General features: G+C 45.1%; 1 protein-coding gene and 1 pseudogene across 1 annotated transcript; both read right to left on the bottom strand.

The window, feature by feature from the left end:
- Nucleotides 1-584: 584 nt before the first annotated feature.
- Nucleotides 585-49473, bottom strand: UBTD2 (ubiquitin domain containing 2). Its single transcript, XM_058677664.1, has 3 exons — nt 49020-49473; nt 15602-15838; nt 585-2274 (listed from the first exon to the last, which is right to left on the bottom strand). Exons 1-3 carry the CDS (start codon nt 49087-49089, stop codon nt 1877-1879), a joined length of 705 nt encoding a protein of 234 aa, XP_058533647.1. The 5' UTR covers nt 49090-49473; the 3' UTR covers nt 585-1876.
- LOC131482708 (U6 spliceosomal RNA) lies at nt 9235-9333 on the bottom strand (annotated as a pseudogene).
- Nucleotides 49474-51050: the final 1577 nt, after the last annotated feature.

The raw sequence follows: 51050 nt of genomic DNA, 5'->3' as shown, positions 1-51050 counted from the left end.
AACAAGACCTTCTGCTAATCATAATTATGATGTTATTAATTTTCTTAAGTCTAAACACCCACCTATTTTACTTTCCCAAATTGACAAACTTTTGAGAGATGTTGCTATGGCAATGTGACACACAAGTGAATGTCTTTGCTGACGGGGAGAATATGTTGAAATACCCTCACATGTCCACCCATAAAAACAAAAAAATCTGTCCTTTGGAATTTACATGACTTTTTTTTTCCTCTTGAATTTAGATTCAATTATCAGCAAACCTAAATTAGATATAACCACACTTTTTAAATGATTTGAATACAAAATAGAAAAGTAGTTAAAGCTCTCAAAAACATGGCATGGTACAATCACAGATATATTTAATCAGGCTATAGGAAATTTAACTCTATTACATTTAAACTAATTAGCAGTTTGAATTTGCTATTGAAATAGTAATGGTGTTTCACATTCATGTAGGCATGGAGGCTTAGGATTTCCCTCTGAGCATGGTGTGTGTCGTCTCCTCACCTCTTTTACACCTCAGGGACTCTCGGCTCCTGTGCTGCCCCTTTGCATGGAAGGAACCTTTGCATGTGAAACCTTTCAACGCCTCACTGTGAAAATCCTTGGCAGCTCTGCTCCAGCCACTGTGTACAAGAGCCAGGTTATCTTAGCAGATCTCTGACTGAACCTAACTGGTGGATGGTTAACCGACCTCTGCTAGGAATGAGGCAGGCGGGAAAATGGCCGCCCACTGTGCTGAGAGGCAACGCTGAGTCAGAGCGCCAGAAGCCACTTCCCAGCGTTTTGTCTTGCTCTTGATGTTTAAGCAAGGCCAGTAAACCTTTCGTGTTTGTCAACTGTGGTTTGAAATGTTTCTCTGGAAGACCAAAGAGAGGCATACCTCTCCTAGGAATGGGTTTTTCTTATATCATTCTTGCCAAGTGGGAAGCAGATATAATGAAGTTATTATCCATAGTGGAAACAGCTGTCATGGATTCCTGGGCTCCCTGAACCAGGCCCTATGCATCTGGGGGTCACAGTTAGCTCTAAGAAGTTCCAAGCAGAGTGCATCTGTCAATGAAGGTATTATACAGGAGTGACCTTCTAGGCCTGGAGAGGAACACAGCCTTACTGATTACAGAAACGGTTCAGCATACTTATGCGACAAGAGGTTCAAGAGACTTTTCAACCGAGTACCAGCTGATGACAGACCCAACTACACTGAAAACATTATTGCCTAGAGTTCCAGAAGGGTGCCTGCCACCAACGTGCTGAAAGGCACCAGCATTTAGTGTGAATGTAAGTAAGGAGTTCCACAAGTGGGCGTGGGGCAAGCAGCACTGAGACACAGTCTGCCCGTCTCCAGGCCTTTAGGACTACGTATGACACGAGCTAACACGAACAAATTGGAGCAGGATGGACGCTAACCTCCAATGCTGGGCTTTTCCGACTTCATTAAACAAACAAACAAACAAACAAAAAAATCAAAGCTTCTGTCTTATAGCTGTTATTGATGATATCTGGAAATGATATGATTTGATGTACGTATTTTTGGAAACTGTATTCAAAAGGTGCTTGGTGCTGTTCTTCACGGATGCAACGTTCCCATTATAGTCCCAATCATTTAAATACAGCAATTACATAGTCGGTGTTTTAAAATAAATGGTTATCTATATCTTAACTGCCTCTCAAATTAGAAATTGTAATTACATGAGTCTCAAAGGCTGGCTCTTTGTGTTTTTTATGATTTTCGTTGGTCTCCATCACAGATGGAATTTTTCACTGGTAATTCCTCAGAACTAGATCCATTCGTAGGGAATTTGGAGCAGTCAAAGCACATTTCACGCCACAGAGTGGGAGACAGGAGCGAGCAGGAAGCAGCTGCGAGGGCCGCTCAGTTGTCCACCGGGGGCGGGTTCTGCAGGGGCTGGCTCACTATCACCTGCACCACGTAGTCCTTTGGGATCTTCAGCTCTTCCAGCTTCATCTTGTCAGTGAGAGGTCTGCCGGAGAAGAACCACCGCTGACTAGTGGGCTCCACGCCCTCGGCTGTGTGCAGCCGCCTCTTCATGTGGAACACGGAGTCTGTGCTGCGGACCACCAGCTTGAGGTCCTTGCCGGTGGAGAGGCGCAAGCGCAGCTGCGATTCGTAGCCGGAGTTGGGCGGAGGTTCGGGGATGTCCAGAGTCTCTATGTCACTCTTCTCCTCTATCATGTTGATTGGAGGCGCCAGGCAATAGACAGGAAGCTGGTATCTGTTCCCCAGCTCGTCGTAGCACTCAGTAAGTGCACCTTCAGAAACAGAAGATCATTTTAATACAGGTGAGTGTGCTGCTGTTTTCACTGAATTCACATTTCATGAGAAGGGAAATGAAAACATAAAATTCAACTTAGTTCATACTGTTAGTGGTTAGATTAAAAGGAAATTTAAATGACACTAGGTTATCTTTTGAAGAAATTAATCAGCTGCTCTAAACAAAACAAAAACAAAACAAAACAAAACAAAAAGAGTGCCTAATCCCAACTGACCAGGAGGCAGGGTTCCAGTGTAGTTCTCTGCCTGGAAATTTTAAGCTCAAGTACTGAGGTCCCAAGAGATGACAAAACCAGTGGAGGCAACCATGCCAGCTCTGCACTCACTGCTTTACAGGGAACTTCATCAGCACAGTGAACACACGCATGACTGAGGAGGTTTATTTAACCCTAATGAGTTAATCTACTGTAAAGAAGCTATGGATTAAAGACCAAGAACAAAAGGGGCATGAAGCTTGTAATGAGCTGGCACAGGTGAGGGAATAAAAGCGCCTAGAGCTTTAAAACAATTACTAATGGCTCATTTCCTTATAAAGCACCAACTGCATTATAATGCCCAGCACTTCCTCTTTCCTGGGAAAGCTTAAAAGTGTAACAATGAAATGTTTTCTGGTTGTGTGTAACATACCCTTTCCTCAAGCCCAAGTGCTAATGTCATTCATCAATTTGGATTAAAAAAACCATCCTTTTTTTTTTTTAAACATATTTTTATTGCATTTCCTTTTTTTTTTAAATTAATAAAACCATCCCTACTGAGAACACACATGCAGGGCAGTAAATACAGGAGGTGGGATTCTGAACAAAGGGCATCAATGGACAGACGAGCTGAGACACGATGCGTGTGGCCACGGGCAATGGGCTGAAACGACAAGGTCTCCAAACTGAGACCGCCATTGGTCACTAACTCGCCAAGTGTCTGATCTGGTCTGCCTTCTAAGGTGACACAGCTCAGTCAGCAGGTGCAAATACACAAGTCCCCTTCTCTGTTCAGGCTGTACGTTGCTCTTCAACACTGCTATGACAGTGGAGAGGATTTACTTGAAGTCCACTTGTGATCACGAACGGCTCTCTACAGTAGTGACCACGCATTGCAGAATCACTGTATGTGCAAAGATGGCACATGTACAGAATTGTTCTTGAATAAACAGATACCTTAGAGAGACACTGTACCAAATTACTACCAATGCAAGCAGGAGACACAGATGGCATTTCCAGCCTCTATTAAACACTTGTGCAACTGTGAGCAACATTTTTTTTTTGAAAGATTTATTTTTATTGGAAAGTCAGATATACAGAGAGGAGAGACAGAGAGGAAGATCTTTGTCTGCTGATTCACTCCTCAAGTGGCCGTAACAACTGGAGCTGAGCCAGTCTGAAGCTAGGAGCCAGGAGCTTCCTCTGGGTCTCCCACGCGGGTGCAGGGTCCCAAGGCTTTGGCCCGTCCTCAACTGCTCTCCCAGGTCACAAGCAGGGAGCTGGATGGGAAGTGGGGCTGCCAGGATTAGAACTAGCTGGCACTCATATGGGATCCTGGCATATGCAAGGTGAGGACTTCAGCCGCTGGGCTACTGCAGTGGGCTCTCAGTGTAATTATTATTTTTACCACTTGAGATTTGCATATGTACACAGGTCTGCAAAAATCAAAAGTTAATGTTTCTGCAAGCACATGAAATGTTACCTTGGGACTTGGTGCAGTGGCCTAGTGGCTACAGTCCTCACCCTGAATGCGCCAGGATCCCATATGGGCGCCAGTTCTAATCCCGGCAGTCTCAGTTCCCATCCAGCTCCCTGCTTGTGACCTGGGAAAGCAGTGGGCGATGTTCCAAAGCCTTGGGACCCTGCACTTGCGTGGGAGACCTGGAGGAAGCTCCTGGCTCCTGGCTTCAGACTGGCTCAGCTCCAGTCGTTGCGGCCACTTGAGGAGTGAACCAGTAGACAGAAGATCTTTCTATCTGTATTTCCTCCCTGTATATTTGTCTTTTCAATAAAAGTAAATAAAAATCTTAAGAAAGACATATTAAGACTGATTATAGTGGTAGCTTCATAGGCACAGACCAGTTTAAGCTGATGAAACTGTTTAAATATGTCCTGATTATAGCACTTCATTTTACCTCTATTAAGTTAAAAAAAAAAAAAACCAAAAAACCAGAACAGGAAAAATATAAAAAAACCAAAACATTCAGATGGCAATGGCACTAACACGGAAAAAAAAATCACACTCCCAAAATGAGTAAAGGATGGGCCAATGCCTAGAATTCCAAGCCTCCTCTAACCCTCCTAAAGTCTACTGAAAAGATGTCTCCATTTCCACCTTAGAAAAACAAAAACCAGATGAAGGTGAACAGTGGGGAGGGAACAGGGGTAGCCCATCTGATGCAATCCAACCAACCAGCCTGGGCTGCGTCAGGTTCAAGATCAGTGCTCTTGGAACTCAGCTACTCCAGCACCTCCTACAGCATCCTAGGGAGTGCAGCAGCAGGGGGCTGGAATGAGAAACGCAGCTCTTCAATGTCATTCCAAGCAGAGCTGAACACTGCCAAAGGTCTGCTCTGGGACTCTGGTCTTCCCTAACACAGAGGGCTCGAGATCTACTTTTCAATAACTACAACCTCCTATGGTAAAAGCAGACATCAACATGTAAGTTACAGGGATGTGAAGTGACGGAATGAATGTAAAGAAACGAAGCAGAGGGTTCAGGCAGCTCTACTTGCAGCCGAAGAAACAAACCAAAACTGTGGACACACAGTAGGATCACAGAGTGGCTGGGATCTGGCCAAACCTAGAGGAAAGTAAAAGCCCGATCTTAGACATGCTGAGTCAGTTTCCTCCATGATAACAGTATCTGGCCTGCCTGCATAGTTGCTGTACGGACTTGCAGAAACAAGTTGCCTAGCAAGTATAATAAATTTATAGAAAACTCCTGGTAATGCGGGTTCTTTAAAAAAAAGGCTTTTACAGATTTTTTTTTCTTTTTAGAACATTAATCATTATTTTTTACTTATTTGAAAGGCATGGTGTAAGACACTTCTGGTGTACTTCTCAGACCCCACGACAAGCACAGGGGTCCTGAGTGGGTGACAGGGCCACCACCATCAGCACCCAAGCTGTGCCAGCAGGAAGCTGGAATCAGAAGCAGAGCTGCAACTGGACCCAGACACTGAGACAGGTGATGTAGGCATTGTCCAACCCTTGCCCTCACACAGGAGCCAGCACAACGGGAGACCCAAATGAAGCCACTGGCTCCCAGCTCTAAACCAGCTCAGCTTTGACCACTGCAGCCATTTAGAGAGTGAACCACTAGATAGAAGACCTCTCATTCTGTCTCTCCTTCTCTCTTTGTAAGTCTCTGCCTTTCCAATAAAAATTAATTTTTTAAAAAAATATTTTATTATACTTTTTTTATTGGAAAGTCAAAATTAAGAGAAGGAGCAACAAAGAGAAGGATGCTTTGTCCACTGGTTCACTCCCCAAGTGGCCACAATGGCCAGAGCTAAGCTGATCCAAGGCCAGGAGCCAAGAGCTCCCAGCTTCAGCCTGGCCCAGTCCCAACTGGTTTTTTGTTTGCTTCTCTGTTTTCATTTAAAAATATATATATTTATTTTTATTGGAAAGGCAGATCAGATTTACAAAGAGAAGGAGAAATAGAGTAAGATCTTCCATCTGCTGCTTCACTGCCCAGATGATCTCAGCGGCTGGAACTGAGCCAATCTGAGGCCAGGAGCTTCCCCTGGGTCTCCTGTGAAGATGTGGGGTTGCAAGGCTTTGCACCATCCTCTACTGCTTTCCTCGGCCACAGCAGGACGGGAAGTAGAGCAGCTGGGACACGAACCAGTGCCCACATGGGATCCTGGTGCTTGAAAGGTGAGATTTGACCACTGAGCCATTGTGCTGGGCCCAATCCCACCTGTTGTATGCATTTGTGCAGTGAACAGCTGCATGGAAAATTCTGTCTTTCCCTCTTTCTCTGACTCTGCCTTTCAAACAAACAAACAAGTTTTTAAAACTAAAAAAAAAATTGTAGCAGTTGGTATAGCATGCTCCCTGGGGCCTCATCAGACACCCTGCTTCTCCCATCTCCCCCAGAATGGGACGGAAAGGAGGTCTTCCTCACACACAAGCCTGCTCACTGAGGGACAACTTCCCACCCTAGCTATTTCCAGACTTTGATTACTCTAACTAAAGCGAAAGGATGACAGCAGCAGAGGAGTGTATAAACCTACGTTTATAATTCTCAACCATTTTGGTCTCTTTGAGGCTAGATAGAGGAAGATGACACAACAGTTATAATTTACTAGCCATCGGATTCTTAAAGACTTTTTCATTTCTAAATACAAAAGACTGGCAAAAATATTCTATCTCTAATGTCATTATAGTGCCTTTATTTTCATTTCTAAGCTTTTTTTTTTTTTTTTTTTTTTATACATAACATCATATCATCTTAAATTAAGGCAAACATGTGGTATTTAACCTTTTGGGATTGGCTCATTTCCCTTAGCATTATGGTTTCCAGTTTGGCCCATTTGGCCACAAAGAACTGCATTTTGTTTTTTTTAATAGCTGAGTAGTATTCCATGGAATAGATGAACCATAGCTTTCTTATCCAATCCTCTTTTGATGGGCATTTTGGTTGTTTCCATGTTTTTGCAATTACTGATTGTGCTGCTATGAACATAGGAGTACATGTTGGTTTCTCATAGAACAAGTGTTCTGGATATATTCCTAGGAGTGCTATTGCTGGATCATACGGTATGTTGAATTTGAGTTGTTTGAATATTCTCCATACTGATTTCCATAGAGGCTGTAAGCTTTAAGAATTACCAATGCGGTTTCTTAAATAATAAATTCCTAGGGGGACCTTTAGAGCAACAAAAATTCATGGCCTGCTTTAGGGGTCTCTGACATGCCACTGCCTGCAGTGCCGGCATCCTGTAAGGGTGCTTATTCAAGTTCTGCCTGCTCTGCTGTATTTCTTCTTTTTTTTTTTTTACGATTTATTTTATTATTTTGTTTGAAAAGCAGAGAGAAGAAGATCCACAAAGATCCATCTGCTGGGTAAGTCCCCAAGTGGCCCAAACAGCTGCATCTGAGCTGATCCAAAGCCAAGAGCCAGGAGCCTCCTCCAGGTCTCCCACGTGGGTGCAGGGTTCTAAGGCTTTGGGCCATCCTCCACTGCTTTCCCAGGCCACAAGAGGGAGCTGGGTGAGAAGCTGAGCAGTCAGGATAGGAACCGGTGTCTATATGGAATCCTTGCAGATGCAGGGAAAAGACTTTAGCAGCAGGCTATTGTGCAGGGCCCTGCTCTGCTCTATTTCTGATCCAGATCCCTGCTGATACACCTGGGAAAGCGGCGGAAAATGGCCCAAGCCCTTGGGACCCTGTACCCACGTGGGAGACCAAGATGGAGCTCCTGACTCCTGGTGTTGGCCTGGCCCAGCTCCGGCTATTGTGGCCATCTGGGAGAGTGAAGCAGCATGTGACAGATCTGTGTCTGTCCCTCTCTCTGTAACTCTACCTTTCAAATAAATACATCGTAAAAACACAAAAAACAAAAACATGTACTGAGCTAGTTTACAGAATCTAATTAAAAGACTCATCTAAGAAATTTCACTGATAAGCATTAGACAGAAACAGCAAAATTCAGTTAGTGACACAATGTTAATATCATAAATTTATTACAGCACTTTGGAGGAAAAAGGCTCAGACAGCAGCTTGACTCCTTCATGCTTATGCAAAAAAATATAATTAAACCTAGAGAGGGAGCTCATTTAATATTCTCAAATTACCAAGAGTAAGTCTCCCATATTTATTACTTGGTGGGAGTTTTCTTGGTGGTTTACAGAGCTAAGGAAAACAAGGGACTTGAGTCTTCGGCGACAGCCGCACCCCACTGGATGCACTAGGGCCCTGCCTTCCATGAGGCAGAGCTCTTCCCCCCATGGACTTGAAAGCAAGGCCACGATTCTAGAATACAATCAGATATTCTCACAGATAACTTCGTAAGTACTAAGAAAGGAATTCAAAATTGCTGAATCTCAGGTTTCTAAAACTGAAACTAACAACACACATGACTCTTCTACTTGTGGGCTTGTACACTGCAAAACATAAGCTACAGGTATGAAAAAGAGAAGAATGATAAAGCCCTGTATAAAGGAAGGTCCTTTACATTATATAAAATAATCATTACAAAACTGAAAGATACAGTGAAACAAGATTATGTTAACCAGAACTCCCAGTCACATCAGAGTTAAAGAATCCAGGGACTGGAGTTGGCTCTGTGGCCGAGTGGATGAAGCTGCTACCGGTGAAGCCCAGCATTCCTTATGGGCATGAGCTCATGCCCCTGTTGCTCCACTGCCTGGGAAAGCAGCAGCGTGTGACCCAAGCATGTGGGTCCCTGTCACTCATATAGGAGGTCCAATGAACCTGCTGGCTTCAGCTGGCCTATCCCTGGCCACTGAGGTCACTTGGAAAGAGAACCAGTGCACAAAAGATCTCACTGTCTTGTTCTCTCTGTACCTCTTGATTTTCAAATAATTACGTCTTTAAAAAAAAAAAGCCAGGGGTCAATCTAAAACTAAAGATTCATACTGGAACCCAGTACAATGGCAGTTCAGTGGCTAAAATTTTCACCTTGCATGCAATGAGATTCCATATGGGTGCCCATTGTGTCCTGGCTGCACCACTTCCCATCCAGCTCCCTGCTTGTGGTCTGGGAAAGCGGTCGAGGATGGCCCAAAGCCTTGGGACCCTGGCACCCGTGTGGGAGACCTGAAGAAGTTCCTGGGTTTGGATTGGCTCAGCTCTTAGTGTTGTGGCCATCTGGGGAGTGAACCAGCAGCTGGAAGATCTTTCTGTATGTCCTTCTCTTTGTAAGTCTGTCTTTCCAATAAAAAATAAAACTGCAAAATACTCAGTGAAATGTCATTCTACTATAAATTCTTCAATGCAGGACAGATCATTTTGCGTATCATCTTTGTGCAGGGACATGCTAATCTTCTCTGTATCATTCCAATTATAGTATATGTGCTGCCAAAGCAAGCATGGGGACAGATTATTTGAAGATGAATTTTTTTTAAAGATTTATTCATTTTTATTGCAAAGTCAGATATACAGAGAGGAGGAGATACAGAGAGAAAGATCTTCTATCCGATGATTCACTCCCCAAGTGACAGCAACAGCCAGTGCTGCGCTGATCTGAAGCCAGGAGTCAGGAACCTCCTCCAGGTCTTCCACATGGGTGCAGGGTTCCAAGGCCTTGGGCTGTCCTCGACTGCTTTCCCAGGCCACAAGCAGGGGGCTGGATGGGAGGTAGAGCAGCCAGGATTAGAACTGGCGTCCTTATGGAATCCCGGCACACTCAAGGTAAGGACTCTTGCCTGCTAGGCTACCATGCCGGGCCCAAGATGTGTTTATTTTTATTAGAAAGGCAGATATACAGAGAGAAAAATGAATCTGCTGGGTCACTCCCAAGTGGCTGCACTGGCAGGAACACAGCCTGCAAGTTTACCTTGTGGGTCTCTGGGGAGGATAGTGGCTGAAAAGAACCCTGTTGAGGGCAGGGCGATGGGAGTGGGGTGCAGATAGCGCTCTCTGGGCAACCGACAAAGTTTATTTCCAGGGTTACAGTTCTTATACAATTAGTAAAACAACAGCTCAAAAACAACTCAGACTTAGGTCATGTCTGAACTCGGAGTTCAAGGAAAGGTAACAAGGCGCCTTGGTCAAAGCACTATTGAAACGGGCACTAGATAAGGAGTTTTGTCTGTCCTTGGTTAGCTGACTAGACAGAGCACAGATATTCGCTTATCATTAAGGAGAGATTGAAAACACCTGTAAGGACTCAAGGGGGGCGGCATGCACAGTTGGCAAGGGATCCTCCACCTCCTCTTCGTGGAGCCTCAACTCAACAGGTTCCCAGCCTGTCATCTGTCTTCCCAGCCTATCTTGCTGGATGCATTCTGACAACACAGCCAATCCGAAGATGGGAGCCAGGAGCATCTTCTGGGCCCCCCATGCTGGTGCAGGGTCCCAAGGCTTTTTTAGGGGTATCCACGACTGCTTTTCCAGGCTACAAGTAGGGAGCTGGATGGGAAGTAGAGCAGCCAGGACAGGAACTGGTGCCCATTTAGGATCCTTGTGCTTAAATGGTGAGGATTAGCCAATCAAGCCATTGCAATGAGCCAGGAGAGACTTTTACATATGTGTGGCAAAAAAAAAAAAATCAGCAGTGGGTGCCTGACAAATGTTAATAATACAGAGGGCCAACATCATGATGCAGCAGCTGAAGCTTTCATCTGCGACACCAGCATACCACACTGAAGTGCCAGTCTGGAATCCCAGCTGGGCATCTCCGACACAGCTCCCTGCGAACGCACCTGAGGAGCATCGGCCGAAGGTCTGGTACTTGGGACCCCGCCACACATACGGGAGATCCAGATGGAGTTCCAGATTACTGAAACCACTGTGGCCAACCAACTTCTCTGCCTTTCAAATAAGTTTTTTTTTTTTGAAAGTTAATAACACAAGCCTGTGCTAATAAATTTTGATAATAATCAAGAACAGACAGCTATTAAAAAAAGAGAGAGAGAGAATGTTTCTTGGAAGTATAATTAATCAGAAAATTAATGGAGATTTGGAAAGTTGGCAAGCAGAGTAAGAGAAACATCTTTTATTTGACAGAGTCAAAGGACATAAAGCAGATGATTAAATAATGAAAAACACTGTCCCAGTTGTAGGCAACTGCCTAGGTTGGTGGGAGAAACACAGCTGAGGCTAGCAGGCATTCTGGGCCTGGTTAATGCCAAAACTGTATTAACTAGACCAGTGTGCCAGCATAGTTGCCTGTTTTTTTTTTTTTAAAATACGTGGGGAAGGCGGGGAACTCCGGCCCAGGACATGCAACCCAGGCCCCAGGCTGGGGAGCTGCTGACTGCCCGAGGAAGGGGATCTGGGGAAGCACTGAAATCCAGTGGCTGAGATGGAATGGTTTAGAGGAGCGAAACTGGAGAGTATGTTTGGGTCAGACCAAGAAAACCTGCTCATGTGGGAGACCTGGGCTGGGCTAAATAGCACTGTCCACTGCCCACTGGACACACAAAAGGTGGAGCTGGGGCTCACGCCTGGCTGGGCTAGGCCAAAGTACCCGTCAGCAGGGGTGGGGTCATATCAGCTGGTCCTCTGATCCCACCAGAACACAAGAGAATCTGGGGAGAGCTTCTCGAGGGAATTGTGAGATCCCCTCTGTGGGACTGCAGCACCCACTGGTTTACACAGAGAGCTGGGATTGTGACAGGCTGAGCCAGGCTGGACCACAGAACTCACCTGCCAAGAATCTGATACTCACAGGAGCCAAGGCTGGGAAGAGGCTGAGCTGGGCCAGGCTGCAACATTCGCCAGCATATGCAAAGGGCAGACCATGCCGAGCAGGGCCATGGCGACGGCTGATATGCCTGAGATCCTAGTAGGGGAACTAGCGGAACTCCCCTTTTAGGCTGCAACTCCTGCTGGGGAGTACAACAGCTGGGGATGGGGACAGGTCAGGCCAGGCAAGACTATAGCACCAGCTGGCATGCATGAGAGCAAGGACAAGGCATGGGCAATGCCCAGCTGGGACAGGCTGCAACAATGCCAACGAGAGCTGAGTCTCTGGGTGGGCCATGCCAGGCTGGGCTGAAGCACCCACCAGTACCCACAAGATCTAGGACTGAATAGGCCTGGTAGCAGAACTCTGGGGACTACCCCTTCTAGGTTGCAGCTCTCACTGAGAGGTGTGAGAACTGGGGCTGTAGCAGATAGGGCTGGGCAAAGCTGCAGCTTCCATCAGCACGCATGTGGGCTGGTTTTGGGGGTGGGCCAGACTGGGCTAGGCTGTAACACCACTGGTGCTTGTGAGGGCCAGAAATGAGTGTGGCAGGCCAGGCTAGGTTGTAGCACCCACTGGTTCACATGAGAGCCGGTTTTAGGTTGGGACAGGTTGGGTGGGTCAGGCTAAGCTAGGCTGTAGCATTCAACAGCAAGAGCTGGAATGGGGCTGACTGGCCTGCAGCAGCCACCGGTGAGTGCCAGGACTGGGGTTTAGCCATATCAGGCTGTGCCACAGCACCTACCGGCACATTTGGGGCTGGGAGTGGGTCTGCTAAAGGAACTTGGGGAGCTCCTCTGCTAGGCTGCAGCTCCTGCTGGGGAGCATGAGAAAGGGCTAGGACCAGGCTGGACCGCAGTACCTGTTGGCATATATGTGAGCCATGTCTGGGAGTGGGCTGGGCCAGTCCACAGCACATACTGGTCTGAGAAAGAGCCAGGACAGGACATAGGCCAGGCAGGGTTGGACTGCGATACTTGCTAGTTCACAAGAGGGTTTGGGGTGGGCCAGGCTGGGATAAGCTGTTGCTCCTGCCAGCAACAGCTGGTACTAGGGGGTGGGCCAGGCTGAGGCAGGCTATTCCACCTGCTGGCAAATACCTAGAATGAGGGTGGGTCATCTCATACTGGTCTGCAGCACTCACTGACACACATAAAATCTGGGGCTGGAAGCAGGCCTGGTAGGTGAACTTCAGCGACTCCTTTGCTGGGCCACTGCTTCCACTGGTAAACAAGAGAGCTGCGACTTGGGGGTTGGCCAGTCTGGGGAATGGCCAGGCAGGGCTAGACTGTTGCACCCGCTGGCATGTATAAGAGCCAGAATGAGTGCAGGCTAGTTGGGCTAGGCTGCAGCACCCTCTGGCAAATGACGGGACTGGGCGCAAGTTATGGCAGGCTGGACCACACTACACTCTGGCATGCGCAAGATCCAGGACTGGGATCAGGTCCGGCAGACAAACTGTGGGCGCTACTTTGCTAGGCTCTAGCTCCTACTAGTGAGTACAGGAACCAGGGCTGGTGGCAGACTTGGCTGGGCAAGGCGGCAACACCAATCAGTATGTGTGTGAGCTGGGTCTGAGGGCGTGGCAGGCTGAGCTAAGCTGTAGCACCCATGGGTGTGCACAAGAGTCAGATGGGATGCAGGATGATCGGGTTAGGCTGCAGCACATGCCAAAATCGGTGCTGAGAGTGGGCCTGATGGGGTTAATTGGGGGTCACCCTGACTAAGCCATGGCACCCACTAGCGACGACCTGGACCAGGCTAGGCTACAGTCACCTTCTGGTTTGCTAGAGAGATGGGGCTAGAGGCAGAATTGACCATGCATCTGCATGCACTGGTATGTGTTGGCTGGTATTAGGTGATGGACCAAACCTGACCTTGCACTAGCTGGCACAAATGTCAAGTTTGCAGTCACCCTAGGGGAGTTTTCTTGGATGACTCCCCAACCAGATGGCTAGACTCAAACCTGGTATGGAGAAAATCACAATATATGTGGTTCAACCTTGGAGTGCATGTGTTGACACTTGGGCTCCCTCCCTGGGGACACAGGAAGAGGAGGGAAAAAAAAGGAAGTATTTGTCCTACACACCTTTTTTCTTTTTCTTTTTTTTTTTTTAAAAGATTTTATTATTATTGGAAAGTCGGATATACACAGAGGAGGAGAGACAGAGAGGAAGATCTTCCATCCGATGATTCACTCCCCAAGTGAGCCACAACGGGCCGGTACGCGCCGATCCGATGCCGGGACCAGGAACCTCTTCTGGGTCTCCCACGCGGGTGCAGTGTCCCAAAGCTTTGGGCCGTCCTCTCCTGCCTTCCCAGGCCACAAGCAGGGAGCTGGATGAGAAGTGGAGCTGCCGGGATTAGAACCGGCGCCCATATGGGATCCCGGGGCTTTCAAGGCGAGGACTTTAGCCGCTAGGCCACGCCGCCGGGCCCCTACACACCTTTTTTCATACCTTGGCTCTACTCACCCTAATCAGAGACCCACATGGGCATGCATTCCTCTCAACTATGTAAACAATGTTAAAAATTAAAATCTTAAAAATAATAAAAAAGAAAAACACTGGGCCCGGCGCAGTGGCCTAGTGGCTAAAAGTCCTTGCCTTCAAGTGCTGGGATCCCATACTGGCGCTGGTTCATGTCCCGGCAACCCCGCTTCCCATCCAGCTCCCTGCTTGTGGCCTGGGAAAGCAGTTGAAGATGGCCCAAAGGCTTGGGACCCTGCACCCGCATGGGAGACCTGGAGGAACTTCCTGGCTCCTGGCTTTGGATCGGCACTGGCCGTTGTGGCCACCTGGGGAGTGAATCATCGGACGGAAAATCTTCCACTGTATCTTCTCCTTTCTGTATATCTGACTTCGCAATAAAACTAAAATAAATCTTAAAAAAAAAAAAAAAGAAAGAAACAGAAATACTAAGAATGTAGAAAACCAAGGGGAGATTTTAGGGAAAGCAGTAACAAAACGATAACGATGAACAGAAAACAACACTAGAGAACTTAGGTAGCTTGCCTATTACAGAGGCCTGAAGATATAACCTAGAATTATGTTAACTTGAAAAAGTGAAGAGAAAATGTAGGTTTACTACAACAGAAATCAAAAACATAAAAAATAGAAATAAAATCAATGTCATATGAAATATTTTAATGTCTCTAACCCAGAACAACAAGCCAGAGTCATAAGGGGCATGGGTCTGGGTACCCGCATCCCAGAATCACCCAGGGCTTACAGCTGTCCTCAAGAGTTACATCCTCAAGCGAGGCAGAAAGGTTTCTAAGAACACAGCCCCAAGAGCAGAAAACTGTCCTTGAGGACATGCTATGGGGTGGGCATTTGGCTGAACCATCTGCATCCCGTAACAGGGCAGTACCCACGTTCAGTCTCAGCACCTGGTTCCTGACTGCACTGCCCACTAACACAGACCCCGGGGAGGCCGCAGCTGAGGCTCAAGGACTGCGTGGGCAGACCCAGACACCAGGTAACCTCACAAGCTCCCTGTGCTGCTGGCAGCAGCGACGGCTGTCACATACACACAGGAGACCTCGGCCGAGTTCCTACCCACTGGCTTCCAGCTGGAGTCGGCGATGGCAACTCTGTCAGTCTGTCTCTTAAATAAACAAAAATGTAAAGATCAGATTGGGTTTTAGGCTCCTGGCTTCAGCCGTGCCCAGCCTGGCTGTTGTGGGCATTGGGACACAGAACTTGTGTGTGTGTTCTGCCACTCTACCTTTCAAATGGATGAACCTAAATACTTCAAAAAAAAAATTCAACTCACATAAGTAAAATCTATCTTCAGTTGAAATATACACAAAGAGGAATGTTATTCTTACTATAGCAAAGAGAAAAGTTAGAATAATGCAAAAGAAAAAAAAAAGGTCAGAAGTGTCTTCGCGTTTGGTTTCTGGCGATCATGTGTGCTTTGCCCTTGGGAGCCCCCACCTACCATGTGGTAGTGTGATGTTTGCACCGTCAATGATTGCTTGTGCCAGTTCATGATCGTTGCTCTCAAAAGCATGTGCAGCAGCCTTCAGGGCATCCCAAATCTCTTTGCGGCCTTCAAAAGCTGGTGCAGTGTCCCAAAATTCATCCCTCTTGCTGCGCAGCTGTCCATCTGTCATAGGATAATCGCTTTTCCATTTTGGTTTCTCCTTTTTCAAAGGCTGGTTACGACCTAAAGCAACTGAGAAAACAAGTAAGACAAGGTCATCCAAAACTCACAATGAGATGTATCACAAGTTACCCGGTCTTTCTCAATTTCTTCCATCAAAATTACAGCCAAAATTTTGACTACTAATTTTATTTAAAAAAATGATTTATTTATTTTTATTGCAAAGTCAGATATATACAGAGAGGAGGAGAGACAGAGAGGAAGATCTCCCAACCACTGATTCACTCCCCAAGCGGTCACAACGACTGGAGCTGCGCCAATCTGAAGCCAGGAGTCCAGAGCTTCCTCCAGGTCTCCCACGCGGGTGCAGGGTCCCAAGGCTTTGGGCCATCCTCAACTGCTTTCCCAGGCCACAAGCAGGGAGCTGGAAAGTAAGCGGGACCACTGGGATTAGAACTGGTGTCCATATGGGATCCTGGCATGTGCAAGGCAAGGACTTTAGCCTCAAGGCCACCGCAGTGGGCCTGACTACTAATTTTTGTATTCTGAAACTCCCCCCAACTTTCGGGGTAAAGTTGCCACCTGCGAGGCCAGCAAACCACAAGGGAACTGGCGTATATCCCAACTGTTTCACTTCTGATCTAGTTTTCTGCTAATGGCCTGGGAAATTGGAGAAGGAGGACCTAAATGTTTGGCCCCTTACTACCCATGAGAGAGGCCTGGAAAAAGCTCCTTGCTTCAGCCTAGCCCAGCCCTGGCTACTGCAGCCACGTGGGCACTGAACCAGCAGATGGAAAATCTCTCTCTGTCATTCTTTCAAAAACTAATCTGAGGGCCCAGTGTGGTAGCCTAGTGGCTAAACCCTTGCCTGCCATGAATGGGATCCCATATGGGCAGCTGGTTCATATCCCAGTTGTTCCACTTCTGATCCAGTTTTCTGGGAAAGCAGTTGATGGGGGTCCAAAGCATTAGGACCCTGTAGGACCCTGTATCTGTGTGGGAGACCCGGAAGAAGCTCCTGGCTTCAGATTATTAGCTATTGCGGCCACATGGGGAATGAATCCGCAGACAGAAGATTTTTCTCTCTGAAAATCTGACTTGCCAATAGAAGCAAATCTTTAAAAAATAAAAACTAAAAAATTCCCCAACTCATTTTAGATTAAAAGAGCAAATGGAGTCATCAGATGGTGCTCTGTGAACCTTTTAATGACCAGTAGCTCTTCTCTTTCTGACATACCTTCTCCAAAGGATGATGAAAAGAATTACATTCGTATCATCCTACCAGCTTGGTAAAGATGTTGATCATGGAGAGGACTGCACATGTGCGTAGGTGTGAGTACGAAGGAAATGTACATTTTCCTCTTAACACGTTTTAACTTGCTATGAACCAAAAATTGCTCTAAAAATTGAAATCTTTAAAAAACAAAAGTTTCACACACACACACACAAAAACCCAACTCAAATAATAGCACTGGTTTAGCCACTCAATAGCAGAATGACAGTCTAAAGGGTTCCCTCAAAGAAAAGCACGCAGGGATAAGCAAATGGCAGCAGCAGCCTGAATTTCAGGATTTGGGACATCTAGAGGCAGGAAGCAGGAACTGACAGACTCCCGATGGGCTGCTTCTTGGCGTCCACCAGATCCATGAAGAAAACGACTGCAAGGAAATTTCCTGCATCACCCCCGTTCTGCACGTCAAAGAACTGTGAATACTTGTCTTTGAACCTCAAGTAGGAGCTGGATTAGACAGGGGTGCAAGAGGAGGACTGCCTCTTTTCCAGAGGAACTACAAAGGTAACTGTGCCAAGGGACAGGCTCCTAAGCTCAAGGAACAGAGCAGCTACAATACCCTGCTCCACTTGCAGCCCAGGAGGAGCAGCAGCAGCGAGCAGACCCCACGCAGCAGGGCAAGCCTGATGCACTTCTCACCTGGCACATGGTTCACACTGACCTACAGAGCCCTTCTTAACTCTGGCTTTGGAGGATTGATTATATGGTGCCAGGTTAAAAAAAAAAAAAACTTTGAAAGATTAAAAAGAAAACTGAAACTTGATGAAAAGTTACGAGTATTGTGAAACAGTGGGTGGGAAATAAATGACAGAGCAGGTGGGAAGGAGAGAAGGTGTGTGTCAAAATTCAATGTTCTATATTTAACTGCAGGAAGAATACCAACTTAAAATGGTTCTAAAGCATCCATGAAATCATCCACTCCTTCATTAGGTCAGGGCCAAATGAAACTAACAGAAAATAAATGAACATGACTTCAGTCTCTGAGGAAATTCTGCACCATAATGCAGCTTGTCCACATTGACACTTGGATTAAACCATGCTCTCTCTCTCTTCACCTGTTCACTGTACCTTAAAGCCACACACATCAGGTTTCTTCTATCCTTTGCTTTCAGGGTTGCAGGCTATGCCAACCACCAGGGGTTTCCCCTTCACACCTAGTGCTGATTCACAATACTTTTTGGGTCACTAATCTGTCCTAGTGAAATGGAAAATATCTGAATTCTAAACGGGTGTGGACAGCTCAGCAGGAAAAACATCCATTTTGTAGCAAAGCTACAGGTCTCTGTATTTAGTCAACAAATATATGCTGTTTATTATATTAAGGAGGTTACAACTGATTTGTCTACCAGGTTCAATTTAAATGTGAGAAATACAATTTATATTAATGATTTCCTGGCTTTTTCCAAATACAGAAGGCAGATACAGTACAACTTTGCAAAAAGTGTCCAGAACATGTTCAATAATCACAGCCCACAAACTGGTTTCACAAAAAACCTGAAATGCCAGGTAAACTTTTCTTCCCCTGCCATTTCATCCCTCAGATGCATCAGAAAGAGTGTGTGCAGAGTACAGTGGAAAACAGAACCTGGTAAGCAAGGGGCCCAGGAAGGTATCTATCTGCTTAGGGTCAGTTTACTGAAGTACTTCGGAGAATTATTGAGCCTCGTTTGCACTGCATGCACTAAACAGAAAACTTAATGGGATTTTTCTTGTTGCTGTGAGAGAACCACAAGGCAAACGCAAAAACAATAAAAAATAATAAACCCCACATAACCTTAGCGCTGGAAACTAAAGCAACAACAAAAAAAAAGCCTTCCCACAGGCAAAGCCAACAGAAAACAGTGTTTATAATAAAATAGAAAATATGGAAGAAAAGCAAGCACTTTCCCATTAAGCAGCTGTACTTCATCTCCCCCTATTTGCTGCAGGACAAGAACAAAGCCTCATTATAAGGACAGATGATGGGTTTGTGCTGCTAAGCATAATTGTCATTCCAAATACATTTTCAAGTCTATTTGCCATCAAAAATTCCATAGTGATTACCCTGTGCAGAAGTGGGTAAGACAAAATAATGGCCGGTGATGTGAAAGAAACTTTTATTTCTGTCTAGGTCTCTACTTTTCTCTACATCATAAACGTGTCAAACACAGTCTCTGTCTCTGTATTTCCATTATTAAAATACTTCAATCTTTGCAACATTAATTAGTGAAACTGAGCAGTACAGAAGTTTCTTTATACAATCTTAAGAGCTTCACGGTAAACTAAATTTGGCTTCTATCTAATCTACTTTTGTTATAAATAAAAGCACAGGAAAAAATGGGTATTTAGGAAAAAGCACTTACATTGTTCTCTTAACACATGAAACCATATTAGTGGTTATGAGGATTCAGTATTTGTAAAGCACATAGAACAATAAATTGTCACAGAAGTGTTAAGTAAAAACAGAGGTACTGAATGAGACAAACTCTTGAAACATTTTTGCAAAAATATAGAAGCAGAGTCCTTTCTTCCTTTTCATAAATTCTGAATAGAACCTAACATTCCAAAAATTTATAGCAAAGTCCCTTCCTTAATTTAAAAAATAAGTGGTGTATGATTGCCAGGCACATCCTGTGCATTTGTAAGCATATTTATTCACTGAATCTCGGGTTTCTACAGCTAAGAAGTTTTTGTACATGTCATGTTAATAACTTCTCATTATATGACATGCTGTATGCACGTACGTTTACATATAGTGTGTATTTAGTATGTATACACACACTAAACTGAATTACATTTCATGCTCTTCAATTGTCAGCTTTATCTATGTCACATATTTTTGATTCCTAATACTGAGAGACAGATACTTAATATCAACCATAGTATCTGCCACTTTGCAAAGAACTTGGAGATGGAAAATCCTATTTTCTGCATCTCTGGCTCTAAATCTTTCTTTAAATGTGTGTGTGTGTATATATATATATATATATATATTTAGATTTGCTTTCATCTATTAAAAAGCAGAGACCTTCCACCCACTGATTCATTCCCCAGTACATGTAATATATATATATATATATATATATATATATATATATATATATATACACATATATATATATATTCTCAAATGAATTACATTTTACACTATTAAATGTTCAAAGACTAAAGAGGTCATCTCAAAGGCACAAAGGAAACAGCTTGAAGCAGGCAACATCTGGGTCAACTTTGGAGAACACATAGTGACCGAAACTTACTTTCATATGGGGAACAAAAAAAATTTACAAATTTTTACCATCACTAAAAAGGAGTTAAGGGAATAAGGGAGATTCTTTCTTACTAAAGCATGCAAGTAATAATGAAGGAAATGTTTATAGGAAATTTAAAGAATAGATAAGGTAAGATACTTTCAGATATTGAAAAACTGTTCTCAGTGGTAAACCACTGGTCTCTATCAACTGAGACAAAACAGACTGTGATTCGAATTTCAGATGGGAAACATTCACCAAACACTTAAGGAAAACTGGACCAGCACAAGATCAGATACTACTATTAAGAAATGACTTTTCAATTTTCTTAGATGTGGCAACAGTATTATAGTGATACGGGAAAATCCAATCCATAAAGAACAGCGATGCAGACATTTTTAGAAGCAGCACGATGGTCACAGCTTCTGCTATATATCCCTCAGATGAGTTAGAGTATCCGACTGGGGCAGTACAGCGCAGCAAGCTGATCCACTACTCACAGTGCCAGCATCCCATACGGTGCTGGTTCCTGTAGCAGCTGACCACTTCAGCTTCAGCTTGCTGTTTATGGCTTAGGAAAGCAGCAAAGAATGGCCTAAGTCCTTAGCACCCTGTACACCCGTGTGGGAGATCCGTAAGAAGTTCCAAGCTCTCAAATTTGGATCAGCTCAGTTCTGGCCATTTGGAAGGGAAGACTTCACCTATGTTTCTCCTTCTCTCTTTGTAAAACCTGCCTTTCAAATGAAAATAAGCAAATCTTTTTTTTAAACAGTATATGTGTAGCATTTAATGTCAGTTTACTATGCAGGAAGTAGGAAAAAGGGTGCCATGTAGATTACATACGTAAACACAATATACACATATACTACATACAACAAAGAAAACTGTAGACAATGACTGAATTTACCCGGGAGCTATAAAAATTTTTATTTAAAGATTTATTTTTCTTATTGGAAAGGCAGATATACAGAAAGAAGGAGAAACAGAGAGAAAAATCTTCCATCCACTGATTCATTCCCCAAGTGGCTGCAATGGCCAGAGCTGAGCTGAGCTGAACAGATTGAATTCCAGGAGCTCAGAGCCTCTTCCAGGTCTCCCACATGAATGCAGGGTCCCACGGCTTTGGGCTGGCCTTGACTGCTTTCCCAGGCCACAAGCAGGGAGCTGGATGGGAAGCGGAGCCACCGGGATTAGAACCGGTGCCCATGTGGGATCCCAGCACACACGAGGTGAGGACTTGAGCCATTAATTAGGCTACTGTGCTGGGTCCAACTGAGGTGATTTTTAAACAAAGTATTGAAGAACCAGCTGGGGTTCTCCCTGACTGCTTAGGTATGATAGCATAGTGGCTAAAGTCCTCGTCTTGCATATGCCAGGATCCCATACGGGCACTGGTTCTTAACCTGGCAGTCCCACTTCCCATCCAGCTCCCTGCTTGTGGCCTGGGAAAGCAGTCGAGGATGGCCCAAAGCCTTGGGACCCTGAACCCATGTGGGAGACCTGGAAGAAACTCCTGGTTCCTGGCTTCAGATCTGCTCAGCTCCGGCCACTGCAGCTACTTAGGGAGTGAATCAACAAATGGAACATCTTCCTCTCTGTCTCTCCTCCTCTGTATATCTGACTTCCCAATAAAAATAAATAAATCTTTAAAAAGAAAAAAGGCAAATGAAGATAACTGTCGAATAACAGAAAAACAGAACTTATAAAGATCTGGAAACTGTTTAGCTGTATTAGAAAAAAGAAACTAGAAGATCGAAGTACAGGATGTGGCAGACCAGCCATTTCATAAGGAAATTAGTATAGGTGTGAACTGGGACTTAATTGGCCACGCCAGCAGGAACTCTGCCAGTCTGAAATGAGTGGGAACAGGAAATGGGTCAGAAAGAAAAGCTGTCAAGAAGGTACAGATTTGATAGAAGGAGTTTATAGCTACTGGACTGAAAACATGCACTCTTCAAGACAAGGGAAGAATGACACCAAAAGGTGAATCAGATCAAAGGCGCTCCCTCCTTGGTTTCAAAACTGGAGGCCATCACCTGCGGTTGATAAGCCAGACAGCATCCACCCAGTTTGGAAGTTCTATTTCTGGGAGGCTTTGAGGCCTTGCCTCATCCTGCTGCCTAGTTTCATGTTCACATAGCACTGAAGCTGGCTGGACACAATAAAACTCAACAACCAAAGAAGGCAGAAAAGGAAAAAACAATCCTCCTCTCTAGAGTACCGCTTATTTAGGGGGGAAAAAGGAGTAAATTAAATAGCAATAATATTTCTAAATAATTCTAAATTTTATTTAACAGATTGTTCCTTGGTGCAAGATTGTTTATCCCCCCACCCCGTTGTGTTCAAATATCTTGGACATCTGGTATAGGTCAAAATGTTTTAAGTCAGTAAGTGTTTAACTATTTCATAGATAATAACCAGAACTTGGGACGAAATACAAAAAGTAACTGAGGAAACTGAACAACAGCAACAGCAGGCAAGCAGCAGCCACTGGGTCTAGTGGCTAAGGCACCATCCCACACCAGCTCTGCCTCCCAATGCCAGCCCCAGGAGGTAGGTCCATGTCACCTATGTGGAGGACAGGGATTAAGTTCTCAGACCCCCAGCCATTGCAGGCACTTGTGGAGTGAACCACAGAATGGGAGCTCCGTCCACGCCAGTCTCATAAATAATAAAAAATTTAAAACACATAGATGGATGGGGAGGGTTCATATCTTTTTTTTTTAAGATTTATTTATTTTTATTGGAAAGGCAGATATGTAGAGAGGAGGAGAGACAGAGAGGAAGATCCTCCGTCCCATAGTTCACTCCCCAAGTGGCTGCAACAGCTGGAGCTGAGCCAATCTGAAGCCAGGAGCCAGGAGCCAGGGGCTTCCTCTTACGCGTCTCCCATATGGGTGCCCATATGGGTTCCTGGGGCGTACAAGGCAAGGACTTTAGGCACTAGGCCACCGTACCATAGATCTTGAAGGACATTCTCCTTTGGGGTGGGCTTCACGTGGATATTCTCTATTTTCTCTAAGATTAGAGCTGAGGGCAGCTCCTGTGTGAAAATGCACAGCAGGGTGTACTGGAAGAACTTTGAAAGAAAGTCTGTCTTGTTGAATAAGAAAAGCAATCCTTGTAAAAAGCCAGAAATAAGGGAAACCTCTGTTTTTTAGTCAGCTTGTTTGTTTGAATCTCCTAGCAATACTAATGGTGGGGTGGACACACAAAATCGCTAAGAAACCCTGCTTTACTAAACACATCAGCCAGAAAAATGGGGTATTGTAATATGATGAAAGTAGGATTATTCTCTCTCTCTCTTATAATGTTTTTAAGATATCAGATCCCAGAGGCAGTCCTGGGCTGCGTAGAATTTGGGGGCACTGCTGGCAGTAGTAATTCTGACAAGATCCTGTCTTTCCAGCTCTAAGGTACTGGAAAGGAACCTTGAAAACTGAACTCACAGGTGAAATTGCAGAGCAGAAACAGACAACATCAAACCCTAAATTCCATGTCGGAGGGCCAGTGTGGGCACAGTGGCTCGGACTGCCACCTTCAATATCAGCATCCCATAGAGGCACTGGTTCATGTTCCAGCTATTCCACTTCTGACCCAGATTCCCCTAACATACTAAGGAAAGCACCGGAAGCCAGCCCAGTCTTTGGCCCCTGCACCCGTGTGGGAGACTCAGACAGTTCTAGGTTTCTTTCTGGCTTCACCCTCGCTCAGCCATGGCTGCTGCAGCCATTTGGTAAGTGAGGAAGTAGATGAAGATCTCTTCCTTTCTCTCCTCTCTCTGTGTTACTCTGCCCTTCAAATAAGCAAATACGTCTCTTAGGAAAAAAAAAGAATCTGGTTTGAACCAACTGCAGACCCAGATTCCTAATATGTATATTCATGGAGGCTGTCCCAAAATAATACAGCAATGGGTCTGAAAAATAAACCTGGATTAGATCACCACTCTAGCCCCACAGCTGCCTGATTCATGCTACAACAAAGCACAGCAAAGCCTCTGAAAATTAAATTGACATCAGAGCCACAAACAAGAGACACCAATCTCCTGAAGTATAAGTTAAGTAAACTTTTCTTAGTAAGATGAAAACAGAGCTAGAGAGCTTGTGTGTGAACCTAGCAGGGCTGATGGCTGCTAAAATAAAGCACATATACTGATTCCCAAAAGTAGATGTTGTAAAGTACTCTGAGGCTCATATAATACTCAAAATGTCCAGGAAACAGTCCAAAATTACTCAACACACAAAGAACCAGGAACATGTGACTGATTTTCATGGGAAAACATGATCAACAAGTGGAAAACTCTAAGATGATTCAGATGTTGAAATTATCAAGATTTAAAGCAGTTATTATAACCATGTTTCATGTGATTAAAGAGAAAAAAACACTTCAATGAAAAGAATTTCTTAGCAATAAAACAAACTATAATCCAGCACTAAACACAAATTTTAGAAATGAAAAAACAGCATCTAAAATGTGAAAATTGGGGAAAGCACAGCACATTGCTTTAACTAGCTAATTCTCCACCTCCAAGTACAGACATTTCATATTGGTGCCAGTTCATATCCCGGCTGCTTCCCATCCAGTTCCCTACTTGTGACCTGGGAAAATAGTAGAGGACGCCCCAGAGCTTTGGGACCTTACACTCGCATGGGAGACTGGGAAGAAGAAGCTCCTGGCTCCTGATCGGCTCAGCTCAAGCTGTTTTGACCACTTGGGGAGCGAACCAGCAGATGGAGATCTTTCTCATCGTCTCTCCACTTCTCTGTATAGCTGACTTTCCAATAAAAATAAATATATCTTAGAAAAAAAGATTAACATAAATTATCTAAAAAAAAGATCCAAACATTGTTTTTAGGGGCTGGTATTGTGGCACAGACCACTGAGCAGCTGTTTGGAGTCTTGGCTGTTCCACTTCCAATCCAGTTCCCTGCTAATATTCTTAGGAATGGAGTGGAACATGGCCCGAGTGCTTGGGCCACCCTCCGCTGATGCCGGAGAGCCAGCTGGAGTTAGTTCCTGGCTTCTCACTTCGGTCAGGCTCAGCCATGGCTGTTGTGACCATCTGGGGAATGAACAAATGGATGCAAGATTCCCTCTCCTTCTCTCTCACTCCCCTTTATCACTTTCAAATAAAAAAATTAAAAAAAAAAAGTATATTAAAAAACTAAACAGCCTCAAGGACCATTCCAACAGACACAATATAAAAAAAGAATCCAAAGTTTACAACATTGGAGGTCCAAATGGGGAAAAAATTGGTACAAAAAAAGTCCATGGTGATGTAAGAGCTGAACCCACCCCATGTATGGTAAAAGTTGTATTTATAGATTAAAGAAGTTTAGCAAGTCTCAAAAGGGGGAAACTGAAAGAAAATGATGTCTAGACACATTACCATCAAACCCCAAAAGTGAAGGCGAAAAAACTCTTGAAAGAGGACAGCAGAAAAAACACTTTACATATAGAACAATGATTCAAATGACTAGGGATTTTTATCACAAAGTACAGAGGTCTTCAAAAGTGAAACATTATTAACACGCAAAAGGAACTGTTAACTCAGAATTATATATCCCATAAAAATAGCCCTTAGGTAGGATAACAAGATAATTACACTAAGAAATGATGAGAAACTGGAGAGCATTTGGCCTAGTGGTTAAGATGCCATTTGAGACACTAACAGCCCACGCTGGAGCCTGGGTTTGAACTCCAGCTCCACTCCCAATTCTAGCTTCAAGATAATGTGCACCCTGGCAAGGGGCAGAAGACGGCTCAAGAATGTGGGTCCCTGCCACCCATGCCGGCACCTGGCTGACCTCCTGACTTCCACTCTGGCCCACTCCAGCCTGTCATGGGCATCTGGGGAGTTGAACAATGGATGGGAGCTCTCTGTCTCTCAAATAAGTGAATTTAAAAAATGATGACAAATGAAGTAACTTTAATGCCAGAAAACTGTAAACCAAACAAAAAATTAAGGCGGTATGGAGGCCAGTGGGAAATGATACCCAAAGAGCTGAGAACTTTGAGAATTGGGATAGTGGTAAAAAACAGAAATAAACAAGCAAAACAAAAAGACTAATTATATGGGGAAATAAAACACAATGTTTCTCATCTTAAATTGTTTAAATTATGCATGAGTGCAAAAAGCAAAAGTAAAACTATACAGTTGGATTTTTAGTGTATACAGATAAAGCACGAATGGCAACAATTAGTGAAGGAAGAATAAAGGGATCCACACATCTGTAACACTTCTACATTTCAGTTCAAGCACTAAAATAATAACTTCGGGCGTATTGAAAATTAACATATACCCTGAAATCCACAGCATAAACATTTAATAAAAAAAAAAAAAAATCTCGGGCCCAGTGCGGTAGCTTAGCAGCTAAAGTCCTCGCATTGCACATGCCAGGATCCCATATGGGTGCCAATTCACATCCTGGCGGCCCTGCTTCCCATCCACCTCCCTGCTTATGGCCTGGGAAAGCAGTCAATAGCGGCCCAGAGCCTTGGGACCCTGCACCCCCATGTGGGAGACCTGGATCCTGCCTTCAGATTGGCTCAGCTCTGGCCACCGCAGCTGCTTAGGGAGTGAGTCAATGGATAGAAGATTTTGTTTCCTTTCTCTCTATAAATCTGGTTTTCCAATAAAAACTTTAAAAAAATTAAACATACAGCAGCTCAATTCATAACAGCAAACACATGGAACCACCTAGATGTCTATCAGCGAAGACTGAGTAAAGAAAATGTGGTATCTATACACAATGGAATGCTACTAAGCCAATAAAAAAGAATCAAATCCTCATAGCTGCGACACAGTGGATGGGGTGGAATAAAACCAGGTTCAGTAAGACAATTAGAATTTTTCCTCTGACTTGTAAAGAGTATAAAAATTGTATGAATGTCATCACTTGGAATAGTTATAAATAATCCTTCACTGAGTCGTACCGGTAAGTGATAACGTATCGTTCTTTCTCTATGACACACTCCACGCTCATTATCATGAATTCCCTACTCTGTGATGTTAGTAACTTAGCAAAAATAAATGGAGTTTAAAAAAAAAGGAATGGTATTGCACAATCACTAAGTGGTTGTATCACTTTTAGACAAAAAAGATTTCAAAACAGGAAACAGAGAGACAAATGATTATGAGGGGTCGATTCCAGGCCAGTGCTGTGGTAGAGGTTAAGTCTTCACCTGGTATCCTAGCATCCCATATGGGCACTGGTTTGAGACCTAGCTGCTCCTGGCTAATAAGCCTGGGAAAGTAGCGGAAAATGGCCCAAGTTCCCAGGACTCTGCACCCAATGTGGGAGCCCAGGATGGAGTTCCAGGATTGTGGCTTCATCCTGGCCCTGGCCCTGGCCCAGCCCCAGCTGTTGTGGCCATTTGAGGAGTAAACCAGCAGCAGACAGAAGATCTTACTCTTCCCTCTGTATTTCATATAAACAAACAAATAAATCTTTTTAAAAAGAATCAATTCATTAAGAATATGTAGGAACTGTAAGGAATATATCATCTCACTATTTTAAGTGGATATGTTAATATTTTCCTACCAGTAACAGAACAAGGAGATGGAATATCAGCAAAAATACATTAAAAAGCAACTTGACCCACAAGGCCATTGATGGGACATCTCACTTAATAACAAGAAAATTTATATTCTTACAAACAAAACAGAGTATTTCCCCAAGACATAGCATATCCCGCCCCAGGCCAAACCTTAGGAGAATATTTAGGGAGGAGTGTTTAGCCAGTTAGCACATTCACATCCCACAGTGCCTGTGACTGTCTCTTGGCTCTGGCGGGTGACTCCAGCCTCCTGCTGATGGAGACCCTGGGAGGGAGGGGCCATGACTAAAGTCACTGGGTTCCTGCAGCCTGCACTGAGGTCCTGGATGCTGTGAGAGCGGGGGAGGGAACCAGATGATGGCAGCTCTCCGTTTCTCTCTGCTACACTCCTTCTCAATAAAAAAGGGCCAACAGAATGAAGGAATCACAAAAACTATGTTATATAATCTCAGTTGAATCAAGTTCAAATTTGGCAACACAAGATAACTCACCTACACCACGGTCAAGGGGAAATTGGGAAATGTCTGGAATGGAATGAAGACAAAAAATGTAACACAATTTCAGAGATACTGCTAAAAAGCATTTCTTAGACAAAGAATGATTATGCTTTTCATCAGAAAAGCATCAAATCAATAACAGAGCTTCTACTTTAAGATTCTAAAAGAACAGCGGTGGGCACTGTGGCACAGCATGTTAAGTCACGGCTTAGGATATGTGCATCACATGTTGGAATGCCTGCTCAGAGTCCTGGCTACCTGATACTCTCAATCAAGCTTTTTGCTCATGAGCCCGGGATGCAGTGGAGGACAGCCAGGTACTTGGATTTCTGCATTTCACATGTGACATATGGAGGGAGTTCTTGGCTATTGGCCTCAGCTTGGCCTGTGGGCATGTGAAGACTGACCAAGCAAGTGGAAGATCTCTCTTCCTACCTTTTTCTGTTATGCTGTAAATCAAGTAAATAAATTCTTCCAAAAAAAAAAAAAGGGAAAAAATCACCAAAAATGCTGAATCTATAAAAAATTTTAATTGCTAAGCTTCTAGCTAGATTTACCAAGGGGAAAAAAACTTAGTAGTAGCAAGATTAACAGACAGATCACTGCAGACCAGTACACACTATATACAATCTATCTACTCAGGAAGCAGATAACATGATTTATTTTGTATCTGCTGATGATAATAGATTTATCTTTTAAAATCTCCCATTAAGCGTAGAAACTTGAGGTGGTGATTTAATCAGCAACCAGACCATCTAAGTTCTCTATCAGAGTACCTCGGTTAAGTCTTGGTTCCTGAATTCACAATCAAGATTCCCACTAATGTGTATTCCAGGAGGCAGATGAGGGCTGCACAACTTGGCTCCCCGTCACACACCCATGAGCTCCATATGGAGTTCCAGGCTCCTGGCTCCTGTCTGCATTCGAGGAGTAAACCAACAGGCTACGATCTTACCTGTCTCTCCCTTCCAAATAAAAAACATAAAAAATACTTTTGCGCCTGGCGCGATAGCGTAGTGGTTAAAGTCCTCACCTTGCACGCGCCGGGATCCCATATGGGTGCCAGTTCTAATCCCGGCAGCCCCACTTCCCATCCAGCTCCCTGCCTGTGGCCTGGAAAAGCAGTTAACGATGGCCCAAAGCCTTGGGACCCTGCACTAGTGTGGGAGACCCGGAAGAGCTCCCGGCTCCTCCTTCAGATCGGCACAGCACCAGCCGTTGTGGCCACTTGGGGAGTGAACCATCGGACACAAGATCTTCCTCTTTGTATATCCGCCTTTCCAATTAAAAAAAAAAAAAAAAAAAAGATAAATCTTTAAGAAGAAAAAAGAAAAATACTTTCAAGTTAAAAAAATTTTTTTTTAATCTAAAACTGGGGACTGTTATCATAATACAGTAGGTTAAACTGCAGCCTGTAATACTGGGATATTATTTCAGAGTGGCAGCTTAAGTCCAGGCTGCTCTATTTCTGCTCTAGCTCCCTGACACTGTGCCTAGGAAAAGCAGCAGCAGATGAGCCAACTCCCGGGGGCCACCACATGGAGTTCCAGAGGGAGTTGTGGCTCCTGACTCTGGCTTGCGCCAGCCCAGCTGTTTTAGCCACTGGGAAGTGATCTAGCAGGGCAACATCTCTGACTCTCCCTCTCCTCCTACTTTTCAAATAAATTTAAAAACAAACAAAACCTCCAAACATCCCCAAAAGGAAAATTCTAGACCAAGATGATTTCACTACTGAATTCTATGTATCCATTATCTCTCTATAAATCTATATTTTATTTATATAAAACTATGACTATAAGGAATAAATGCTAACTCCTCATAGTAGCTTTTTAGAAAACATTCCCTGACTTATGAAGCCAGAAAACACTAATAGTACAACAAATGCACTGCATGAAACAATAGACCAGCACGTCTCCTAGACATGCACAGGAAGATAAGTGACTTTTATCCCCGGCATACCTGATTCACAGGAAATACTAAAGTACTTCAGTTAGAATAATAGGTGAACATCTGTATCTGCCGTAGGAATGCAGTGTCAGAAACAGTTTAAAAACATGGCTAAATAATACAATTTTAAATTATTTAAATCTTCTTAAAATATAACTGAAACCATCAAGAAAAGGCAGAGTAGAGACGTCTAGAAATCTTCTCTTCCATAAATGCACTTAGAAGCACTGGCAAAATCTCTCAAAATAAACTTCTTTCGTACTCTGGGAACCAAAGGTCTGTAACACAGGGAACACTTATTCAACAAAAACAGCCAAGAGTGGCTCTGAAACAGACAGCAATCACAGGAGGGTCAGAAGAGGATTGGAACTCCCTGGAAGGCTCATTTCCAGACAACTGGCAGTCTGTGGCCTATCTGGAAATTCCCCTGGAAAACACCACTCAGCAGGATTGTCTCTGACCTTCCCGGACTCTCTCCTAGTATGAAGAGCCTTTTCCCAAGGAACATCTGTCAACAACAATCGCAGTGGTTGTTTAATATTCCACCTGCAGGAGGCAGTGACAGAATTAAAGACAGGGAAACAGAGGACACCTTCCGTCTGCTGGTCCACTCCCACTCCCCAGGTGATGGTTAAGGCAGGGCTAGGTCAGGAGCCAGGTGCTGCATACAGGTCTCCCGTGGGGTGGCAGGGGCCCTAGCACTTTGCCAGGCATATTAGTGGGAAGCTCAATTGGGTCTGCTGGTCCACTCCCACTCCCCAGGTGATGGTTAAGGCAGGGCTAGGTCAGGAGCCAGGTGCTGCATACAGGTCTCCCGTGGGGTGGCAGGGGCCCTAGCACTTTGCCAGGCATATTAGTGGGAAGCTCAATTGGAAATGGAGTGGCCAGGATACAAAGTGGTGGCCATGTGGAATGCCAGTATCCCAGGTGGTGACTTAGCTTGCTACAACATGGACTCCATCCCTTGGATTCTAAAACGTCAAACACTTACACAGGACTGAGTGCATACAATGCATACATGTTCACAAAAGACCAGGAAAGCCACAAGGTTTGATTTCTGTGTGAAAATGCTCTACACAGCAGGAAGTGCCTGGATTTTCAGTGTAGCCATATTAACAGAGAGCCACTTAACAACACACAACACTGTTCCTGACAAGTGTGGAAATCTCTGTTCAGTCTTCAGCAAACCACTAAGTAAACAGTGGCTGCACCCAACTTTTTTTGGTAAAGGTTTATTTATTTTACTTTAAAGTTAGAGTTACTGGAGGTGGGGATGGAGAGGTGCAGAGAGAGAGAGAATCTTTCATCTGCTGATTCATTCCACAAATGGCAGCAAAAGGCAGAGTTGGGCTAGTCTGAAGTTGGGAGCCAGGAGCTTCTTCCTGGTCTCCCTGTGGGTGCAGAGCCCCAAGGCCTTGGGCCATCCTCTGCTCCTTTCCCGGGCCATATTCAGGGAGTTGGATGGGCAGTATAGCAGCCAGGACTAGAACAGGCACCTGCACAGGATGCCAACACGGCAGGGGGTGGATAAGCCTGATAAGCCATGGTGCTGACCCCAAAAGCCTTTAGTTATTATAAAGTGTGATCTTTTTTCATAAATATATTTTGTGATTTTTTCCCCCAATTTTCTAAAAGTTCTAATAATACAAAAGGAAAAACCAGTTCTAAACAAGCTTTTAAAGGGACACATGTACTTATTTTGCTGTATGTTTAATGTATCTATTATGCACCTAAAATGAATGTGTATGTAGATTTAGTTATTTCCTGTTACCACTTCCAAGACAAAAATGATCCTGCAAGTGCTCCAATATGAACGTAAGATCAGATATTTAGTTTAGCAATATTACGTTTTTTGACTATCAAGAATAAATGCAAGACATCTATTACTAAACGTTTTCTATTCACAAAATTTTATAGCATTTTCGCTAAGATGTTTTTCTATAAAAATGACTGGCCAATGTGTTTAACACTTCTGACTTACTATTAAACCAGAGCTATATCTTGGCAGAAACTAAATTTTTGCTTACATTCTCATTCACCTGCCTCAACATTTTATCTGGAACCTTCTTTCTACCCTGTTGAAAAATGGTGAAACACTGATGTGTCCAGGTTCCAGCGTTCTTCCTTGTCCTGAACTGAAGGCCTACCAGCGCTGTGCATGACTGCTCTCTCAGCTTACGCAGCCGCTGTGACACAGGAGCTGTATTTTTCAGTCACTGGTTGGCCTTGCACAGTTTATGCCCTACACTCGGGACAGTACCGTTTAGTGTTAGTACAGAGTGCAAACCCAAGAGTCTTCTTCTTCCCTAAGATGAATCTAATGTAGAAAGTCCCCCCTCCTTGCTTCTCAGACTATCTAATTTCATTCAGTAACAGATAAACAATCCTTCCCATTCTAAGAACTCTTGTTACATCTCAAGTGTCTTATCCAATGTTCATTCCAGAAATATGGGGTGTGTTTTATTGTTTTTGAAGTTGCTTTTCACTATGTCCTACTTGTTAGCGGCACATTTCACTTTCTTTGCTTCAAAAGCATATGAAATTCGGGCCCGGCGGCATGGCCTAGCGCCTAAAGTCCTAGCCTTGAAAGCCCTGGGATCCCATATGGGCGCCGGTTCTAATCCCGGCAGCTCCACTTCCCATCCAGCTCCCTGCTTGTGGCCTGGGAAAGCAGGAGAGGACGGCCCAAAGCTTTGGGACCCTGCACCCATGTGGGAGACCCGGAAGAGGTTCCAGGTTCCCGGCTTCGGATCGGCGCGCACCGGCCCGTTGAGGGTCACTTGGGGAGTGAAACATCAAATGGAGGATCTTCCTCTCTGTCTCTCCTCCTCTCTGTGTATCTGGCTGTAATAAAATGAATAAATCTTTTTTTAAAAAAAAGCATATGAAATTCTAAAGGGCATATAAATTATTCAGACTCATTTAGGAAGACAGAAGCAATAAAAATAAATAAACCTTAAGGGAAAAAAAGGCAAAACAGTTTCAGGCAGTAACCAGAACTCAGATTTTTTTTTAAAAAAAGATCGATTTATTTATTTATTTATTTATTTATTTTTAAAAGATTTTATTATTATTGGAAAGTCGGATATACAGAGAGGAGGAGAGACAGACAGGAAGATCTTCCATCCGATGTTTCACTCCCCAAGTGAGCCGCAACGGGCCGGTACGCGCCGATCTGATGCCGGGACCAGGAACCTCTTCCGGGTCTCCCACATGGGTGCAGGGTCCCAAAGCTTTGGGCCGTCCTCTCCTGCTTTCCCAGGCCACAAGCAGGGAACTGGATGGGAAGTGGAGCTGCCAGGATTAGAACCGGCGCCCATATGGGATCCCGGGGCTTTCAAGGCGAGGACTTTAGCCACTAGGCCACGCCGCTGGGCCCGATCTACTTATTTTTATTGGGAAGGCAGATATACAGATAAGAGGAGAGATGGGAAGATCTTCCATCCGATGATTCACTCTCTAAGCAGCCGCAATGGCCAGAGCTGAGCCAATCCTAAGCCAGGAGCACAGATCCTCTTTCGGGTCTCCCATGCAGGAGTAGGGTCCAAACGTTTGGGGCGTCCTCGACTGCTTTCCTAGGCCACAAGCAGGGAGGTGGATGGAAAGCGAGGCAGCCAGGATTAGATTCAGTGCCCACATGGGATCCTGGTGTGTGTAAGGCAATGACTTTAGCCATTAGGCTACTGTGCAGGGTCCTAAGTATTCTTTTAATTCAGAGACTTCTAAGATGTCTTCATCGCTGTCTACTTATACAGTACCCAATGGGCTGCACCTGAAACTTGAATATCTGCTACATTTAATAAGGGCAGAATCAGCCCAAGGGTGGCCCAACACAATTCCATTGGATTGGGTAAGCTGTAACCATAATTAATCTTCTGTTCACATTCAAAGCAAGTCAAATCACCATCAGGGCTACTAAGGATGACAGGTGAAATAAAACACAGACACAAAGCAAAATAGAACTTAACAAGCAAATTAGATCACTGTCTCCTTTAGTCACAGGGCAAATAAGCATCTATCTCAGAGTTAATTATCACAAGGGAGGTCTCTTAAAGGTAGAGAGCTTTTAGAATACAACATCTTCCCCAAACAGGAAATGTAGTGGTTTAAAGAACGCCATGCTCGCTTCAGCAACACATATACTAAAATTGGAACGATACAGAAGACGACTGAATGCCATGGTCACAGAGTTGGCTCGAGTCCTGGCTGGTACACTTTGGAGCCCCTGCCACCCTGGCTCCATCCTGGCTCCTGGCTTCGGATTGGCTCAGCTCCAGCCGTTGTGGCCACTTGGGGAGTGTGCCATCGGATGGAAGATCTTCCTCTCTGTCTCTCCTCTCTGTATATCCGCCTTTCCAATAAAAATCTTAAAAAAAAAAAAAGGCAATTAAAGAAAAAAACATGGAATCCACAGGCACGCTATTTTTTTTAATAAGCATTTATTTTATTTTTATTGGAAAATCAGATTCAGAGAGGAAGAGAGACAGAGGAAGATCTTCCGTCCGCTGACTCACTCCTCAAGTGACCACAAAGGCCAGAGCTGAGCCAATCCGAAGCCAGGAGTCAGGAACTTTTCTGGGTTTCCCACACGGGTGCAGGGTCCCAAGGCTTTGGGCCATCCTCAACTGCCTTCCCATGCCACAAGCAGGGAGCTGGATGGGAAGTGGAGCAGCCAGAATTAGAATCGGTGCCCATATGGCAACCCGGCATGTTCAAGGCAAGGACTTAACCTGCTAGGCTCCCACGCTGGGCCTGGGACATGCTATTTTAAAGAACTGTAGTGAAACACTTACATTCCAAGTAACTGCAAGAGAGCAAAGGCCCTATATAGGAAGATGGGGAGACTTCACTAACACCTTTTCTGTTTCACTTCCACCAAGTCTTTTATAAGCAACAGTATTAAATTTTAACAAACATGACGGATACCTACCCCGGCTTTCTCATCGAATTCTGGCTCCTCCTTCGTAAGATACAGCCATGCCTGTCAAACACAATTCCACCACAAGTTCCTGCCTATGACACAGTACTTCCTATCTAAACTTCTTAAGGTCCATGGAAGCTGGTGATACTTTATAGCTTTGTTAGGAATGTCTGAACTCCCATGAAGCCCTACTACACCCACGTTTGGCAGATCTGGGCCAGAATGGGGCTCAGGAGCTTCATCATGTACAAGATCAGGAGTGCTGACAAAGGTGGTAAAGCTTGGGCCTGGCACAATAGCCCAGTGGCTAAACTCCTTGACTTGCATGCGTCAGGATCCCATAAGGGCATCGGTTCCCATCCTAGTGGCTGCACTTCCCATCCAGCTCCCTGCTTGTGGCCTGGGAAAGCAGTTGAGGACAGCCCAAAGCCTGGGACTCTACACTTGTGTGGGAGACCCGGAAGAGCTCCTGGCTCCTGCCTTCAGATCGACTCAGCTCCATCTGTTGCAGTCACTTGGGGAGTGAATCAACAGATGGAAAATCTTCCTCTCTGTATATATGACTGTCCAATAAAAATAAATCTTAAAAAAAAAAAAGTAAAGCTTCAAAAGGTCCTGTTCCTGCTCACAGCCACCGCTGGGCATGCCCAGGTGAGGACAGGCCGCCGCCAAGGAACATGCTGTGTCAGGGGCAGCGTAGAAGGTCACCGTCTCCTGCTCCAGCGCTGGGTACTCTGTGGCATGAATAAAGCCATTTGTGAGAATAGCGCGCACACACACACACACAGACACACACCCTCAAATCTGGGGCAAATGTTTGGCACCGTGATGAAGACACAGGGGTTGTGGCCAGCCTTGTGGCCCAGCAAGTTAAACCACTGCCTGTGATGCTGGCATTCTATATCAACGCTGCCATCCCATAACAAAGTGCCAGTTCAAGTCTCAGCTCCAGCTCACTGCAGCGTGCCTGGGAAAGCAGTGGAATATGGCAAAAGTACTTGGGCCGCTGTCACCCACAAGAAAACTAAATGGAGTTCAAGGTTCTGGCCACTGGGTATGAACCAATGGATTCTTTGTCTTTTTCTCTCTTGGTCATTGTGCCTTTCAAAGAACTAGAAATCAATGTTAAACAAAAACAAAAACAGGGTTTGGATGCCTGCAGTCCACATCAGAGTGCCAGAGCCCACACCCAGCCCCACTCCTGATTATAGCTTTTTGCTAACAAGCTTCCTAATAGACAGTAGTGATAGCGCAACACCTATGTTGCCGCCATCCCTGGCTCCCATCTTCAGCTCGGTTCAGCCTTGGCCTCTGTAGGCATCTGATACCAGTGATAAAGTGCTAACTCTCAAAAAAAAAAAAAATTTTTTTAGCATTTGATATAGGTCTCATCCAATATGCTAACACACACACACTCTCTCTCCCTCTCACTAAACTGAGAGTTCAAGAGACTTACTGAAAATCCTAGAGCCACAAGCAGGGAGCTGGATGCGAAGTGGAGCTGCTGGGATTAGAACCAGCACCCACATGGGATCCCGGCACGTTCAAGGTGAGGACTTTCGCCACTAGGTCATGCCGCCGGGCCTTAAATAAATCTTTTTCCAAAAAAATTATATTCTTTCCATCACCATTATAAAATCAAAGATGTGTTCCACACAAGAATTAGTCCAGCGGAAAGCTGAAAGGAGAAACAAACTATCCATCCCATGTTAAATGCAGTATAAACTCTGAGACGAAATGTACAAAAATAACCTCACTGATCATTTTTTTAAAAGACAGGAGAGGGAGACCTACAAATAGTACAATGGCAGTTCAGAAGATGACATGATTATCTTCTGGGTGAAAAAAGAGAAAAGCTCTAACTGTGTTCAGTATTGAAAATGTATTCCTAACAGCAGAAGAGAACTGGGAAGGAAACTTGTTCAAACTGAGTCTGATTCCCAGCTTAACACACAGAAGTCACAGGCACACATTAAATGACACCACACGTTAACATTCAGACAAATGCAGCTTGCTGCACATTCTGTGAGACTTCAAAAGATCAGTATCATAAGGGAGACGAGTAGCTGTCTTAGTTTTGAAAACATTGACAAACAGGGCCAGCGCCACGCCATAGCACCCTACGTTTCTACTCGTGGAGCCAGCATTCCATATGGGTGTCAGTTTAAGTCCTAGCTGCTCCACTTCAATTCAGCTCCCTGCTAATAATGGCCTGGGAAAGCAGTGAAGGATGTCCCAGGTGCTCCAGCCCTTGCACTCATGGGAGAGATCCAGAAGAAACTCCTGGTTCCTGACCAGCCCAGCTCCAGACAATGTGGTGATTTGGGGAGTGATCCAGCAGATCTGGAAGGGTAAAACCTCTCTCTCTTCATCTCTTCTTCTCACTCTAAAACTGTCTTTCAAATAACTAAGTCCTTTTTTTGTTGTTGTTAGATTTACTTATTTTTATTGGAAAGACAGATTTACAGAGAGAAGGAGAGACAAAGAGAAAGATTTTCTGTCTGCTGGTTCACTTAAGTGCCCACAACAGCCAGAGTTGAGCCATTCCAAAGCCAGGAGCTGGGAACTTCTTCCAAGTCTCCCATGTGAGTGCAGGGTCCCAAGGCTTTGGGCTGTCCTCGACTGCTTTCCCTGACCACAAGCAGGGAGCTGGATGGGAAGTAGAGCATTTAGGACACGAACTGGTGCCCAAATGGGATCCCGGGAAGTGCAAGGCAAGGACTTTAGCCACCAGGCTATCATGCCAGGCCTATTTCAATTTTTTAAAAATATTTTTGATCAGAGAAAGAATACTCCTAGCCTTTCTCCAAGTTTAAGAGTTTCACAGAGAAATACACACACTGAATGAGATTTACTACCTGGTCAAAGGTCAGCCCTGGGCACCCAAGCCCCCAGGGAAATCCCAGCCACGTAGGCCATCTTCTGCTGCTTTCTCCACACCATAAGCAGGGCACTGGATGGGTTGTGGAGCAGCAGGGATGCTCACTTCTTAGGCAGCGGCTAACTGCTATCCCACAACACCAGCCACCAAGACCAGCTTCTTAGACCAATGTCTTCAGCGAAGTTTATTTCTGACCCTGCAGTAAACAACTCCTTGCACTTTCATAATAATGGTTTTACTGTAATACAAGAGTTTTAAAATTTTGCCTAATTACTTAAATCACTTATTTCTAGCTCTAATTGCAAATGGTTTCAAGCACATAGAGTTAGAATAATGGGGCTGGCTGTTTTTCAAAGTTTCAGGAATGAGCATCTTTTTTTTCTTAACTCTATTTTCATTTCTTTGACATGCAGAGAGACAGGCAGGGAAAGGGAGCTCTCAGTTGCCGGCTTACTCCTCAAAGGTCCACATTAGCTGGGGCGGAGCCAGGCAAGAGCCAGGTTCACCAGGTGGGTGGCAGCAACTCATCTCTGGAGTTGCTAACCTGCTGCTTTTCAAGGGGAGCTTTAGCAGGAAGCTAGAATTAGAAGTAAATCCAGGACTCTGGTGCTTCAACAAGGAATGCGTGCCTCCCACTATGAGAACCATCTTCCCTCATCTGAGAAAGTGCTTCATAACTACTACACTTCATATCTGCTGCACTGAAAGCAGATTCATAACTAAGTGAACCGGACTGTTGCTCCCTTTACACGGTCTTGTTACACAGCCCACAAGCATGAACACTCTCAACCAATTCAGAGCAGTCTGACCTTGTTCAATACCTAAAGGCCAATTCTAACAAAGGCAAAAAATAATTTAAAGATTTTCCTGTTAAAGGCAAGAACTTAACCAGAAAAGCAAAAGGCATCACTTAATCATTACTTAGTCAAATCTGGAGCAAATATGTATCATTAACACCTCACACTCAAGTAAAATAAAAAAAAAAAACCTTCACACACAAATATTCCATTTCCTTAGATGTCTAACTTCAACAGAAACTCCATTTCTAAAAACACAGCTAAAATGGAAACTTCTCCAAGTTTTATTACAAACACGCCATGCACGAACATGGCATTACAACACGTAATGTACAACTCAGCAACATTTAACCTCTCAGCCAGCATACGGTTATATTAAAAACAAATGATTTTTGCTGACTCCAAGTCAAACTGATATAAAATGAACACATGCTGACTTGTCTTGGCCCACACACATGCATCTTTATGCACATATAGTAAAGTCTAAATTCTAAACCTGGTAGCCTAGCCCTGCTCAATAAAGTGAGGGGTAGCCGCAAGAGTCAATGCATTTGGTCCACCGAATGAAGACAAACCATTCAAGTGACCTGTACAGGGAAAAATCAGTCACTAACTCAGGAAACATTTCTCGCTCAGGTCCTCCCCCACAGCTTCACTCCACTTACTGCCTCACATTAAGAAAATGCTTCCGGGCCCGGTGGCATGGCCTAGTGGCTAAAGTCCTAGCCTTGAAAGCCCTGGAATCCCATATGGGCGCCGGTTCTAATCCCAGCAGCTCCACTTCCCATCCAGCTCCCTGCTTGTGGCCTGGGAAAGCAGTCGAGGATGGCCCAAGGCTTTGGGACACTGCACCCGCGTGGGAGACCCGGAAGAGGTTCCAGGTTCTCGGCATCGGATCAGCGCGCACCAGCCCGTTGCGGGTCACTTGGGGAGTGAATCATCGGACGGAGGATCTTCCTCTCTGTCTCTCCTCCTCTGTGTATATCTGGCTGTAATAAGATGAATAAATCTTTATAAAAAAAAAAAAAAGAAAATGCTTCCTATTTCACAGTCTGAAATACAAATTCTTTTCCAAACTGGTATGAAATTTTATGTCCCCCTCTAATCAAAGCTCTAGAGCTCATCAATCCAGATAATTTGAATTATTTTCACTGTCATTACAGGAATAGAAAGGGGAGACTAAATCTTCATTCTTTTTTATGCTCGGTTTTGCTTCATTTTTTACTATAAGCGCAAACAAAAAAGAAGCATAAGAAAATGCAATCAACAACACAGATGAGTAGGACCAAGTTAGGTGAGTACAAATAATATACAGGTCATGAAAAATAAACAAGGAAGGGGTGTGTGTGACATTTTTGAATAAAAAATGTCTGCCCTGAATTAAATTAACCTCAACAAGGCTGCTAGTACATGCTGGGGCTGAATTCCCAAGGATTCCATGTTGTCTTAGGATAAAGTAACGAACCAATGTCAGAATTTCTATAAGCATCATATTTAGAATGCAGTTACTGAGCCAAATTACTTTCAGAAATTAAAAGAATCTTATCTGTTCAAACACAATTAGATCTACCAATTTCACAGGCAGAGGAATTTGTTCCTCTTTTCCACTAATTTACTCAGTTGGTGTACGAACAGCCTACTGTGTGTGTCTCAGGCCCTGACTAGAGGTGACTTCTCTTACTTCTTTATCTTTTGTGAAGCTCTGACAATTCAAGTCAGTACTTCTCACTTATTTATAGCAATCACATTTACACTTCCAGTTTATCTTCCTCCTATTTGATTCCCAAAGCCACATTCATAATCGTGAACACGCACATGTTTCCTAAGTCTGTACCATCCTGAGTGACAGCTCCAGTTCAGAATTCTTCTGTTTTCCAAACTGAACACCAGCCCAAGGCTTCCACCAGCTACTTCCTTCTCAGCTGCCCAATCCTGCCAAGCTGCCTGCGGATTCCTGGTCACTCAGGTGCACAAACATGGAAATACTTCACTTCTCTCTCTCCTTTAAATCACTGTAAAAAGTAAATCAACTCATGCCATCCACCCTCCCCCCACCACCCGCCAATTCCAGCCCCTTTTCAGGTTAAGCAGTGCGACGCAGTGCTTCTACAACTTCAGCATGCACACTCTGATTCAGTCTGAGGGACTTGAGGGGTGCTGCCTAACATGCTCCCAGGTGATGTCAATTTTGCTGGACTGGGGACTTCCCACCCCCACTTTTTTTAGGTGTATGCATTTATTTTGAAAGTCGGAGTTACAGAAAGAGCTCGTCAATCCTCTGGTTCACTGCTGGTAACTTTTCACCAGATTAGATGATAAATTGAAAAGTGTGTATTCACAGCTGAGAAAGCAAATGTTACAAGATTTTTGAATGATCGCTTATAGATATAGTCTTTATTCCATCAGTATAGGATAATATATTAACATATTAAAAATAATATATCCATATGTATTTAAAATAAACTGGCAGTATAGGCAACAAAGAAAAACATGTTTTGCTTCATTAAAATTGCAAATTTGGGGGCCCAGCACAGTGGTCTAGTGGCTAAAGTCCTCGCCTTAAACATGCCAGGATCCCATATGGGCACCAGTTCTAATCCCGGCAGCCCCACTTCCCATCCAGCTTCCTGATTGTGGCCTGGGAAAGCAGTCAAGAACGGCCCAACCAACGCCTTGGGACCCTGCACCCGTGTGGGAGACCTGGAGGAGGTTCCTGGCTCCTGGCTTTGAATCCACATATTACTGGCTGTTGCGGTCACTTGGGGAGTGAATCAGTGGATGGAAGATCTTCCTCTATGTCTCCTCTCTGTATTTCTGACTTTGCAATAAAAATAAATAAATCTTCAAAAAAAAAAAGTCACAAACTTGTACAACAAAGGACACCATCAAGAGAAGTGGCAAGACAATCCACCGGATGTATATTACATACCTGGTAAGGCTTTAATATACAAATACCCCTGAGCCAGGACCATGACTTATCTGATTAAGCCTCTACCTGCACCATCAGCACCCCCTATTCTGCTAACTAAAGTCTCAGCTGTTCCACTTCCAATCTACTCTCTGTTAAGGGCCTGGGAAAGCAGTGGAGGATGGCTGCCGTGTTTGGGCCCTTGTATCTCTGTAGGAGACCCAGAAGAAGCCCCTGGCTTCATACTGGCCCAGCTCAGGATGCTGCTACCATTTGGGGAGTGAACCAGTAGATGAACAATCCCTCTGTAACTGCCTTTTGAGTAAAAATAAATATTTTTTAAAACATACATAAATTATATCAAAATTCCAAAAACATCCAAACATTCTAACTTAAAAATGGGCAAAACAGTAAAATACAATTTCCCAAAGATATATGATACATATTTGTACCCATGTGGGCACAAATTTATGTCCTAGATGTTCCGCTTCCAATTTAACTCCCTGCTAAAGGTCCGGGAAAGATCAGCAGAAGATGGTCCAATTCCTTCTCCCACTACTCACGTGGGAAACCCAGATAGTGTTGTTGACTTTGGTTGGCCACCGTGGCCAACTGTAAATGGAAGATCTCGCCCTCTCTATTTAAAAATAAAATAAGGATATATAAATGGCCATCAAGCTATCCTTAACCCCATTACAGAAATTCAAATTAAAGAAACAGGGACCACTTCATTCAAACCCACCAGAATTCTGTTTTTAAAAAATGAGGGCCCAGCGCCATAGCCTAGCAGATAAAGTCCTTTCCTTGAACATGCCCCGGGATCCCATATAGGAGCTGTTTCTAATCCTAGCAGCTCCACCTCTCCACCTCCCCATCCAGCTCCCTGCCTGTGGCCTGGGAAGGCAGTCGAGACGGGCCCAACACCTTGGGACCCTGCACCCATGTGGGAGACCTGGAGGAAGTTCCTGGCTCCTGGCTCCGGATCGGCGTAGCACTGACCATTGCGCTCATTTGGGGAGTGAATTGGTGGAGGGGAGATCTTCCTCTCTGTCTCTCCTCCTCTCTGTATATCTGACTTTGCAATAAAAATAAAGAAATCTTTAAAAACAAAAAGGAAAGTAGCATGTACTAATGAGAATTTGGAGAAGTTAGAACCTTGATATCCTGTTATTAGAAGCCTTACATTCTGTTGGTGTGATCGCCACAGAAAATAGTCTAGCAGTTCTTCCAAAAGGTAAGCAGAATTGCAATATGAACCAACCGGGCCCAGCGGCGTGGCCTAGCGGCTAAAGTCCTAGCCTTGAAAGCCCCGGGATCCCATACGGGCGCCGGTTCTAATCCCAGCAGCTCCACTTCCCATCCAGCTCCCTGCTTGTGGCCTGGGAAAGCAGTCGAGGATGGCCCAAGGCTTTGGGACACTGCACCCGCGTGGGAGACCCGGAAGAGGTTCCAGGTTCTCGGCATCGGATCAGCGCGCACCGGCCCGTTGCGGGTCACTTCGGGAGTGAATCATCGGACGGAGGATCTTCCTCTCTGTCTCTCCTCCTCTGTGTATATCCGACTTTCCAATAATAATAAAATCTTTAAAAAAAAAAAAAAAAGCAATATGAACCAACCATTTCATCACACCAAGGCATACAACCAAATAAAAAAAAAAAGCCAAAAATGGATTAAAACATCAAACTTTACAGCTACATTATTCACAAGCAAATGAGCTTCTACAGGCAGGTAAACAAAATGTACATGCAATGGAATATTTGGCAATCAGAAAAGGGATTAAATACTGCCTAATACATGCTAGAGCAAGATGAGCCTGGGAGACATATTAAGTTAAAAAACAAAAGGACAGACATGATTCCATTTATACAGAATATCTCAAATAGTTACATTCAGGAGGTATCAGGATTGATCAAAGATGCTTAACAGAGAAAATGACACACTTTGTCTAAGAACATACAGACTTTTTTAAAACTGCAAAGTTAGATATGCAGAGAGGAGAGACAGAGAGGAAGATCTTCTGTCTGAAGATTCACTCCCCAAGTGAACGCAAGGGCTGGTACCGTGCGGATCTGAAGCCAAGAGCCAGGAACTTCCTCCAGGTTTCCCACATGGGTACAGGGTCCCAAGGCTTTGGGCTGTCCCAGGCCACAAGCAGGGAGCTGGATGGGAAGTGGGGCCACCAAAATTAGAAACATATGGAATCCTAGCGTGCCCAAGGCACTAGGTCACTAAACAAGGTCTCACAGCCTTTTATATCATAAAAAACCAGGGTGACAAAGCTCTTGTTACAAAGGCCAGGATATGCAAGTTGAACAAAGGGAGAGAGGAGATAGCCTTGGGGCTGGGGCCTTCTTCCGTAATTTACAACAGGAGGCAGACAAGAAGGAGAGATAGCACTGGGACTTGGCTGCTCCAAGATAAACCATCACACCAGGTGTTCTTGGCTTGTGATAAGCCTCTAGTTCACAGATTCTCAGCTCCTTCAAGTGGGACAAAAAGATTGGCTGTTACCACAAGCAGGAGTGTGGAACAGATATTGCTTCACAGACCCAGAGTCTGTATGGAGTAATGAAAAATTTTGGAATCACACAGTAGTGAAGGTTGTGTAATATTGTAAATATAATCAATGTCACTGAACTGTGTACTTAATAACGGTTAAAACGGCAAAATGTCTTCACAATTTCAAAATGTGAAAACAGAAAGAATAAGGAAGCTAGTACTCTTTACTATAGCCCTGGGTTTAAATCCTGACTGTGTAATACTGAGCAATTTATCTCATTTCTCTGGGCTTCAGTCTCTTTCTCTATAAAAGAGAGGCATTATTCACTTCACAGGGTTATTGAGGACTAAATCAGAGAACTTAATCACTTACAACAGAACCTGTTATGTAATAAATGCTGGATAAACGGTAGGTGATATTATTTAAAAAACCACTGTTACTCATCAAGTAGGTGTCTGTAAGGCTGCTATAAATGGGTGCCTGAAAGAATTTGATGATGTTCCCAAGACACCTGAAGTTCCAACTAAAGAAATGATGCCCAATATTCCAGCTATTCTTCTATAAAACTGGAAAATAGTGACCCTTAGGACCAATTCTCCTGGGTTACCACTGAATATTCATTGTAAACCACACACTCAGGAAATAAGACCATACTTTATAATAATAATAAAGTATGCACTTTCACTAAAGAAGTGAAGAAAAGAAACTTACTGGCTTCTTCAATGAATGATTTTCCCTCTACACACTTTTTTTCCCCTCAAACACGTTATAAAGGATCTACTTTCTCAGTAAAATCTTGCCTGGAGGTACTTAATGCTGACCTGAGCCTCACACTGTCAGAAGAATAAGGTGGATAACCAACTGTACAGTTACTGTCTACAAATGCCACAACAAAAGTTTAGAAAGAACAGTTAAATAATCATGGATTTCATGATATATCTGTCCTGATTAGGCATAAAAGAGAACATCCAAAGTAGCAGAACCCAAAATGCTGAATTCCAGGCACAGGCATTCAGCCTGGCAGTGAGGATGCCAGTTAAGATGTTGGAGTCTACATACAGCACCTGGGTTCCACACTCCACTCCAACCCTGGCTTCCTGCTAATGCAGACTCTGAGAAGCAGCAGTGCCTGCTCAACTCTAGCGGGACCTAGATTGCTTTTCTGGCACCTGGCACTTGTCTCCAGGCCTGGTTCCAGATCAACTATTGTGGACATCTGGAATAGTGAACCACTGGATGGGAACTTTGTCTCTCAAACTAAAAAGCAAAAACAAAACCGAAATCCTGAATTACAGGCAAGCCATACCATAGAGATACTGCAAACAAATCCAAAACAAGGTAACAAAAATCTTGTGTGAACTATTTCTATATTTCACAAAACACGCAAATACTCCCCAAATTCCTTCAAAGAGGTAATTCACCCAATAAGAAAGTTTTCCTGGATAAAACAGTTGTGGTGTATGTATGTGAGAGTCGGGCAGGGCAAGCGCCCGACCCAGTCACTTAGACACTGCTTGGAATGTCCGTACCCTACACTGGTGTGCCCAGGTGCCAGTTGTGGCCTGGCTCCTGATTCTAGTTCCTGTGAATGTGTACCCTGGAAGGCAGCAAGTGACAGCTCAAGCAGCTGGACCTCTACCACACATGTGAGAGACTGGATTGATTTCTCAGCTCCCAGCTTTGTGCTGGCCCAGTTCTGGCTATGATGGACATCTGGGCAATGAACTAGCAGAAAGGCAGCTCTGTCTCTTGCTTTCTAAATAAACAACTTTGAGACAGATAGATATTTTTATGTATAGGGAAAGGAAAGAACATCACAACCCCTCCCCTCGCCTTTTTAACAAATTTCAGGTGGGTCATGGTACAGTAGGTAGGGCTGCCACTTTGGGATGCTGGCATCCTATATCAGAGTACGTGGTTTAAATCCAAACTACTCCTTGCTTCCAATCCTGCTTCCTGATAATGGATCTGAGAGGCAACAGACTGAGTAAAGCCCTGGGACCCCTGCTTCCCACATGGAGCCCCTGCTGAGGTTCCAGGCTCCTGGCCCTTGCCTGGCACAATCCCAGATAACGTGGGCATCTGGAGAGTATACCAGGAGAGAGGAGCGACTCAGGTTCTCTCATTTGCTTTCTTTTCTCTTGCTCTGCCTTTCAAGAGAAAAAATTCTTAACAAAGGCTGGCTGTTTAGAGGGTTAAGCCATTGTGATGTTTGTATAATATTGTGCATGTAATTAAATGTCACGAGAAGCATTGTTGACAAATTCCCACAACCCAAATACATATGCATTAAAGCTAATAATCATCATATATTTGATAAGGTAAGGATCTAAGCCAAGGGCTTTGGGAAGACATCTCTTCCTTCCCAACAAAAATTCTTAATAAGAACTCCTTAATGTAGTAACAGGAAGCACACAGCTAAACTGATTTCACTAAACCACAATTAACCCATAGATAGTTATTATGACAATGGAGGCTAAAGGCTTTTATAATTAAATTCCACAATAATCCTTCTAGCACAAGACCTGTTACATCATGGCCATGCTTTCTCCAGAAGAAAATCAGTTTGATGGTTAACATTCTGTTTCCAATCCTTTGTTTGGAAGGAATAAAAGCTTGTGGTCCAGAGAACTAGATCCACAAAGAAACTAGTATTGCAGTCACCTAACTAAATATCATTGGCAATAACTTTCCCAAAGTTGGGCCCGGCATGCCTAGCATCTAAAGTCCTTGCCTTGCATGTACCAGGATCCCATATGGGCGTCGGTTCTTTTTTTTTTTTTTTTTTTTTTTGCGTCAGTTCTAATCCCTGCTGCCTCACTTCCCATCCAGCTCCCTGCTTGTGGCCTGGGAAAGCAGTTGAGGATGACCCACAGCCTTGGGACTCTGCACCCATGTAGGAGATCCAGAACAAGTTCCTGGCTCCTGGTTTCAGATCAGCTCAGCTCCAGTCATTGTGGCCACCTGGGGAGTAAACCAGCAAATGGAAGATCTTCCTCTCTGTAAATCTGCCTTTCCAATAAAAATAAACCTTAAATAAATTACCCAGAGCTAAAATTTCATGCCTTAAAAACACTTAGCAATAATGCTGGTCACAGGTCACACTACCAAAAGGCTGAGATAAACTGGTCCTACTTTATTAACAGGAAAACACTTAACATAATTTCTAAATAAGTATGACAAACATAATTAAAACTAAACACTACCTGTAACAAGTACTAATATATTTCAGTACCATTAATGATCACCTCAATTACTGAATCATTTTGACCACCAACTTGACCTTAACCCGAGGCTGTTTAAATCATGCCCTTTTGATCTTCCCCCTTTGTTGTGGGGAGCATCTTATTAGAGTGCCATCAATAAATTACCTATCACAGGAAACCCAGTATGAAGTAGCATTTTCACGTTCTAGACAACTTTCACTGAGCTTCGCCACGATTTAGTCATCCAAGGTACCCAAACACTTTAACGAAGAGGCAGGTTCAACACATCATCCAGGAAATACATCAGCAGTACAAGGTTTAAGGACTGGGCATGACAAAGCAAACAAACTAGTCCAAATGCTAGCATGTTAAGAGCAAGTTGTTAAGCCCTCTCATACTCACACAGCCTATTTTAGACACTTATAAATACTCCCACCATTCTGTGGCTTCTAACATGAAGTGGAATCAAACCATCACAGCGTCCTCAAGTGCTGTTCCTAGAAGCTGTTTTAACTACAATTCTCACCTCCACAAGTTCTACAGAAGGGACTCCGAGCTTCAGCAGCCAGGATTACTTTGCTCACACTGCCATTCTACAGCTACCGATGGAATGAAAACACCTCTCCGCAACACACTCCTAGTTTCTGTAAAGTACCAGTGCGCCCCGTGGTACCAAACTTTCAAAGTACTCAGGACTACACGGCTAAGTCAAACTCTCCTGTATGCGCGCTTTCATTTTATGTATCTTCCCTTTTAAGCAAGTCGGATCGGAATTTGACTAGCCCACCCAGACGGCACACTGGCCTCACACCCCCCTATCCCCACCCCACGCCGCAGCTGCAACAGCTGCAGCAAGCAGCAGCAAGAAGCCACGTTTTAGCCGGGCAGACCGTTCCCCCTCCCTCCTTCCCTATTGCCTGTGGCCACTTGAGACTTCCCCAGGCCAGCTCCAAGAAACTCGCAGGTTTAAATGGCCAAACTGGAGCCAACCAGGGCAGTTGTCATCTGAAACTCAGGAAAGCTGAGACCAGCCGGCCGTGCTGCTCGGGGAAGGGAGCCGAGTGCTGCGGCGGGCCGGTCGGAGGGAACGCATTAGGCTTCCTCCCCCGTCCCCTCCTGTCTCCTCCCCGCCACCCCCACCCCAATCAATTCTCTTTCTGCAACCCCAGCGCCGCCATCCTGTTCTTGAATAATTAAACGCGCTGGAGAAGGAGTGAGGGGGCCAGAAGGGCAGTTTCGGGTCCGACTTTCCCGAACCCAGGGGATGCGGTCGGCGAGGCCGAAGGCTACGGCCCCGGCACGCACAAGACTTCCCTCCGGGGCGCAGGGGGCGGGAATGGGGGCGACCCCCTTAGCCCGCAGGGCAGCCGGAAGCCGAGCTCGGGCGGGCTGACGTGGAACTGGGGGATGACAAAGGGGCGCGGGGGCCCGCCCGCGCGGCCCGCGGGGGTCGGGACAGGTGGCCGGGCCTGGCCGGGAACAATGGGGGGCCGAGGCTGCCCCCTGGCGCTCACCTACCTCCGGTGCCCTCCGAGTTCTCGTTGAGGCTGCCCGAGGAGTCGTGCTGGGCGCCCACACACCCGCCCATGGGGGCCCTGGGCGCCTCGTCCGCCACCTCCGGGCGCTCGTCCCGGTCCGCCGCCGCAGCCGCCGCCACCACCGTCACCACCACCACCACCACCACCGAGCTCCGGACAGCGCGCCGCGCCGCTCGCCCGCCGCGGCCCAGCCTCCGCCCCCTTCGCCGCTCCACCCACTGCCGAGGCTCGGCCCCTTCCTCCGCGCCCACTTCTACCTCAGCCCCCGGGCCGTCCGCCCGGCAGGCCTGGGCCGCGCGCCGCCTGCGCCTCCGGCTCGGCCGCACCCCACGGAAGCCGGCCCATCCCGGGAGGCCGCCGCAGCCCCCGCCTCGCCCCCTGCCCACACCCGAACGCGGCTAGCCCCGCGCCGACGCCGCCCGTCAGCCAGGCCCCATCGGCCCCCGCCCCGCGGCGCCGCCCTCCGCACCAGCCGCCTGGGCTCGGCCCGGCCCGCCGGGAGCCGCCGCCGCCGAGGGGCGGTGCGTCGGGGAGGCCGCGCTGCGATTGGCCACGAGAGGACGGGGGTGGCGAGGCGAGCGGAGAGGGAGAGAGGGGCGGCGAGGCGGAGGGGCTCTGGGGCCGGCAAGAAGAGCGAGGAAGCGGGAAAAGCTGAACAAAAGTCAGAAAGGAGAAGTCCAAAGGAATTTTTTTTTTTTTTAAGGGACGAGGACAGCGAGAAGTTGTCATGGAAGACCCGCCGGCGCGGACGGGACGCTTGCTGTCCTCAACAACGAGGGGTTGGAGGGAGAAGGTCCTGGCTGTCCGCTGAGGTTCCGGTAGTTTGGGGTTGGTGTGAAGTCTGTGGGCTGCTCCCCCGAGGCTGGCTCTCCTCAGCCCTGCCATCACTGTGCCCCTAGAAGCGGAGGTGAAGCCGGTCAATGTGGTTGTGAAGTTGCACTCGGGTTCCTAGGGTGAGGCGTCCCGTGGAGAACCCTGGGGCTTGGCCGAAGTTCTAGGGGGACGCGGGTGCATTTTCCTGGGATTGATTATTCCGTTTGCTTCCGAAGATCCTACTTTTCAATCTCTTAAAGCGCCTTCAGAACGGAGTGAAGAAAAAAGAACACCTCAGATTTTTTTTTTTGAAGGTTTTGAGTTTACTGTATTGACCACACCCAGCATCTTTGGCGGCTTCTCTCCCAGCCTAAAGGCAGATTGTGAATGAACCCTCTAAGAACAGGCTGCTTTTCTTGCTATGATGCCTTTAAAATTCTGTCATCCTGCCTGGGCCTTTTTAAAGCTTGATTTCTGGCCTAGAGCTGTTTTAAATGCCTGCTCCATTTTCATGTCAGACTATTATTTTTTGATAATCCTGGGTCGGCTTTGGTTAGCATTAAAATATTAGGGCCCGGTGTGATGTCTCCATGGCTAAATCCTTGCCTTGCAAGCAGAAGGATCCCCTATGAGTGCTGGATCGTGTCCTGGCTGCTCCACCTCCCATCCAGCTCTCTGCTTATGTCCTGGGAAAATAGTAGAGGATGGCCCCAAAGCCAAGGGATCCTGCACCCACATGGGAGACCCAGGAGAAACTGCTGACTCCTGACTTCCGATTGGAGAGGCTCAACTCTGGCCATTGTGGGCAACTGGGGAGTGAATCAGTTCCAAAAAGATAAATACATTTTTAAAAAGTTAACTGAACCATTTAAGAAAAAAATGCTGTGCAATTTGGTATTTGCAATGTTCATACACTGCTGGTGGGAGTGTGGATATGTAGTCTTTTTGCAAAAAGCCCTTGGCTGGGGGGATTATCCACGTCTGATAATCTAATTAACAGAAATTATACAAAATGCAAAGATTTGGGCTATGGTATTGATTTAGGAAACAACAGTGAGAGTTGAACAAAACCTTACATTTACATGAAAGCACAGAGAAGTCTTTTGAGGTCTGAAAGTTGGCTCCGTTTACACTGAGGAGCGAGCACTCTCCTGGGTGGTGGGTCTTGAACATGTTTTTCAGTTGGCCGAGGCTGGTT

This window comes from Ochotona princeps, chromosome 19, assembly GCF_030435755.1.
Source record: "Ochotona princeps isolate mOchPri1 chromosome 19, mOchPri1.hap1, whole genome shotgun sequence".
NCBI classification, from domain to species: Eukaryota; Metazoa; Chordata; class Mammalia; order Lagomorpha; family Ochotonidae; genus Ochotona; species Ochotona princeps.
Note: the sequence above shows the minus strand (reverse complement) of the source record. Positions and strands in the feature narration are given on the sequence as shown.

Bases quoted from the DNA above. Each gene is read 5' to 3' on its own strand.
- UBTD2 (XM_058677664.1), bottom strand. From the start codon at position 49,089: ATGGGCGGGTGTGTGGGCGCCCAGCACGACTCCTCGGGCAGCCTCAAC. The intron at 15,839-49,019 runs GTAGGTGAGCGC...TTGTTTTCTCAG, and splicing joins GAACTCGGAGGGCACCGGAG to TTGCTTTAGGTCGTAACCAG. The intron at 2,275-15,601 runs GTAGGTGGGGGC...CTGTTTCTGAAG, and splicing joins AAACATCACACTACCACATG to GTGCACTTACTGAGTGCTAC.